We start from the raw sequence: 72,089 nt of genomic DNA, 5'->3' as shown, positions 1-72,089 counted from the left end.
ACATCGACATGGTCCACGGACTCCACAAGGCCGCAAAAATGGCAGGCTTCTTAGGAGTCTATGAACCGATGCAATCGGTGATTGTACGGCACTGCTGCATGAAACACCTTCCACCCCAGGTCACCAAGATTGAGGGGGAGGACTCCTCCACAGAGGAACCTCCAATAGGGACCTCCACCGCCGGATGGCAACACGGCACGCCATGGCATGTCTGGACGACAGGCGAGGGTAAGGAGGTGAAGGGTGTGCAGCAGCAGCACGTACAGGAAACCCCTCCGTGCAGTACGAAAAGGCACAGAGGGTAGTTCCGTGAGGCGGCTAGGATTGTGGGGCACCAGGCCGCGAGGGAGGTTTTGGGGCCTGGGACCAATGTGGAATTCCATCCGGGCAGGAGTTCGCCCAGACGGGGTACCACCACACACCTGCGCGTCCTCCAAACCACGAGTGCTATCGGGTCCATGCATATCCTTTTTGAGGTCTCGGATGGCATTGGCTGCGAGCCGGACGTCCACCGCCGCTCGTTGGGCTAACTCGTGGGGTGTCATCTAGCCCACTCCTCCGCAACCCAGTACGCCCCCGATTCTGGTCACCCCAGCAGCCACAGCTCGCTCCTCTGCCAGCCACTCGAAATGGTATTGATGGAGGTGCAGATCCCTGAGTAGTGGCTCCCTGACGACAGCCACCACTCCTGTCGGGGGAGAGCTGCGGTGCGAGGCGACCATGCTCCAGGCTTTGAGAAGGTCCTGGTAAAAGATGGGCAGCGCCTGCACAGGGTAACGGACACCATGCAGATCTATGAATAGGAGCTGCATGTCATAATTAAGGCCGTACACCTGGCGGAAGAAATACGTCACCAGAGCACACCATCGTGGAGCGTCGATTCTGGACGCTCCAACCCCAGGCCTCACAAAAGTGAAGACCCTGGAGTCAGGATGGAGAGTCCACCAGACGTCCACCAAATCAAAGAACCCGCCCAGGTTCCTTAGCTTCAGCACCGCACGAGAGCTGCGGTCCTACCAAGGCGGTCCTTTGTCCCGAGGGTGCAATTAACATCCCCTCCCAGGACATTGCACTCGCCTGCGGTGATGGTGCCAAGATGAGTGGGCACTTGTTCGAAGAAAGTCGTCTACTGCTGGCCAGCCTGGGGAGCGTAGAAAGTGAAGTACCTCGACCCCCTTGTGGACCGTCAAGTGCAGCAACCGGCCTGGCACTGGCTCCTTGATCCCCAAGATCTCCGGCTGAAAATGTGGGGCCAACAATATAGCCATCTCACATAAACGTGAGGTTAGGTGACTCATGTAGACTCCCCCTCGCCACTCCAGGAGCCATGTGGCTTCATCTCCCAGAGTGGTGTTGGTTTCATGCAGGAAGCATGCCACATACTTCACCTTTTTCATTACTCAGAAGGAGCAAAGGAGCGCAGGCCCCTCTGTTCCCTCAGGAGTCCAGCGAGGAACGATTTCTGCCAGCGCCACTCAGAGGCATTCACACCTCCTGCCTCTTTCACGTAGGCGTGGGAAGACCGGATGAGCAGCACCAAGTCTGACCACCGGTCGAGGGCTAGCTGCACTCGGTGTTGGAGACCGCAGTTTGCACGCAGGAAATGCCGGAGTTCCCCTCGGGGGATGTGGGGCGACTCGCGGTCGGCCTTGAGTCCACCATCTCACTGCAGATAGACCCAAAATCATCCCCTGTGCCCCCCACCGAGCAGCCGTCCTCCTGTGGCAGTCGCCGCCTGGGACCGAGTCCACATTGAGTGTGGCGGACAGCACGATCCCACAAACCAGCCTTGGGTCTGCCTCGATCCCACCCCCCCGGATTGTCGACAGACGGGTTCCTCGCGACTCCTCTAATTGTATCAGGCCAGAGGGAGGTGGTGGCTCAAATCCCTCCTCCTCTTGTGACGCCAGGTCACCGGATAAACTCGGGAACAGTTCCAGAATAAGCTCCAGGGTGGAGATGGGGACTGCCGGCGTCGGAGTCTGGGATGGAGAGGGGAGGCGCTCCTCGCCACCACCACCCAATGACCCTGAGGTCAGTGAGCGGTCACAGCCCTCCAGCGTTGTAAAAAGGACGCCTCTGGGGTGCAAAAGGGCCCCGGGCAGAACGGACCCTTGGGGGTCTCGCTCGCACCCGGTCCCGAGGCGTCCTGCTCGGGGGGCTGCGACAACTCAGGAGTCGACAGATGATGGACTTTGTCTAATCTCTTCCGGGGATGTGGTGTAATGTTTTTTTAAAAAATAATTTTTATTGAAATTTTTACAAAATATAAACATCTCAACTCTATTAACAAAACAACCGCGGTAACACCCCAAGAACAATTCCCACCCAACTTCAAAAGCAACTGCAAACAAAAGAAAAAAACAAAAGAACACCCAAACAACAAAAGGGAAAGAGATAACACCCGCCACATCCCACAAACCCTACACAGTTCTCCCTCCCACCGATCCAAACCCCCCCCCCCCCCCCCCCCCGGGTTGCTGCTGCTGCCGGCCTACTTCCCTACCGTTCCGCCAGGAAGTCCAGGAAAGGCTGCCACCGCCTAAAGAACCCTTGTACTGATCCCCTCAGGGCAAATTTCACCCTCTCCAATTTAATGAACCCCGCCATATCATTGATCCAGGCCTCCACGCTTGGGGGCCTCACATCCTTCCATTGGAGTAAGATCCTCCGCCGGGCTACTAGGGACGCAAAGGCCAGAACACCAGCCTCTTTCGCCTCCTGCACTCCCGGCTCCACTGCAACCCCAAAAATTGCGAGTCCCCAGCCTGGCTTGACCCTGGATCCCACCACCCTCGACACCGTCCTTGCTACCCCCTTCCAAAACTCCCCCAGAGCTGGGCACGCCCAAAACATATGGGCATGGTTCGCTGGGCTCCCCGAGCACCTAGCACACCTGTCTTCGCCCCCGAAAAACCTACTCATCCTCGTCCCAGTCATGTGGGCCCTATGCAGCACCTTGAACTGTATGAGGCTAAGCCTCGCACAGGAAGAGGAGGAATTCACTCTCTCCAGGGCATCCGCCCACGTCCCCTCCTCAATCTCCTCACCCAGCTCCTCTTCCCATTTACCCTTCAGTTCCTCCACCGAGGCCTCGTCTACCTCCTGCATCACCCGGTATATGTCCGAAATCCTCCCTCCTCCAACCCACACCCACGAGAGCAACCGATCCCACACTCCTCGTGGGGGCAGCAAGGGGAACCCCTCCACCTGCTGCCTGGCAAACGCCCTCACCTGCATGTACCTAAACATGTTCCCCGGGGGGAGCCCAAACTTCCCCTCTAACTCCCCCAAGCTCGCGAACACCCCTCCACAAACAGGTCCCTCAACGTCCTAACCCCTACCCTGTGCCAGCCCAGAAATCCGCCATCAATGCTCCCTGGAACAAACCGATGGTTCCCCGTATCGGGGCCTCCATCGAGCCCCCCCCACTTCTCTCCTGTGCCGTCTCCATTGCCCCCAAATTTTGAGGGTAGCCGCCACCACCGGGCTCGTGGTATACCTCATTGGAGGGAATGGCAACGGCGCCATTACCAGCGCCTCCAGGCTCGTGCCTACACATGACGCCACCTCCATCCTCTTCCATGTTGCCCCTTCCTCGTCCATTACCCACTTACGCACCATCGCTGCGTTGGCAGCCCAATAGTACCCACAGAGGTTGGGCAACGCCAGCCCCCCCCATCCCTGCCCCGTTCCAGGAACACTCTTCTCACCCTCGGAGTCCCATGCGCCCACACAAATCCCGTGATACTCCTGTTGACCCTCCTAAAAAATGCCTTCGGGATAAGGATGGGGAGGCACTGGAACAGGAACAACAACCTCGGGAGCACCGTCATCTTAACGGACTGCACCCTCCCCGCCAGTGACAGCGGTAACATATCCCACCTCTTAAACTCCTCCTCCATCTGCTCCACCAACCTTGTGAGGTTGAGCTTGTGCAGGGCCCCCCAGCTCCCAGCCACCTGGACCCCTAGGTACCTGAAACTCTTCCCTGCCTGCTTCAGTGGGAGCCTACCAATCCCCTCCTCTTGATCCCCCGGATGCACCACAAACAATTCACTCTTGCCCAGGTTCAACTTATACCCAGAGAAACCCCCAAATTCACTAAGAATCCTCATCACCTCCGGCATCCCCCCCACCGGGTCCGCCACATACAGCAACAGGTCGTCCACGTACAACGACACTCGATGCTCCTCCCCACCCCGCACCAGGCCCCTCCAGTTCCCTGACACCCTCAATGCCATGGCCAGGGGCTCAATCGCCAACGCGAAGAGCAAGGGGGACAGAGGCACCCCTGTCTCATCCCCCGGTACAGCCGAAAGTACTCTGACCTCCTCCTGTTTGTGGCTACACTCGCCATCGGGGCCTCGTAGAGCAGCCTCACCCACTGGATAAACCCCTCCCCAAACCCAAACCTCTCCAACACCTCCCACAAATACTCCCACTCAACCCTATCGAAGGCCTTCTCCGCATCTAATGCCACCACTATCTCCGCCTCCCCTTCCACAGCCGGCATCAAAATAACATTGAGGAGCCTTCGCACGTTCGTATTCAACTGCCTTCTCTTCACAAACCCTGTCTGGTCCTCATGAATGACCCTGGGCACACAATCCTCTATTCTAGTGGCCAGGATCTTTGCCAGCAGCTTAGCGTCAGCGTTTAGCAGCGAAATCGGCCTATATGACCCGCACTGCAGAGGGTCCTTGTCCAGCTTCAGGATCAAGGAAATCAGCGCCCGTGACATAGTTGGGGGCAAAGCCCCCCCCCCCTCCCTTGCCTCGTTAAAGGTCCGGACCAACAGGGGGCCCAACAGGTCCAAATACCTTTTATAAAATTCCGCCGGAAACCCATCCGGCCCCGGCGCCTTCCCTGACTGCATGCTCCCTATCCCTTTAACCACCTCCTCCAGCTCGATCGGCGCCCCCAGTCCTTCCACCTGCTCCTCCTCCACCCTCGGGAATCGCAGCTTGTCCAAGAAGCGCCCCATTCCACCCCCCTCCACCGGGGGTTCCGACCGGTACAGCTCCCCATAGAAGTCTCTGAAGACCCCATTAACATCTACTCCCCTCCGCACCACCTTCCCAGCCTTATCCGTCACTCCCCCAATCTCCCTGGCCGCGTCCCGCTTTCGGAGCTGGTGTGCCAGCATCCGACTCGCCTTCTCCCCGTGTTCATACACCGCCCCCTGTACTTTCCTCCACTGAGCTTCTGCCTTTCTGGTGGTCAATAGGTCGAATCTGGCCTGAAGGCTACGCCTCTCCCCCAGCAATCCCTCCTCTGGAGCCTCCGCATATCTCCTATCCACCCGCACCATCTCCCCTATCAGTCTCTCCCTCTCCCTCTGCTCCCCCCTCTCCCTATGGGTTCGGATGGAGATCAATTCCCCCCTCATCACCACCTTCAATGCCTCCCAGACCGTCCCCACTCGGACCTCCCCATTGTCGTTGGCCTCAAGGTACCTCTCGATACACCCCCGAACCGTCTCGGCCACCTCCTCATCTGCCAGCAGCCCCACCTCCAAGCGCCAGAGCGGACGTTGGTCCCTCTCCTCCCCCAGCCCGAGTTCCACCCAGTGCGGGGCATGATCTGAAATGGCAATGGCAGAGTATTCCACATCCTCCACCCTCGAAACCAACCCCCTGCTCAGGACAAAAAAAATCAAAATCAATCCTCGAATAGGCCTTATGTACGTGGGAGAAAAATGAGTATTCCCTGGCCCTTGGCCTCGCAAACCTCCAGGGATCCACCCCCCCCCCCCCCCCCCCCAATCTGGTCCATGAATCCCCTCAGCACCTTGGCCGCCGCCGGCCTCCTACCCGTCCGGGACTTGGATCGATCCAATGGGGGATCTAGTACCGTGTTAAAGTCCCCCCCCCATGATCAGGCCCCCCACCTCCAGGTCCGGAATGCGGCCCAACATGCGCCGCATAAATCCCGCATCGTCCCAATTTGGGGCGTAAACATTCACCAACACCACCCGCTCCCCCTGCAGCTTACCACTCACCATCACATACCTCCCGCCTCTGTCAGCCACCACATTTAACGCCTCAAACGACACCTTCTTCCCCACCAGGATCGCCACCCCCCTACTCTTCTCATCCAGCCCTGAGTGAAATACTTGGCCCATCCATCCCTTCCTCAGCCGAACCTGGTCCGCCACTTTCAGGTGTGTCTCTTGGAGCATGGCCACATCCACCTTCAGCCCCTTCAAGTGCGCAAACACCCGGGCCCGTTTGACCGGCCCATTCAGCCCCCTCACATTCCAGGTTATCAGCCGGATCAGAGGGCTCCCTGCCCCCCTCCCCTGCCGATTAGCCATACCCCATCCCCTGCCCACCATTGGCCAGCGTCCCCCGCTCTGCCAGTTTCCCACGGCGGCAAGGATGTGGTGTAATGTTGAGGGGCAGGGGTCGGGGCGCCACCCACTCTGTTCCGGGGGGGGTAATTATGTTTCTCTCCCCCCCCTCCAAGGAGTGGCACCGCTTGCGGGGGGTGCCCTGCGCCAAATAAATCTCCATTCTCGCAACGCCCCCCTTTCCCTCACCACCCGGGTTCGAGATGTTGCCGTCTTCTGTGCCGGCCTGGGAGCACACGCATCACTACCCCCCCCCTTACTGACCCGCGCCAAAACGACGACGGGCCAGGTAGCCGACGCTGAGGCATCAATGGGCCCAGGATGAGCTTGAGTGTCCACGGCGGCCCCCAGGCCAGAGTTCCAGGACGCAGGGGTCTCCAGGCTGACAGGGTTGGGGGGGGGTATTTACAGTCGATCCCCGCCTTGCCTTCTTTAGGGCCTTGCGGACTGGTGGATGCCCTCCCTCCTCCATTCCGGCAGCTGATCAGCCAGTCGGCTCCAGCTCGGTGTCTGTAGGGTCGGGGTGGTAATGCCAATGGAGGGGGAGTGTTGGCGGTGCCACTCACAGCCACCTTGGTGTCAGTGGTGACTTTGGAAGCGGTGCAGTTCTTCCCCATGTGTCCCACCTTCTTGCAGGCGTGGCACCTCATGCCATCCGCAGACCAGAAGATGCAGAAGGTCTCCCCTGGATGGGAGATCTCAAATCCCCCCTCTCATACATCCGCACGGGCCAGGCGGATGAAAGCCTGGTGCCGGAAGGAGTAGATGTGCCTGAGAGGGGCATTCTTCAGGCCGAGAGGGAGCGGCACTACCTCTGAACGAAACTCCCCCAGTAGTTGGAGGTGGGGAGGAGGAGCCCGGTAGGGAGGTAAAGCGGGACATTGGACATTATGACCCGCTCGGCAGTGGCCTCAAGAGGGTCCACTGCCACGTAGGTCCCGCCCACCACGAGCCCCTTTTCATGGGCGAGGTGAACCTCCTGCTCAGCCCTGAGGAAGAACACGACTTTCCCGTACATTCGAGAAGCAGCCACAATGGCGGAGGGGCCGACGATCCCGGCCATTCAGTGAATGCACAGCCTCTATGGTGACGGTGGGGTGAGCGTAGCACTTTACACCCAGCTTTTGAGGCAGCAACCGGAAAGGTGGCGGGGCTGCAGGAGCGGCCACCACCACCCCCGCATAGGTGGCTCTGGTCGGCCCGGCCACTGGTGGAGGTGGAGTGGCCATCAGGGCAAGTGCCACCCCCACCCCAATATGGGCTTTGTCGCGTTGGAATTTAATTTAGGAAATAGATAATGGGAAGGGGGTTGTCAAGGGAAGGGTGAGGTGGAATGACGTACTCTCCCCCTTGGAAGGTATATGGGGGAGCAAAGCAGGGAAGGGAAGAGAAGAGAGAACAAGGAGTACTGTTGGAGGAGGTCAGCAACACAGGAGGGTGGGGCACCGTAGATGGAATGGTGCCCGAGGTGAGACTCCGGGTGAAGCTGGAGGGTGGCAGGATGGGGGATCTTCAGCCCAGGAGGGGGCCCAGCAGAAAACACAGTCTGTGCTCCCACCATAGGTCACCACACTGAGGTAAGTGACGCTGGTTTAAAGAAGTCTTCGGCCCAAGTAGGGCTCAGCAAAATACAGTCTGTGCTCCCCCCTGGAACGACCACCCAATGGAACCGATCTCCTCCCTGCTGGTGGAAGGAATCTTCAGCCCGGGAGGCCTGACAGTTGGGAGAACTGGGCAGGGTCGAGCCCTCAGTCCGGGAGGGGCCCAGCAAACAAACAGTACAAAGGGGCTTTACTCCCACCTTGTTCTGCAGCCACCTTCCTGTTATTGTTATTATTGTTGTTGTTCCTTCGTTCCTTCTTTCTCTCCTTCCGCTCTCCTCCCTCTCTCTCTCCGTCCTGCAGGCAAGTCAGCAGCAGCAGCAGCACTCAGAAACAGAGAACAGCTGCAGCCACTCTAGGTGGATTGGCCATGTTAAATTGCTCATTAATTGGAAAAAATGAATTGGGTGATGAACCATCAATTGGACTCGAGTCGTAGTGAAGTTCCAAACAACAGGCTTTAATACGCTAGATGTGAGCCCGGCAGTGGTCATACAGAGAAAGGCCGACTGCCAGCCAGTACAAGCTCTTATACCCCGCCTTGTAGGCGGAGCTACCAACCTCTCAGCCAATCGGCGGGGAGTCACATGACCAGCCACAACCAATTGGCAGAGAGGCACATGACTTGCCTGGGCCAACGGGCAGCGAGGCTGCTGTACCAATGGTAGCTTGGTTCTCCGGTAATATGATCTCTCTAGCCATACTACCACATTGGGTGCACTAAATTTATTTAAAAAAAAGAAAATTGTTGGGAGTTAATTCTGGGAAAGCTGTCTAATATTCTTGTGCTTAGAGTGCTGTTAGCGAATACGTGAGATCCAGTCCGCCATGCCGTCAATGCAGTTCAACATGTGTTTGTTGTGTTTACACTGCAGTGTGAAATCCCAGTGTGTCTCTATGGCCTGTGCAGCAAAGACTAGAGAAACAGGTGGACGAGCGGACAGGCATTGGTCAGGATCATGGGTTTCCTCAAGCTCCTCGGTTGAAGAATGTGCTGCATTTACAATTGCATCACTTGTCAGTCCAATGGCACAGCGTCCAGCATCGCCCACCTCCACATAGGTTTCTATAGATATTTCTGCTGGAATTTCCATGCCAGTCTCCCACAACCAGTGGAAAGTACCTTGTCATCGGGTTGGATAGCCTCATCCTAGGCAGCACGGTAGCACAGTGGCTAGCATTGTGGCTTCACAGCTCCAGCGTCCCAGGTTCGATTCCCTGCTGGGTCACTGTCTGTGCAGAGTCTACACGTTATCCCCGTGTCTGCGTGGGTTTCCTCCGGGTGCTCCGGTTTCCTCCCACAGTCCAAAGACGTGCAGATTAGGTGTATTGGCCATGCTAAATTGCCCTCAGTGTCCAAAAAGGTTAGGAGGGGTTATTGGATGACGGGGATAGGGTGGAAGTGAGGGCTTAAGTGGGTCCGTGCAGACTTGATGGGCCGAATGGCCTGCTTCTGCACTGTATGTTTTATGTTCATCCTGTTTCTCCTCATTCTCGACATCTTGTGTATTCGGATCCTGTTTGAACCCAGCGTGGGGGAAGCAGTTTGACAATCGTGGCTTCATCACCATCTTCCACGTCTTCTTCATCATGAACATGGCTTCTATTTTCTCTGTATGTTTTAACGGGTTCAAGGGATATGGGGGAATGCGGGATCAGGGTATTGAACTTGATGATCAGTTATGATCATATTGAATGGCAGTGAAATAGGCTCAAAGGACCGAATGGCCTCTTCCTGCTTCTATTTTCTATGTATCTTTCTATGTAGTACAGTCGGACTGTGCTCCTATTTCTTATCAATGGCCTCAAGAACCTGGGATAAAAGCAAATGACTGCAGATGCTGAAACAGAAACAGAATGTGCTGGACCATCTCAGCAGGTCTGACAACATCTGTGGAGAGAGGCTTTGACAAAGAGTCGTCCAGACTCAAAACATTAGCTCCCTTCTCTCTCTCCACAGATGCTGTCAGACCTGCTGAGGTTGTCCAGCAGTTTCTGGTTTTGTATCAATAACCTGGGAGATCAGCTGCTGTCCATGGTAGATTTTCATGTTTCTATTCTTCCCCTGATCTATTGTCTGAAGCTTGGCTGTGCTGTTGGGCGGCAAGAACAACTGTTCCAGGTCAGTGATGTCAGGGTGCACGGGGCAGCTGTCTGTATTGATAACAATCTTCCATTTCTTTCACTGATTGTTTTGACAACTTTCCTGATCGACGCCTTTAAAAAATGCTGCAGGTCACCCAGGCGGTTTTGTTAGCTTCGTCATGTGCAGGTAAGGTCCTGACATTTGCGAAGCAACATGGCTACTTAGACTTTCCTTTCAGAAGAAGCAGCGTCTGTTCAGCTCCCTCCATATTGACACAGACCACAGCAGTGACACATTCCTTGTTCCACTTTCAAACGTCACATGTTTCACCATTTAACATCAAAAAGCAGACATTAAAACAGCCCAGTTTCATCTATGTTAAAAATGTCCTGTGGTTAGGGCAGCACAGTGGCGCAATGGTTAGCACTGCTGCCTCACGGTGCTGATGTCCCAGGTTCGATCCCGGCTCTGGGTCACTGTCTGTGTGGAGTTTGCACATTCTCCCCGTGTCTGAGTGGGTCTCACCCCCCACAACTCTAAGGTGTGCAGGGTAGGTGGATTGGCCATGCTAAATTGCCCCTTAATTGGAAAAACTGAATTGGGTCCTCAAAATAAAAAAAATGTCTTGTGGTTCTCGTTCAAGACGTGGAGGAGACCATTTTGTGACCAGGCATTTGTCATTGTTGCCGTAACGCCGCATCGTCACCCATCACTGTGCGGAGGGCAATGCTGTGCCTTGTCTTGAATCCATCCAGCTATCCAATGCTGCAGGTGAACTCCATGTGGCCGAGCTTTTTTTCCAGGGTGACTTTTTCCTGCAGGATTGGATTAGAGATGGGAGCATTTTCTGCTCGGGCTGCATTGAACCAAGTTAGCAGAGTGTAGTATCTGGCCCCTTTAATAACGGGAGGGTCATGTGACCCCATCACCCAATGGGAGTCGAGCATGGGAACCTTGGTGCAGAGCACGAGCTTTTGCAGCCAGAGTAGATTGTAGAGCTCGTAGTGACACCATCGTGAAAGACTCTGTGTAAATACCGTTTGCGAATACACGTTATAACCTGTTATACATACTGATTGGTGGTCGCCAATCCTTCCTTTACTACACAGAGCTTATTTAACGTAAGGATAGGCAACCCTTCTCATCCTCTTCTTTGCTGGAGAGAATGCCTTCTTGTCAAAGTGTTCCAAGAACCACACCTTGTGTTTCATAATGATAGAATCTCCCACTACTTTGCAATGTCCATTTTTCACGTCCTTTCATAGGGATATCTCAATGTCAAATGTTAACTTGTCCAGCGCTCCATGATTTTGCCCTATTGTCTGGTCTAATTCCATTCCAATTGGTTGTTGCAGTCATACTGCAAGCCTAGGGCGGCACAGTGGCACAGTGGTTAGCACTGCTGCCTCACAGCACCAGGGACCCAGGTTCGATTCCGGCCTCGGGTGACTGTGCGGAATTTTCACTTTCTCCCCGTGTCTCCATGGGTTTCCTCCGGGTGCTCTGGCTTCCTCCCACAGTCCAAAGATGTACAGGCTGGGTGGATTGGCAGTGCTAAATTGTCCATTCGGGTCCAAAGGTTAGGTGGGGTTGCGGGGATAGGGTGGGGGGAGTGGGCTTGAGTGAGGTGTTCTTTCAGAGGGTCGGTGCAGACTCAATGGGCCAAATGGCCTCCTTCTGCACTGTAGGGATTCTAATCTATAATTAGGGAAGATTAGCTAATTGTGATTCCGTAGGGCAGCACGGTGGCGCAGTGGGTTAGCCCTGCTGCCTCACGAGGTCCCAGGTTCGATCCCGGCCCTGGGTCACTATCCGTGTGGAGTTTGTACATTCTCCCCGTGTTTCCGTGGGTTTCTCCCCCACAACCTAAAGATGTGAGGGTAGGTGGATTGGCCACGATAAATTGCCCCTTAATTGGAAAAAAATGAATTGGGTACTTTAAATTCATTTTTTTTTTTAATTGTGATTTTGCTGTATTTCATTACCTTGCCCATCAGAGGTTTGTTCTTCAGATGAGGTTGTTTTAACAATTCAGCTGGATGTTAAAAATCCACTTGTTCTCCCCATGCCTCAGCCAACATCCCAAAATCAACCATTCCACCAAAAAGTAGATTGACAGGTATGTATTAATTTGCCATTTATGGGACCTTTCTGTGTGCAAATCAATTGTTTTGCTGATACAAAAAGACAAACAGTGCGCCTCAGAAGGTAGTTCACAGGCCCTGAAACACTTTGTGACGTTTTGGAGGGGTATCTGCAGTTTAAAACAAAGCCCTTCTGAGGGCAGCACGTGGCAAAATGGTCAGCACTGCTGCCTACGGCGCTGAGAACCTGCTTTCAAATCCCGGCCCTGGGTCACTGTCCATGTGGAGTTTGCACATTCTCCCCGTGTCTGCGTGGGTTTCACCCCCACAAGCCAAAGATGTGCAGGTTAGGTGGATTGCCAACTGCAGGTTAGATGGATTGGCCACGCTAAATTGTCCCCGAATTGGGAAAAAAAAAATAATTGGGTACTCTAAAATTTAAAAAAAGCAAAGCCCGTCTTTTTCCCTGCGGTTCCAAACAATTCAGTAGAGTATTGCTGGCTCCACCTGGCTGCACTCGCTCTGATTTCTCACCAGGTGGAGCTCATGTACTTCACTGCAAATCTACACAGTGGCCTAACCAGTTCCTAACATCACCTCTCTGTTACTTCCGACACCTTCTACCGCTTGCAATATATCAATCATAGAATCATAGAATTTACAGAGCAGAAGGAGGCCATTCAACCCATTGAGTCTGCACCGGCCCTTGGAAAGGGCACCGCATTTAAGCCCACCAGCTCTACCCTATCCCCGTAACCCAGTACCGCACCTCACCTTTTCGGACACGAAGGACAATTTAGCATGGCCAATCCACCTAAGCTACACATCTTTGGACTGTGGGAGGAAACCAGAGCACCCAGAGGAAACGCACGCATCAATCATTTTATTTGAAGTTCAAATCTTAGATTCTTTTTTAAATAAATATTTTTATTCTCCTCCTTTTTCACATTTTCATCCAAATTTACACCCATCAACAAACAATCAAACTCAAACTTCACCTTCTCAAGTGTTAAAAACTCCAACAGATCTCTCCGCCACGCCAGGACACAGGGTGGAGAAACTGACCTCCACCCCAACAGGATCCGGCTTTGGGCGATCGGCGAGACAAAGGCTAAAACATCTGCCTCCTCACCGGCTTCCAACCCGGCCGATCCGATACCTCGGATACAGCCTCCAGAGGGCCTGGCTCAAGCCTCACATGTACCACCTTCGAAATTACCCTGAACACCTCCCTCCAATACCCCTGCAGCTTTGGACAGGACCAAAATATATGAAGGTGGTTTGCGGGCCCTGCCCCGCAACATTCACAAGCATCCTCCACCCCCTCAAAGAGCCGGCTCATCCTCGCCTTTGTGAGGTGCGCCCTATACACCACCTTCAGTTGTGTCAGCCCCAACCTCGCGCACAAAGTTGAAGCATTTATTCTCCAGGGCACCTCTCACCACAACCCCTCCTCCATCCCCTCTCCCAACTCTTCCTCCCACTTTGCCTTAATCCCCTCCAGCCGTGCCTTCTCTTCTCTCAGAATCGCACCATGAATTGCCAACACCACCCCCTTCTCCACTCCCCCTGCCGTCAGTACCTCCTCCAACACTGCAGAGGCCACCGCCACCGGAAAGCTTTGTATCTCCTTCTTAGCGAAATCCTGGACCTGCATATACCTTTTTTTTTCTTTTTTAAAAAAAATTTTTTTTCTTAAAAAGATTTTTTTTAAAAAGATTTTTTTTTCTTTTTTCTTATTTTAAATTTTAGTGTACCCAATCATTTTTCCAATTAAGGGGCAATTTAGCGTGGCCAATCCACCTAGCTTGCACGTTTTTGGGTTGTGGGGGCGAAACCCACGCAGACACAGGGAGAATGTGCAAACTCCACACGGACAGTGACCCAGAGCCGGGATCGAACCTTGGACCTCAGCGCCGTGAGGCGGTTGTGCTAACCACTAGGCCACCGTGCTGCCCGGACCTGCATATACCTAAACATTTCTCCCTGCCCCAACCCATATTTCTCCCCCAGCTCCTTCAATCCCGCAAACCGGCCCCTGGAAACAAATCCTTCAATGCCCTGAGTCCCTTCTTCTCCCATCTCCGAAAACTCCCATCCCACTTCCCTGGCTCATATCTGTGATTCTTCCAAATCGGCATTTCCCTTGACCCCGCTCCCAGCCTAAAGAGTTGCCACAACTGCCTCCAGATTTTTTATGTCGCTGCTACTACCGGACTTCCTGAGTATTCCTCGGGGGCCATCGGGAGTGGTGCTGTTGCCAATGCCCTCCACCCCGACCCCCTCAACAGACCCTCCTCCATCCCCCTCTAACCCAGCTCTTCACCGTCTCTGCATTCACCACCCAGTAATAAAATAGCAAATTCAGGAGGCCCAACCCCTTTGAGAAGAACTGCCTCCCCTTCACAAACCCTGTCTGATCTTCCCCTATCACATTCGGGAGGCACTCCTCCAACCTACCCACCAATACCTTCGCCAATACGTTTGCATCCATATTCAAGAGTGATATGGGCCTATACGACCCATATTCTGTCGGATCCTTATCCTTCTAGAGCAACAAGGAGATTGATGTCTGCCCCAACAGATGTGATAACACTGTTGCATGTTTTACTGTGGTCGTAAAACGCGTTTATTGGAGTGTATTAACACGCCTCCGAGTTCGACGTGTGCTTAACACTACTAGGCTCTGTTCTATGTAATTATTTAGCTCTGGAGTCGCCAGTTGCCGTATAGGCAACGTCACAAGTATTCCAAGGTCAAGTTCAAAGTAATAAAGACGATACACCGATTAGTAAAGTTCAAACGATCAATATTTATTATACAGTTATTAATAAATACTCATGCACACTAAGAGACTAAGCTATAACTAAACTTAAGTGAACAGAATACTTATCTAACAGGAACAGGCAAGGTCAGAGAACGAGGCCTTCGTCCTGGTCTTGTACTGCAGCCTTCAGCAAGCGTTCTGGTACTTGGGAGTCTAGTGGGCTTGGATCGCGTAGCGAGCGTTGAACTTACGGTTTCGGCGGCTGGTGCTCAACGGCTGGAGTCAGGATGCAAGATGTCAGTCAGAGCCGGAGCACGAGTTTAACAGACCGGGCTCTGTGGGGGATTTGCTTTTATACCCCTCTCTAATGTCCTTGCCCCCTTCTAGGCGGGCTCTACCTTTCGGTACCGATTGGAACGTTTCCAAACGGCTACCTTCGAAATCCTCCAATGCGGGGGCTTCCCTCGATGTTGGGGGGTGGTTTCGATATTCGTTACTCTGGTGCCATCCTGTTTGCACAACCAATTAAGTGCTACATTGAGATGGAAATGTTGCCATTGTGTGTGCCTGGATCTGGGCTGCCTCATCAGAATGTTAAGCGCTTTGCCATTAACACCTTTGGCTTGGAGATCTGCACCTGGCCAGAAAACTGGTTTGCTGCTTGCAAAATGCTAATTAGTTGAGAGCAGGCTGTCTGTTCTCACTAAACAGGCTTTCCCTGCTGTCTTCCATTTTAGTTTGGCTCTGTGTCCATTTTGCGTGGCCAGCATGGCTACATTCCCTCCTTGTGATCCTCACAATCATACTATTGTGAAGGATCACCTATGTACTTTGCCTTCCTTGTGTTCTGACCTCTTGCCAGTTCCTGTTCTACTCTATCTTAAACTATGGGAAGAAGAAAATTTTTTTTAACTAACATCTCTACTTGGCCCTATGTCAAAGGGACATGCATTACTACAACTGGGAACCTCTACCTATCACTATTAACCTTAACCTTAACTTAACATTTCATCACTCTAAAATCTTAACCATTCACACCACAACATCACACTTCCCAACTCGGCAGTCGAGTATGGAACAATATAATACATGGCTGAACCTTTTATTTACAGAGTGTTGTAATCAGTGAGGGGTTGAGGGGTTTGGTGGAATCCGAAGATGGGGGATTGAACTCTATAGATGGGTGAGGTGCTGGAACGAGAGGCTCTCCTCTTCCATTTCCTCAACCTGAGGGTCTGCACTAGTATGATGAGGATCGCGATCACCAACAGTGATTCGATTATATAGGACATGGAGTACCACGTCATGAATTTAGTACACCAGGTCTGAACCTCGCTGATCAGAGCTGAGCACTGGGGGTTTGCTGTAATTGAAACATTTACGGTGGGGGTTGTGGGGGAAACGTGTCTTGTTTCCACACATATACATATAACATTAAACAGTAATAAGTGGGCTTCCATCATTTTGCTGTTCTTCTTCTTTCTCTTCCTTCTTCCTCCGGTATTGACAATCCTGGCTTCGACCTCTGTCTCGTCCTTTGAAACCTTTGGGATCAAGCACAGTATCTGTCAATACACAGTTTAAGACCTTTACTTGTTAGTGCATCTGTCTTTCAAAACCCAATTGACCCTTTAAAATGACTGGCTAAGTCACACCCTGTGACTCCCCTCATTTTTTTTTCAAAAAGCGAATTTAAAGACCAGCATACACCTAACAATCCTTCCTTCTGCGAGCCGTCTCGCAGGCTTTGCTGATTTACCATCCGAATGTTCCCGGATGTAAATAGCATGTGGGATGGTGGCCGAAGGGCTACCTAACGTAAAATGAAAACAAACTTTGAAACAAACATCCGAATGAGTTGCGTATGGGCCGCGACGGGTACGAGTTGGATGGGATCCCCGGGTAGGGCGTGCTGTGCCATACCCGAGCTTGGCTGACCAAGGGTTGGTTCTCAGACAGGGCGGGTCCTCAGTGCCGTTTGTCCACTGCCTGAGTAACCTGGAAAGAAACGGGTACGAATGTATTTACCATGACTTGCAGCCTCTATTTCGCCGAATAGAGGGGCACCTACAAAAAAAACCAAGGGAGCCAAGATGCTCCAACTGAGGACATCACTGAAGTTCTCAGAGATATCTGCGGACAAGCTATTTGGCGTGTGGCCTTACAACTTTGGAAAAGATCTCCAATCAAACCGAAGTTCTCAAAAGTTTCGGCAGACAAACTAACGTGTATGTGAGGTGGTCACAATCTTTTCAGCTGAAAAGAAGATGTCCATCCTCCAGCTGAACAATGTACAATCCTGAGACAAACAAACATAAAACGAAGACAAACATACGTGCAGGTTCCATCAGAAAGGACATCGTTTCCCTCAAACGATTCCTATCTTACATCATCTGGACACCTCACTTTGATTCTGCCTCTGTGAACAGGGTCACAAAGGGGTTGCCGTGTCGGGAGTCAGACACCGTGTCGTCCTGCTCTCCCGGATCCCACACCCTTGTGTGGATCAGGCATGAAACTTTGGAATTGTGTGACCGGGGGTCACTTTCATCATTGCGGACAAGTCTGTAGGAATTGTCCCTGTGCCATTGTGTAGTGTTGAGTGTGTTGTCGGGGTAGTCGGGGTCGGGTGGTGGTTCTGGATATTTGAGGTAGGTGACTTCCATGGGGTCAATGGAGTCGGGGTCGTAGTTGGTGCAGTGTGGGCTGTATGGCTGTGTGCTGTCGCTGTCTTCAGAGGCAGTGTCTGTCCTACTGTCTCTGCTGTGGCAGCTTGTGGGCGTGTCGGGGCGTGGTCTGTTGTGGTCTGGGGGCGGAGTCGTGGGCGAGTCCGTGGATGAACTGGTCTGTGAGGGGGATGGTGGAAAAGTGTCTCTGGTGGGCGGGGTGAAGTGTTCTGCTGCATCCAGCAGGACATGGTGAGCATGGTTGGCCTGTGTTCCATATGCCTTTAACTGGTTTATATGGAACCACGCGGTCTTCCCATTAGGATACTTTATTCTGTAAACGGAGGGGCTAATTTTGTCCGAAATTGAGTAGGGACCGGAATATTTTGGAGCCAAAAAACTGCTGGGGTTATAAACAGATAACATTACCTGTTGCCCAACCTGGAATTCTGTGGTGTGTACGGTCTTATTGAAACAGGCAGTACGTTGCTGTCGGCGTTTCCCTAGCTGGACTGCGGCTGCGATCTGTGCAGACCTCACAGTCTCAACTAGATCTTTAACTGCCTTTTCATGTGTGAGGGCCGTCACTTCGGGGCTTGTCATGTCCAGTCCTAAAAGGAATTCTGTACCTTTCATAGGGCGTCCGGTCATGAGTGTATGTGGTGTGTATCCTGTAGATGTGGAGACAGTGTTCCTTATGAACATAAGTGCAAAGGGGAGCACTGAATCCCATGTGGAATTATTCTCTTGAACCATTTTCCTGAGGGTCGTTTTTAGGGTCCGATTCATGCGCTCCACAATCCCGCTGGACTGTGGATGATACGCAATATGAAAATTTTGCTTTATACCGAATATTGTCAGGACGTTCCTCATGACCCGTCCTGTAAAGTGAGATCCCTGGTCCGAATCGATACTTCGGGGTAAACCCCATCTCGTGAAGATGTGGTGGGTCAGGATCTTTGCAGCTGTCTTTGCTGTGTTTGTTCGTGAGGGAAATGCCTCTACCCATTTGGTAAAGGTGTCGATGACCACCAGAACGTATTTATAGCCATTCCTACAAGGGGGCAATGGACCTATAAAATCGATCTGGAGGTTTGTCCAAGGGCCGTTAACTGGGCGAGTATGCCGAAGTTGTGCTTTCTTAGAATACCTCTCCGGGTTATTCTGTGCACAAATAAGGCAATTCTCTATGTAATGTGTGACATCAGTCCTGAGATTAGGCCACCAACAGAGTTGCCTGAGGTGCCTCGTTGTTGCATCAATTCCCTGATGCCCGTGTCCGTCATGGAACAAGGCAATCATCTGATTCCTGTCCTGCTTCGGGGCCACATAAAGTTGGTCCTTAATGATCACACCCTCATGTGTGGTCAGTGTGTGTTTAAAGTGCTCGTACGCAGGCACAAAGTTTCCCTTGAAAACCTCCCTGAGGTCTCCGTCCTGTTTCTGTGCTGCTACGAGATCTTTAACCTCTGTTTGTGAGACTTGTACTGCGCTCACAGGGGCGCTAGCTGGTGCGCTAGCTGGGGGGGTCCATAAGTGTCCTCTCCTGGAACCTGCCTTAGCCAATGCGTCGGCTTTTACATTCCCAGGGGGTGATGACCTATGGTGGCTGCGAACTTTTATAATGCCGAAGGTCCTGTCCTTCGCTTTGTCTAGGATATGCTGGAGTAAGGGGGCTGATGGAAGGGGTTTTCCGTCTGCGGAGACAAAACCTCGTGTCCTCCACAGGGGCAGAAAATCTGTTAGGCTATTGCAGACATATAAGCTGTCTGAATATATGTCTGCTGGGCTGGGGAAAGAATCGGGGTGGTCCACTATATACGCTATGGCTGCTAGCTCTGCTGCCTGCGCGCCTAAGTGACCTGGTAACTTAAGAGCTATCTCTTCGAGAGCGCGCCCCTGCGCGTCCTCTACATAGATGCCGCATCCTGTGATACGCTCACCATTTAAAACTGTGGAGGAACCGTCTACATAAATCCTCAAGGGTCCACACGTGTCTGTGGGCTGGGGGCTTTGTTTTGGGTTCCCTATCTTCCTGGGGGGTGTTTTTGCTAAAAAGGGTCCTGTGTTATGCAGGGGAGCTACAATTTCACAGTCATGGGGCTGTCCGGGGTATTGGAGGTTGTCTGCTAAATATGTGTGTGTGCGTGTCCGTTTTACTGTAATGTCCCGTCCTTGTAAAAGTAGGGTCCACCTAGCTGCCCTAATCTGGCTAACTGAACCGTCCTTCAGTCGACCGTCTAGTAGTAGCTGTGTGGGTGTATGTTCGGTTAGAATGGTGATGGGGTTTAGTCCGGTTATGTATGAAAAATACTGTACTGCCCAGAAGACAGCAAGGAGGTGCCTCTCACAGGCTGAAAATCCTTGTTCTACCGGGTCTAACAGTCGGGAGGCATAAGCCACTGGTCTTAGCTGCTCGTGCCGTTCCTGAAGCAACACGGCCGAGAGGGTCAGATCGGTGCTCGCTACCTCTATTGCGAAAGGGGAAAGTGGGTCTGGGACTAGCAGCGCGGGTGCTGCACTAAGGGCTCGTTTTAACTCCTCCACAGCCTCTGTATGCTGCGGAAGCCATTCCCAGGGGGCTCCTTTCTTAAGGAGGTCTGAAAGTGGGGCGGCTTTTGTCGCGAATCCGTCGATGTGGTTCCGACAATAACCAACCAGTCCTAAAAACGACCGGAGGGCTGAAACATTCTGGGGAAGGGGCAATTTGACGATCGAATCAATTCTTTTGAATTCGATCTCGCGTTTGCCGTGCGTGATGACTGATCCCAAATACATCACTTTACTTTCCAATATTTGGGCCTTTTTCGGGTTAACTTTACAGCCAATTTCAGTCAAGAGTTCCAGGAGTTCGGCCAGAAGCGAAATGTGCTCTGCCTTTGTGTCTGTCTGCAGTAGTAGGTCGTCTACATACTGTACCAGACATTCGGGTCGGGAAAATTTTTCTAATCCACTTGCCAGCTGTCGGTGGAAAATGGAGGGTGAATTGTGGAATCCTTGTGGGAGGCATGTCCACGTATACTGCTGAGTTTTAAAAGTGAATGCGAATTTGTATTGGCACGCTTTTGCCAATGGTATGGACCAGAATCCGTTACTGATGTCCAATACCGTGAAGTACTTGGCGTTGAGACCCTGCTTGAGCATGGTCTCGGGACTAGTAGCTACCGTTGGGGCTACTGCGGGGGTTACTTTGTTGAGTTCCCGATAATCGATGGTCAGACGCCATGATCCATCGGGCTTCCTCACTGGCCAAATAGGGGCATTGTTGGTGGAGGCTACCGTTCTCAGTACACCTTGGTCCAACAAGCTACCTATAACCTTTTCTATTTCCGCCTCTGCTTCAAGGGGAAATCTATATTGCTTTTGCGGTCGGGGGTCCTGTCCGGTAACATGAACTTGTCCAGTCATTCTGCCACAGTCATGACGGTGACTTGCAAATGCTGTCCTGTGTTTGTTTAGTAGTGCTTTAATTTGTCTGTCGGTGTGGAGTGTAGTCAGGTCGAATGAGTACTCTCCCACTGCGCTAATCCGATTAGCGTAGTCTCCTACTGTGAGGGTGGCTGGTGCTCTGTCTGATCTAGCCATTCGCCAGACACACTGGTTCACTGGGTCGAACGATAAGCTGTGTGTGTTCATGAAATCTATCCCTAGGATATGTTCTGCTGTCCTGGGAAGGTTTACTAGAACTACGGGGTGCCTTGTGCTAATGTTCCCTAGCTGAATTGCTATGGGTGCTATAATGTGCCCCTGCTGCGAGTGTCCGGTGAACCCGCTAAGTGTAATGGTGGAGGTGGTCGGCCACGTGTCTGAGTGTGCCGTGATCGTGGAGTTAATGGTGGTGCGGGATCCTCCTGTGTCCCACAGTAACTCTATGGGCTTCCCTTTGATTTTCGCTGTGACTACGGGCCTCCCTGATGAGTCCCATAGTGTGTCACAGACCCAAGTGGGGGAGCCCGAACACCGTCAGTTCGTCTCGTCCACATTGGTGGGTCCTGACTGTACTGTAACATTATGGATCGGTTTTGACTTATTGCGGTTCAGAGTGCCTGTCTGCTGGCCTCTCTGAGATCGCTGGGGTGCATTGCATTCTTTTGCCCAATGCCCTAACTGTCCACAGTTATAGCATTCCTGTCCTTTCTGCTGAGGGCTGCTCTTGCCTTCATTTACCCATGCGGGCTTCTGGTGCTCTCTGACTGCTTGGATATCTGCAGCAGCCTGAGCCTCTTCTGGGGATCTAACTTTTCCTTTTCCCTGAAGCGATTGCTCCCAAGCGCGGGACAATCTTTTCAGGACCCATTTTTCGTTATGGGCCTCTTCTGAGGGGTCATAGCTATTGCAAGCGCTCTGTCCTGCTTCTGTTGCGTGTGAGATAATTGTGCGCGTCCACTTAACCATGTTTTCACGGGTTAAATGCGCTCTATCTAACTGTCCGAAAACTGCGCTGAAATGAATCCACAGCCTTCCTGCGAATGCTGTGGGGTGTTCGGATCTTTTCTGCCTGCACTTATTCAATCCTTCTACGGGGTCACCTCTATTGTACCCGATGGCATCTAAAATGGCGGTGTGCATCTCCTCTAGGCTGCCTCCTGCCACATTTTGTGGGTCGGGGAGGGCTGCTACTACACTCTGGTCTAAACTCAGCACGGTGAGCTTAACCTGCTCTCTCTCATCCAGGCCGTACATGGTAGCCTGCTGTTTGACTTTAGCAAAGAACTGGTGGGGGTCTGCGGTGGGGAGGAACGGAGTGATCTTTTCACAAGCGTCCCTTAGCTGGGTTACTGTTAAAGGGGTGGTGTAAGTTATGTCTGGGGCGCCTTCTGATTCGGCTTTTCTCTGCGTGGTTACGGGATTCATGGGTGCGGTTATGGTCTGAGCTGTGGGGGGTTGGGGTGCCTGTCGTTTCTGCTGAGCTGCGGGCGCACATGTTCCCTGAACATAACGCTGCGCTGTCTCGCTTAATTCCTGCCAATCTGGGGCGTTTTCTCCATCTAACTGTGCTCCAAAGGTGCTTTGGAAGCCATTCTGCACCGAAAGCAGAGATTGCAATTCCGCAATCTGTTTCCTGCATTTCGCGTGGTCAACTGTGCTTTGTCTTTGTTCGGTCGTTGCAGCATGGAGTGCTCTCAAAGCTGCTTTGAGATCAGAACATTGCCTCTGCAATGCCTCCACCTGCTTTTCCGATTCCTGTCTTATCAGAACGGCACGTTGCACGTCCTGATAGGCTTTCTCATACTGGGTCTGGGAACTGTTCAGATGAGCTAGACAAGACTGGTGAGCCCTCTTGGCATCATCCACCTCTCTATCCTTCTCTGCCAACTTCCCTTTGAGATCCAGGTTTTCTTTCTCGACGTCCCTGACATCGACCTTACTCATCCTATTCCTCTCTTCTAAATCTGTCCGGAGCGTCCTGATGACCTCCTCTGCGCCTCGCAACTGTGCCAAACAGGACACAATCGCCATCGACTTGCGTGCTTTACCTAGATTCTTTTTGTGTATTTGAGAGAGGTTCTCCCACCAAGTATGACCTATACTCCCGGGACCTGTCTCCTCATTTGCACAAAACTCTTTCCAAAGGGGCCATCCCTTTCCTTGTAAATATTTGCGGAGTTCCAGCTCCCACGTGGGACACTGGCCTACCCTGCTACTGTTGCTGGTCGCTGCGACCACAAACTTTGCTGGATCCATCAAACGTTCCATTGCCTGCATGGCCATTTCCTCTGACTCTCTTTGTATAATTTGGAACAGGGGGTTGCTGGGGTTGTGTTTCGAGAAACGGGTACGGCTTATGCTATGTTCCGTTAACAAAACTACCGAAAGTTTGTCGCAACAAAAAGCTTTCAGTTTTACCTTACAGCCCTGTTAGTACGCATGCACTAAACACACTTCCGAATTTCGCTTATTATTTTGAACACCTTGAATACTTGTGATCTCTTTCTTTCTCTGCAATTTGGAGTCCTAATTCAAATTTCAGGGTCCTGGACGGTGTGGGGTTTCCACTTACAACCGTGTCCCGGCGGAAGTCGCCACTAAATGTTGCACGTTTTACTGTGGTCGTAAAACGCGTTTATTGGAGTGTATTAACACGCCTCCGAGTTCGACGTGTGCTTAACACTACTAGGCTCTGTTCTATGTAATTATTTAGCTCTGGAGTCGCCAGTTGCCGTATAGGCAACGTCACAAGTATTCCAAGGTCAAGTTCAAAGTAATAAAGACGATACACCGATTAGTAAAGTTCAAACGATCAATATTTATTATACAGTTATTAATAAATACTCATGCACACTAAGAGACTAAGCTATAACTAAACTTAAGTGAACAGAATACTTATGTAACAGGAACAGGCAAGGTCAGAGAACGAGGCCTTCGTCCTGGTCTTGTACTGCAGCCTTCAGCAAGCGTTCTGGTACTTGGGAGTCTAGTGGGCTTGGATCGCGTAGCGAGCGTTGAACTTACGGTTTCGGCGGCTGGTGCTCAACGGCTGGAGTCAGGATGCAAGATGTCAGTCAGAGCCGGAGCACGAGTTTAACAGACCGGGCTCTGTGGGGGATTTGCTTTTATACCCCTCTCTAATGTCCTTGCCCCCTTCTAGGCGGGCTCTACCTTTCGGTACCGATTGGAACGTTTCCAAACGGCTACCTTCGAAATCCTCCAATGCGGGGGCTTCCCTCGATGTTGGGGGGTGGTTTCGATATTCGTTACTCTGGTGCCATCCTGTTTGCACAACCAATTAAGTGCTACATTGAGATGGAAATGTTGCCATTGTGTGTGCCTGGATCTGGGCTGCCTCATCAGAATGTTAAGCGCTTTGCCATTAACACCTTTGGCTTGGAGATCTGCACCTGGCCAGAAAACTGGTTTGCTGCTTGCAAAATGCTAATTAGTTGAGAGCAGGCTGTCTGTTCTCACTAAACAGGCTTTCCCTGCTGTCTTCCATTTTAGTTTGGCTCTGTGTCCATTTTGCGTGGCCAGCATGGCTACAACACCCTCTTCCCTATCACCCACTCAAACATCCCCACCACCAGCGGCGCCAACTTATCTTTACATTTCTTGTAATACTCCACTGAAAACCCACTTGGCCCTGCCACCTTCCCCGACTGCAAACTCCCAATCGCATCTTTAATCTCCTGCTCCGCTATTGCTCCCTCCAATATGCCCTGTCCCCCTCCCCCAGCCTCGGGTATTCCAAACCATCCAGGAGTTCATGCATCTCCCGATCCTTCCCAGGTGGTTCTGAACCGTACAATCTCTCATAAAACCCCTCAAACACCCTATTAATCTGATCTGGAGCCACCACCAACTTCCCTGCCCTATCCTGCACTTGAACAATTTCCCTTGCAGCTGCCTCCCTCCGAAGTTGACCTGCCAGCATGCGCCTCGCCTTCTCTGCATACTCGTAGACCCCTCCCCTTGCCCGCCTCAATTGGCACATCGCCTTCCGTGCGGACAGCCGGTCAAACCTTGTCTGCAACTCCTTCCTCTTTTCCAACAGTGTTGGATCCCTGTCCTTTGCATACCTCCTATCCACTTCCAACATCTCATCTATTAACCTTTGCCGCTGCACCTTCTCCTCCTTATCTAGCTTTGCCTTGAACGATATTACCTCCCCCCTCACCACTGACTTCAAAGCTTCCCATACCACCGCCTGCGAGACCACACCCGAACAATTAAACCGCACATAATCCTCAATCACTTTTCCAATCTTATCACAAAACCCTCAGTCCCCCAACAGCCCCACATCCAATCTCCTTCCCCGCCTCTGCACTATTCCCTTCTCCAACACCATATCAACCCAGTGTGGCACATGGTCCGATATCGCAATCAGTGAAGATTCCAACATCTTGACCCCAGCCAACAGTGACTTCCCGACCACAGAAATATCTATCCACGAATAGACCTTACAAACTGAAGAGAAGAAAGAATACTCCCGCTCCTCCAGGTGCAAGAATCTCCAAGGGTCCACTCCTCCCATTTTCACCATTAACCCAGCCAAGGCCTATGCTCCCCCTGACTGGGTAAGCGATTGCAGTCGTGACCTGTCCAATTTTGGCTCCTGCACAATATTCCAGTCTCCACCCACCATCAATTCATGTGAATCCAAGTCGGGGATGGCCTCACACCCTCTTTACAAACCCTGCATCACCCAGTTGGCATCATACACGCTTACCAACGCCACCAACCTCCCTTCCAATGCCCCTGTCACTATTACATTCCTCCCTCCCTAATCTGCCACAAGTTTCTCCATTTGGAACCTCACTCTTTTATTCACCAGAATCGCAAACCCCCGCACCCTATTATCAAAACCCGAGTGAAACACCTGGCTAATCCAGCCTTTTCTAAGGCTCCCCTGATCCTTCACTCTCAAGTGAGTCTCCTGCAGCATCGCCACATCTGTGGTGGGACCACTACAAATTGGATGGTCTACACCTGGGCAGGACTGGAACCAATGTCCTCGGGGGTGCTTTTGCTAACACTGTTGGGGAGGTTTTAAACTAATGTGGCAGGGGGATGGGAACCAGATTAGGAAGTTAGAGGTCAGTAAAGAAGCAGCAACTAAAGCCAGTAAGGTACTGGATAATAAACTCAATGTGACTAAGGGGACGAGTAGACAGGGAAGAGATGATGATCGCAAAGGGACAGGTGGTCTGAGGTGCATTTGTTTTAATGCGAGAAGTGTAGAAGGTAAGGCAGATGAATTTAGGGCTTGGATTAGTACCTGGGAATATGATGTTATTGGTATTACTGAGACTTGGTTGAGGGATGGGCAAGACTGGCAACTAAATATCCCAGGGTATAGATGCTTCAGGAGGGATAGAGAGGGAGGTAAAAGGGGCGGAGGAGTTGCATTACTGGTCAGAGATGATATCACAGCTGTGATTAAGGAGGGCACGATGGAGGATTCCAGCACTGAGGCAATATGGATAGAGCTAAGAAACAGGAAGGGTGCAGTAACATTGTTGGGACTTTACTATAGGCCTCCCAAAAGCGAGCGTGAAGTAGAGGTACAAATATGTAGACAGATTATAGAACAATGTAGGAGCAATAGGGTGGTTGTGATGGGAGATTTTAACTTCCCCAACATTGAATGGGACTCATGTAGTGTTGGAGGCGTAGATGGAGCAGAATTTGTAAGGAGCATCCAGGAGAGTTTTTTAGAGCAGTATGTAAATAGTCCAACTCGGGAAGGGGGCATACTGGACCTGGTATTGGGGAATGATCCCGGCCAGGTGGTTGACGTTTCAGTCGGCGATTACTTTGGGAATAGCGATCATAATTCCATAAGTTTTAGAATACCCATGGACAAAGACAAGAGTGGTCCTAAAGGAAGAGTGCTAAATTGGGGAAAGGCCAACTATAACAAAATTCGGCAGGAGCTCGGGAATGTGGATTGGGAGCAGCTGTTTAAGGGTAAATCCACATTTGAAATGTGGGAGTCTTTTCAGGAAAGGTTGATTAGAGTGCAGGACAGACATGTTCCTGTGAAAATGAAAGATAGAAATGGCAAGATTAGGGAACCATGGATGACAGGTGGAATTGTGAGACTAGCTAAGATGAAAAAGGAAGCATACATAAGATCGAGGCGACTCAAAACTGATGAAGCTTTGGAGGAATATCGGGAAAGTAGGACAAATCTCAAACGCGCAATAAAGAGGGCTAAAAGGGGTCATGAAATATCTTTGGCTAACAGGGTTAAGGAAAATCCCAAAGCCTTTTATTCGTATATAAGGAGCAAGAGGGTAACTAGAGAAAGGATTGGCCCACTCAAAGACAAAAGAGGGAATTTATGCGTGGAGTCAGAGGAAATGAGTGAGCTTCTTAATGAGTACTTTGCATCAGTATTCACCAAGGAGAGGGACATGATGGATGTTGAGGCTAGGGATGGATGTTTAAATACTCTAGGTCATGGCGGCATAAGGAAGGGGGAGGTTTTGGGTATTCTAAAAGGCATTAAGGTGGACAAGTCCCCAGGACCGGATGGGATCTATCCCAGGTTACTGAGGGAAGTGAGGGACGAAATAGCTGGGGCCTTAACAGATATCTTTGCAGCATCCTTGAACACAGGTGAGGTCCCGGAGGACTGTAGAATTGCTAATGTTGTCCCTTTGTTTAAGAAGGGTAGCAGGGATAATCCAGGGAATTATAGACCTGTGAGCTTGACGTCAGTGGTAGGCAAACTGTTGGAGAAGATACCGAGGGATAGGATCTATTCACATTTGGAAGAAAATAGACTTATCAGTGATAGGCAGCATGGTTTTGTGCAGGGAAGGTCATGTCTTACAAACCTAATAGAATTCTTTGAGGAAGTGACAAAGTTAATTGATGAGGGAAGGGCTGTAGATGTCATATACATGGACTTCAGTAAAGCATTTGATAACGTTTCCCATGGCAGGTTGATGGAAAAAGTGAAGTCATATGGGGTTCAGGGTGTACTAGCTAGATGGATAAAGAACTGGCTGGGCAACAGGAGACAGAGAGTAGTGGTGGAAGGGAATGTCTCAAAATGGAGAAAGGTGACTAGTGGTGTTCCACAGGGATCCGTGCTCGGACCACTGTTGTTTGTGAGATACATAAATGATCTGGACGAAGGTATAAGTGGTCTGATGAGCAAGTTTGCAGATGATACTAAGATTGGTGGAGTTGCAGATAGCAAGGCGGACTGTCAGAGAATACAGCAGAATATAGATAGATTGGAGAGTTGGGCAGAGAAATGGCAGATGGAGTTCAATCCAGGCAAATGCGAGGTGATGCATTTTGGAAGATCTAACTCAAGAGCAGACTATATGGTCAATGGAAGAGTCCTGGGGAAAATTGATGTACAGAGAGATCTAGGAGTTCAGGTCCATTGTACCCTGAAGGTGGCAACGCAGGTCGATAGAGTGGTCAAGAAGGCATACAGCATGCTTGCCTTCATCGGACGGGGTATTGAGTACAAGAGTCGGCAGGTCATGTTACAGTTGTATCGGACTTTGGTTAGGCCACATTTGGAATACTGCGTGCAGTTCTGGTCACCACATTACCAGAAGGATGTGGATGCTTTAGAGAGGGTGCAGAGGAGGTTCACCAGGATGTTGCCTGGTATGGAGGGTGCTAGCTATGAAGAAAGGTTGAGTAGATTAAGATTGTTTTCATTGGAAAGACGGAGGTTGAGGGGAGACCTGATTAAGGTCTACAAAATTATGAGAGGTATGGGCAGGGTGGATAGCAACAAGCTTTTTCCAAGAGTGGGGGTGTCAATTACAAGGGGTCACGATTTCACGGTGAGAGGGGAAAAGTTTAAGGGAGATGTGCGTGGAAAGTTTTTTACGCAGAGGGTGGTGGGTGCCTGGAATGCTTTGCCAGCGGAGGTGGTAGAGGCGGGTACAATAGCATCATTTAAGATGCATCTGGACAGACATATGAACGGGTGGGGAACAGAGAGAAGTAGACCTTGGAAAATAGGCAACAGGTTTAGACAAAGGATCTGGATCGGCACAGGCTGGGAGGGCCAAAGGGCCTGTTCCTGTGCTGTAATTTTCTTTGTTTTTTGTTCTTTGTTCTTTGATCCCCCTCCCTGCTTATCCACCATCATCAGAATTTTGGTTCCTGCACATACTGCACCCGTCCCTGTCCATTTTTTGACAGTGAACGCCATCTCCCTCCCAGATTCCCCCCCACCCTTTGATTTGATTTGATTTATTGTCACATGTACCGAAGTACAGTGAAAAGTATTTTTCTACGGCCGAGGGAACGTACACAGTACGCACATAGTCGACAAAAAGAATAATCAACACAGTACATTGACAAATAGTTCATCGACACACAGTACATTGACAAATAGTTCATCGACAAAACAGTGATTGGTTAAGGGGCCTATGGTTAAGGGGCCTTGCGGAACAAGGGGCCAAACAAAGCAAATACATGAGCAAGTGCAGCTTAGGGCTTCATGAATAGTGTTCTTACAGGGGACAGATCAGTCCGGGGGAGAGTCGTTGAGGAGTCTTGTAGCTGTGGGCAAGAAGCTGTTCCTATGTCTGGATGTGCGAGTCTTCAGACTTCTGTACCTTCTGCCTGATGGAAGGGTCTGGAAGAAGGTAATGCCTGGGTGGGAGGGGTCTCTGATAATGCTGTGTGCCTTCCTGAGGCAGCAGAATGTGTAGACAGAATCAATGTGGGGTGGCAAGTTTGTGTGATGCGTTGGGGTGAGTTCACCACACCCTGCAGTTTCTTGCGATCTTGGGCCGAGCAGTTGCCATACCAGGCTGTGATGCAGCTGGATAGGATGCTCTCATCGCATATCTGTAGACGTTTGTGAGAGTCGATGCAGTCATGCCAAATTTCTTTAGCTTCCGTAGGAAGTAGATACGTTGTTGGGCTTTCTTGACTGTTGCATCAATGTGAGTGGACCAGGACAGACTGTTGGTGATGGTGACCCCCAGGAACTTAAAGCTATCGACCATCTCCACTTCGGAGCCATTGATGTAGACAGGAGTGTGTGTCGTGCTGCGCTTCCTGAAGTCGATAATCAGTTCCTTGGTCTTTCTGACATTTAGAGCGAGGTTGTTTTCGGTACGCCATGCAACCAAGTGATTTATCTCCCTCCTGTAGTCTGATTCGTCGTTGTTTGAGATGTGGTCCACCACAGTCGTATCATCCGCAAACTTATAGAAACCCCACCCCATGTCAATCCGCTCCCCTCCCTTTTCTCACCTCCTCGGCCCATTCAAACCTGCTTACCAGGTTCCAATGTCCACAGCCCCTCCTCCCACAACACCTCCACTCACTAGCCGACTTACGTTAGCTCGTGCAGAGGACCCTGCTCAGGCCTCTCGTCCCCTCCTGCCCAGTCCCAGGGATAAAAAAACAATCAAATATATGCTTTTTATAAAAAAACGTCGCGACAAAGAATAGCAACAAAAAGAACTTTAACCTCTATTACAGCATGATGTAAGAACATTATTCAAAGCTATAAAGAACAACAACAAAAACATTTTAACCTCTATAACAGTATGAAGTAGGAACATTATTCAAAGTTACAGATATACATTCTTCCCCACTTTACTTCCGTTCCAAGCCTTCTGTCTTCATAAATGTCTCCGCCTCCTCCACCATCTGGATACAGGCTTCAAACTGCACCCCACTGTCATACAACACCGTCTTCACTCAGTCAAAAGCCACTCACCGCTTTGCTAGTTTCACCGTCAAGTCCTGATAGATATGAACCTTGGCACCAGCCCATTGCACCTCCCGCTCTTTCTTTGTCCAGTTCTATACCTTCTCCTTCATGTGATATCTGTGAAAACAGATAATCACTGCCCTTGTCGGCTGCTTTAACTTAGGCTTAGGCCTCATGTTATGGGCCAGGGTTTAAAGGACCCCAAAGTGTATCATGGATTCACCTGACCCACAACTTTTAATAGATTGTGGTATGGGGAGCACACGGCCCACTCTACAGGTGTGGTACAGCAGAAATGGAAAAGGAATTTTTAAAGCAAAACAATGTTCATTCGATGAACTCAAGTTAACCTTTTCAAAACGTACAGTGAACATCTTAGCAATCAATTCAAATACAACCACCAAAGAATACAACACTAAGTAATTCTTTAAGCTTTCCTTTTTACATCCATAAGACTTAAAACGCCTTTTACCAGAAGCACATCAGGTTAAAGTCACTACTGTTGTTAGTTTTAAATCACCAGGATTAAAACACCTTCTGGCTGTGATTGCAGCTATCCAGTCTAAAAACTAAACTAAAACACACCCTGCAGCAAACAGCCTAAAACGAAAGTAAAAAGCTGACAGACATCCCAGCTCCACCCACTCTCTGGCATCACTGCAGTAATAACCATTTCTTAAAGGTACTCTCACGACAGATACTTATATACACACCCATTTATAAATACTAATTTCTTAAAGGTACTCTCACATGACACTCAACGACATGAGCTCTGTCCATTTCGTACTGAAAGGGTTCTTCTCCCTCCCCCATCAGTTCTGCCAACAAGTTGGCAAAGTACTCTGTCGGCCTTGGGCCCTCTGCCCCCTCAGGCAGGCCCACAATCCTTACATTTTCTCATCACAAGCGGTTCTCCATTTCCTCCAGCTTTGCTCGTTGCCCCTTATTGGCCTGACCCACCCTCTGCAGCTCATCTCCCATTGAGGTGAGCTGACCTCTGTGCTGCGACATGGCCTCCTCCACTCCCTTCATCTTCTCACTCTCTTCCCTCACCTCAGCCAACGCCTTTGCAACAGCTACCTTCACTGGGGCAATTGCCTCCTCTACCAAAGCCTTCAGCGCCACTGCCATCTCCTTTCTCATCACCTCCATCTGCTTTGCAAACTGCTTTTTGAGCTCTGGAGACACCACCTCAGCCATCTCCTCTGCTGTAAGCAGTGCGGCTCCACCCAGCAGCCCGGCCTCCGCCCTCTTGTCAGCCCCCGGGCTGGGTCCTCACACTCGATGGCGAGCTCTCATTCTCCCCCCCATGCTCGCTGCTGTCTTACTCTGATTTTTGGACATCTTTCGCTCTTTTAAAAAAAAATGTATTTTATCACAAATTTGTATCAAAGCAGGTTATAGCAAGTAAACACATTGGGAAACATACTTCCCAACAAACAACGATACAGTCTGTACAGATTTTTCCCCATTTCTGCCGGCCGCCACTCCAGCAAAATTCACCGCCGTGCAATCAGAGAGGCGATGGCCACGACATCGGCCTTCCTCCTCTCCATGAGCTTCGGCTTCTCTGAAACCCCAAATATCGCCACCAAAGGGTCTGGGTCCACTCCCTCCTCCACTATCCTGGCTAAGATGGCGGACACTCCCGCCCAGAATCTTCCCAATTTTTCACAACCCCAAAACATGTGCGCGTGATTCGCTGGCCCCCGCCAACACCTCTCACTTATCTGCTACTCCCTGAAAGAACCCACTCATTCTCATCTGAGTCATATGCACCCTGTCCCCCACCTTAAACTGTATCAGGCTCATCCTTGCACATGAGGAGGTCCCGTTTACCCTACGCAGTGCATCACTCCATACTCCCCAATTGATTTCTCCTCCCAACTCCGCTTCCCATTTCTCTTTGATCTTCACTATCCGCTCGCCTCCCTGCCCCCCAGCCACTTGTGTATATCCCCAATTCTTCCCACCCCTTCCACATCCGGAAGCAGCAGTTGCTCCAGCAGGGTGGATCCCAGCAACCTAGGGAACCCCTTCCAGACCTTTCGTGCAAAGTCCCTTCTAATCTGCAGATACCTGAACTCACTCCTCCTCGGCAGCTGTACCCTCTCCCTGAACACCTCCAGACTGGTGACCCCCTCCTCCAAATACAATCCCTCACCTTGACCAGCCCCACTTCCCTCCACCTCCTGTATACATTATCCAGCACCCCCGGCTTAAACCCATGATTCTCTCACAGTGGCGTTAGTACCGACATCCCTTCCACCCTAAAATGCCTCTTCAACTTATTCCATATTTTCACCGTGGACTGCACCACCGGGCTCCCTGAATACCTACTCGGAGCCATTGGCAATGCTGCCGTCACCATAGCCCTCAAGACCCGTCACAAGATTCCTCCTCCATCCTAACCCACTCTACCCCTTCTCCTTCCCATCACCGCCACACCTTGTCCACATTCGCGGCCCAATAATAATGAAGCAAGTTTGGCAACGCCAACCCCCCCTGCTGCCACTGCCTCTGTAGCAGGGTCCTCCCCACCCTCGGCACCTTCCCCGTTCATACAAAGTCTGAAATAATCATGTCCACTTTCCAAAAAAAGGCCTTTGGTACAAAGAGCCGGAGAGCCTGAAAGATAAACAAAATCCTCGGCGGAATATTCATTTTCACCACTTGGACCTTCCCCGCCAATGTTAAGTGCAGTGTATTCCACCTCTTAAGATCCTCCCTGGCCTCATCCACCAGCTTCTTAAGTTCCACTTATGGAGCCCCGACCATTCCCTCGCTACCCGAATCCCCAAATACCTAAACTTATCCCTCACTACCGTAAATTACATCCCCCCTAAATTAGCCCGCTGTCCCAGCTCATTCACCGGGAATATCTTGTTTTTCCCTACATTCAGCTTGTACCCTGAGAACCCTCCAAACCTATCCAACAGGCCCATAATCCTTCCCATACTCTCCAATGGATCCGAAACATACAGCAAGAGCTCATTGACATAGAGCGACACCCGGTGCTCCCTATGTCCCCGAATTATCCTCTGCCACTCTGCCAACCCCCTGAGAGCCATCGCCAATGGCTCTATGGCCAGCGCAAACAGTAGCGGCGACAGCAGGCACCCCTGCCTCATACCCCTGTGTAAGTCAAAGCTTTGTGAGCTCATATCATTCGTCCTCACCACGTTCTTGGCGCCACATACAGCCCATGCCACAAATCTCGGCCCAAACCCAAACCTTCCCAAAACCTCGAATAAGTACCGCCACTCCACCCAATCAAATGCCTTCTCTGCGTCCATGGACACCACCACCTCCGGTACCAGAGCCCCTGACGGATTCATCACCACATTCAACAGCCATCTTATTTTTAAAAAAATTATTTTTATTCAAATTTTTGACAAAAACAAAATTTTTGCATAACCATACGCAACAACTAACAGAACAAAATAAATGTTGACCGTATATACAAAGAAAAGAATAATACAATGTAACGACCTCCCCCCCGCAGAATGCTGCTGCTGCTGACCTTTACTGCTCTCCGAGAAAGTCAAGGAACTGCTGCCGCGTCTGAGAGAACCCCTCCATGGACCCTCTCAAGACAAACTTTAGTTTCTCGAGACTGAGAAACCCAGCCATGTCACAAATCCACATTAACAAGATCCGTCTCCGGGCTACCAGGGAGGCAAAGGCCAAAACGTCAGCCTCTTTCGCTTCCCGAACTCTCGGACCGTCTGACACACCAACGATCGCTATCTCTGGACTCGGCACCACCCACATGTGTAAGATCTTGGACATTGCCTCAGCAAAGCCCTGACAGATTCCCTTAATAGCCGTGATGCACAATCAATTGCACAGAGACTAGATTTGAATACAACTGAGGCTTTATTACTCTAAGATGTGTGGCCTCCTACAGCAGCTGGCGAAATGGCTGCTGTACAGGGAGCACACATATTTATACTCCCCCTACTGGGCGGAGCCAGAAGGCAGGGAACTACCCCCGCACCTGTAGTACAGGGTCATACCACACATCTCCTAATATACACAATAGTGGTGATTACCACAAGCCGGGCATGCCCAGAACATATGGACATGATCATCAGGGCCTCCCGCACACCTCGCACATTTATCCTCAACCCCAAAGAGCTTGCTCATCCTGGTTGCCGTCATGTGCGCCTGGTGGACCACCTTAAACTGGATTAAGCTAAGCCTGGCACATAATGAGGAGGAATTGACCCTATTTAGGGCGCCCGCCCACAGGCCCGCATCCAGCTCCCCACCTAGCTCCTCCCATTTGCCCTGAAGCTCCTCTACTGGAGCTTCCTCCGCCTCCTGAAGTTCCCGGTAGCTGTCCGACACCATGTCCTCCCCTACCCAGGTGCCGGTGACCACCCTGTCCTGTATCCTGCGTGGGGGTAGCTGCGGGAATGATACCACCTGTTTTTTCAGAAAGGCGCATACCTGAAGGTATCTGAAAGCGTTTCCAGGGGGCAAACTGAATTTCTCCTCTAACGCTTTCAGGCTGGTAAAGGTCCCGTCTATGAACAGGTCCCCCATCCTTTTAGTGCCTGCCCTATGCCAGCTTTGAAACCCTCCGTCTATCTTGCCCGGGACAAATCTGTGATTATTACGTATCGGGGTCCAGACTGAGGCTCCCTCCACCCCCCTGTACCTTCTCTACTGACCCCAGATCTTTAATGCCGCCACCACCACCGGACTAGAGGAGTAGCGGGCCGGCGAGAATGGCAGAGGTGCCGTTACAAGTGCCCCTAGGCTGGTACCTTTACATGAGGCCACCTCTAACCACTCCCACGTCAGCCCCTCCCCCAATACCCATTTCCTAATCATGGCTATGTTAGCCGCCCAATAGTAGCTGCAAAAGTTTGGCAGCGCCAGCCCACCACCCCCACCACACCGACTGCACTCTAGGTACAGCCTCTTTACTCGTGGGGTCTTATTTCCCCAACAAATCCCGAGATGATCTTGTTCACCCGCTGGAAGAAGGACTTAGGGATGAAGATGGGAAAGCTCTGGAAGACGAACAGAAATCTGGGGAGGACCGTCATCCTAACAGTCTGCACCCTCCCGGCTAGAGTTAGCACGAGCATGTCCCACCTTTTGAAGTCCCCCTCCATCTGCTCTACCAGCCGACATAAATTCAGCTTGTGGACGGCATCCCACTTTTGAGCCACCTGTATCTCTAGATACCGAAAGCTCTTCTCGACCAACTTCAGCGGACGCTCTCCCAGTCCCTTTTCCTGCCCCTTAGCTTGGATCACGAACATCTCGCTTTTCTTCTCGTTTAGTTTGTATCCCGAGCAATTGCCAAAGTCCCTCAGAATCTGCATGACCTCCCCCATCCCCTCCAGTGGGTCCGAAATGTACAGGAGCAGATCATCCGCAAAAGCAAGATCTGATGCTCCTCCACCCCCCGAACCAACCCCCGCCAGTTCTTTGAAGCCCACAGCGCTATGGCCAATGGCTGTATTGCAAGGGCGAATAATAGTGGGGAGAGGCCTCGTCCCCCAGAGGAGCCTAAAGTATTCCGACCTCACCCTGTTCGTGCACACACTAGCCACTGGGGCCTGATAGAGTAGCTGGACCCAACCTATGAACCCCTCACCAAATCCAAACCTTTTTAGCGCTTCCCACAGGTACTCCCAACAGATCCTTCCATTTTTTGGGGGATTAGTGTAATTACGGCCTGCGTCATCGTCTCTGGCAACTCCCCCTTCTCCAGTGCTTCATTAAATGCCCCCAACAGATGTGGTGCCAGGTCGATTGCAAATTCCTGATAAAATTCAGGCGGGTACCCATCCGACCCAGGGGCCTTCCCCGACTTCATACCCCTGATACTATCCATCACCTCCCTCAGTCCCAAGGGCTCCTCCAACACCTGCCTCTTTGCTTCCTCCACCTGAGGAAATTCCAGCTCATCCAGAAACCGCCCCATGTCCCCTTCCTCTCCTCCTGGGCCTGCCTCATAAAGTACCTGGTAGCACTCCCTAAATGCCTTATTTATCTTCCCTGGCTCTGACACCACATCCCCAGCCCCAGTCCATATCTGCAATATTTTCCTGAACGCAGCCTGCTTCCGCCTTCTCCCCATACTCGTATTGCACCCCTCTTGCCCTACGCAGTTGCCCTACTGCCCTCCCTGTTGTCAGCCTGTCAAATTGCCCCTGCAGCTTTTTCCTCCTCGCCAATCCCTCCATGGTGTGCACCTTCGAATATTCCCTGTCCACCTCCACTATCTCGCTCTCTAGACACAAATGTTCCACCCTCCTTTCCTTATTCGCACAAACCATAAACAAAATAATTTCTCCCTGGACCACTGCCTTCAGTGCTTCCCAAACAATGGCCACCGACACCTCCCCATTCTGATTGAACTCCACATAATCCCTAATCGCCAACCGCACCTTGTCACAAAAACCTCAATCCGCCAACAACCCCGAGTCAAACCTCCACCCCGACCTCTGCTCTCATCCCGATCTAAAGCCAATCTCCAGCCAGTGGGGTGCATGGTCTGAGATAACTATCCCCGCAAACTCTGCCTCCTCCACCCCAACCAAAACCTCACAACTTACTACAAAGTAGTCAATCCTCGAATACACCTTATGGGCGTGTGAAAAGAAGGAATACCCCCTTCCCCCTGGGTTCTGAAAACGGCATGGATCCACCAAAACCCATCCTCTACATCCCCAGCTCCCTCGCCATTCGTACCCTAGCCATCGACCTGGGGCTCGACCTAGCCACCCTCAGCTCCAGGACACAGTTAAAATCTCCTCTCATAATCAACTGGATCTTTCGCCTCTTCGCCGGTTCTTAATCCTTCATAAATTGCCTCCAGGATCGGGCATTAAAAATTCCCAAAATGAAAAAAAAACCTATACGCCAGAAGCAGGAGCCACCCAACGTGTGACGACCCCTCTACATGCTGCCTTTGGCTGCCTCGTGTTCTGGGCCCTGCCCCGCTGCACCGGCTGCTTCAAGCATTGACCTCAGTCTCACTGCTCCTGCTGATCCACACTTTAACTTCAGTTCTGCTATTCCAGCTGCCTCACTCTCTGCCACCGTTTCAACTGCCTCGCTCCTGGATTCGGGCCTGGCGCTTCGACTGCCTCGCTCCTGGATTCGGGCCTGGCGCTTCGACTGCCTCGCTCCTGGATTCGGGCCTGGCGCTTCGACTGCATCGCTCCTGGATTCGGGCCTGGAGCCTCGACTGCCTCGCTCCTGGATTCGGGCCTGGCGCCTCGACTGCCTCGCTCCTGGATTCGGGACTGGAGCCTCGACTGCCTCGCTCCTGGATTCGGGCCTGGTGCCTCGACTGCCTCGCTCCTGTATTCGGGCCTGGAGCCTCGACTGCCTCGCTCCTGGATTCGGGCCTGGAGCCTCGACTGCCTCGCTCCTGGATTCGGGCCTGGCGCCTCGACTGCCTCGCTCCTGGATTCGGGCCTGGTGCCTCGACTGCCTCGCTCCTGGATTCGGGCCTGACGTCTCAGCTGCCTCGCTCCTGGATTCGGGCCTGGTGCCTCGACTGCCTCGCTCCTGGATTCGGGCCAGGTGCCTCGACTGCCTCGCTCCTGGATTCGGGCCTGGTGCCTCGACTGCCTCGCTCCTGGATTCGGGCCTGACGTCTCAGCTGCCTCGCTCCTGGATTCGGGCCTGGCGTCTCAGCTGCCTCGCTCCTGGATTCGGGCCTGGCGCCTCGACTGCCTCGCTCCTGGATTCGGGCCTGGCGCCTCGACTGCCTCGCTCCTGGATTCGGGCCTGGTGCCTCGACTGCCTCGCTCCTGGATTCGGGTCTGGTGCCTCGACTGCCTCGACTGCCTCGCTCCTGGATTCGGGCCTGGTGCCTCGACTGCCTCGCTCCTGGATTCGGGCCTGGCGTCTCAGCTGCCTCGCTCCTGGATTCGGGCCTGGTGCCTCGACTGTCTCGCTCCTGGATTCGGGCCTGGCGTCTCAGCTGCCTCGCTCCTGGATTCGGGCCTGGTGCCTCGACTGCCTCGCTCCTGGATTCGGGCTTGGCGTCTCAGCTGCCTCGCTCCTGGATTCGGGCCTGGTGCCTCGGTCCTGGATTCGGGCCTGGTGCCTCGACTGCCTCGCTCCTGGATTCGGGCCTGGTACCTCGACTGTCTCGCTCCTGGATTCGGGCCTGGAGCCTCGACTGCCTCGCTCCTGGATTCGGGCCTGGAGCCTCGACTGCCTCGCTCCTGGATTCGGGCCTGGAGCCTCGACTGCATCGCTCCTGGATTCGGGCCTGGAGCCTCGACTGCCTCGCTCCTGGATTCGGGCCTGGCGCCTCGCTCCTGGATTCGGGCCTGGTGCCTCGACTGCCTCGCTCCTGAATTCGGGCCTGGCGCCTCGACTGCCTCGCTCCTGGATTCGGGCCTGGCGTCTCAGCTGCCTCGCTCCTGGATTCGCGCCTGGAGCCTCGACTGCCTCGCTCCTGGATTCGGGCCTGGCGCCTCAACTGCCTCGCTCCTGGATTCGGGCCTGGCGTCTCAGCTGCCTCGCTCCTGGATTCGGGCCTGGCGTCTCAGCTGCCTCGCTCCTGGATTCGGGCCTGGTGCCTCGACTGCCTCGCTCCTGGATTCGGGTCTGGAGCCTCGACTGCCTCGCTCCTGGATTCGGGCCTGGTGCCTCGCTCCTGGATTCGGGCCTGGTGCCTCGACTGCCTCGCTCCTGGACTCGGGCCTGGTGCCTCGCTCCTGGATTCGGGCCTGGTGCCTCGACTGCCTCGCTCCTGGATTCGGGCCTGGTGTCTCAGCTGCCTCGCTCCTGGATTCGGGCCTGGTGCCTCGACTGCCTCGCTCCTGGATTCGGGCCTGGAGCCTCGACTGCCTCGCTCCTGGATTCGGGACTGGCGTCTCAGCTGCCTCGCTCCTGGATTCGGGCCGGGCGCTTCGACTGCCTCGCTCCTGGATTCGGGCCTGGTGCCTCGACTGCCTCGCTCCTGGATTCGGGTCTGGTGCCTCGACTGCCTCGACTGCCTCGCTCCTGGATTCGGGCCTGGTGCCGCGACTGCCTCGCTCCTGGATTCGGGCCTGGCGTCTCAGCTGCCTCGCTCCTGGATTCGGGCCTGGTGCCTCGACTGTCTCGCTCCTGGATTCGGGCCTGGTGCCTCGACTGCCTCGCTCCTGGATTCGGGCCTGGTGCCTCGACTGCCTCGCTCCTGGATTCGGGCCTGACGTCTCAGCTGCCTCGCTCCTGGATTCGGGCCTGGCGTCTCAGCTGCCTCGCTCCTGGATTCGGGCTGGCGCCTTGACTGCCTCGCTCCTGGATTCGGGCCTGGCGCCTCGACTGCCTCGCTCCTGGATTCGGGCCTGGTGCCTCGACTGCCTCGCTCCTGGATTCGGGTCTGGTGCCTCGACTGCCTCGACTGCCTCGCTCCTGGATTCGGGCCTGGTGCCTCGACTGCCTCGCTCCTGGATTCGGGCCTGGCGTCTCAGCTGCCTCGCTCCTGGATTCGGGCCTGGTGCCTCGACTGTCTCGCTCCTGGATTCGGGCCTGGCGTCTCAGCTGCCTCGCTCCTGGATTCGGGCCTGGTGCCTCGACTGCCTCGCTCCTGGATTCGGGCCTGGCGTCTCAGCTGCCTCGCTCCTGGATTCGGGCCTGGTGCCTCGGTCCTGGATTCGGGCCTGGTGCCTCGACTGCCTCGCTCCTGGATTCGGGCCTGGTGCCTCGACTGCCTCGCTCCTGGATTCGGGCCTGGAGCCTCGACTGCCTCGCTCCTGGATTCGGGCCTGGAGCCTCGACTGCATCGCTCCTGGATTCGGGCCTGGAGCCTCGACTGCCTCGCTCCTGGATTTGGGCCTGGCGCCTCGCTCCTGGATTCGGGCCTGGTGCCTCGACTGCCTCGCTCCTGGATTCGGGCCTGGCGCCTCGACTGCCTCGCTCCTGGATTCGGGCCTGGCGTCTCAGCTGCCTCGCTCCTGGATTCGGGCCTGGAGCCTCGACTGCCTCGCTCCTGGATTCGGGCCTGGCGCCTTGACTGCCTCGCTCCTGGATTCGGGCCTGGCGTCTCAGCTGCCTCGCTCCTGGATTCGGGCCTGGCGTCTCAGCTGCCTCGCTCCTGGATTCGGGCCTGGTGCCTCGACTGCCTCGCTCCTGGATTCGGGTCTGGAGCCTCGACTGCCTCGCTCCTGGATTCGGGCCTGGTGCCTCGCTCCTGGATTCGGGCCTGGTGCCTCGACTGCCTCGCTCCTGGACTCGGGCCTGGTGCCTCGCTCCTGGATTCGGGCCTGGTGCCTCGACTGCCTCGCTCCTGGATTCGGGCCTGGTGTCTCAGCTGCCTCGCTCCTGGATTCGGGCCTGGTGCCTCGACTGCCTCGCTCCTGGATTCGGGCCTGGAGCCACGACTGCCTCGCTCCTGGATTCGGGACTGGCGTCTCAGCTGCCTCGCTCCTGGATTCGGGCCGGGCGCTTCGACTGCCTCGCTCCTGGATTCGGGCCTGGCGTCTCAGCTGCCTCGCTCCTGGATTCGGGCCTGGTGCCTCGACTGCCTCGCTCCTGGATTCGGGCCTGGTGCCTCGACTGCCTCGCTCCTGGATTCGGGCCTGGCACCTCGACTGCCTCGCTCCTGGATTCGGGCCTGGTGCCTCGACTGCCTCGCTCCTGGATTCGGGCCTGGAGCCTCGACTGCCTCGCTCCTGGATTCGGGCCTGGCGTCTCAGCTGCCTCGCTCCTGGATTCGGGCCTGGCGTCTCAGCTGCCTCGCTCCTGGATTCGGGCCTGGAGCCTCGACTGCCTCGCTCCTGGATTCGGGCCTGGAGCCTTGACTGCCTCGCTCCTGGATTCGGGCCTGGCGCCTCGACTGCCTCACTCCTGGATTCGGGCCTGGCGCCTCGACTGCCTCGCTCCTGGATTCGGGCCTGGTGCCTCTGTGTTTCATTATATGTATTGTGTCTTTGTGAGCTCGGTACACTGTGTTGTATTATATGTATTGTGTCTTTGTGAGCTCTGTACACTGTGTTGTATTATATGTATTGTGTCTTTGTGAGCTCTGTACACTGTGTTGTATTATATGTATTGTGTCTTTGTGAGCTCTGTACACTGTTGTATTATATGTATTGTGTCTTTGTGAGCTCTGTACACTGTGTTGTATTATATGTATTGTGTCTTTGTGAGCTCTGTATACGTGCAGTTGCGCGGCTCTGCCCATAGGGGGAGATGAGGAGTTTGTACTGGGCTCCACCCTTGGCACTGCCCATGGCTCCGCCCATGGCTCCGCCCATGGCTCCTCCCACTAACCGGAAGTATAAAGATCAGCAGTTGTGAGCCTGCTGCCAGTTCATCTCGTCGCAGGCAGGCTCAGTTGTAAGACTATTAAAACCACTGTTCACTTCTGATCTCGTGTCTTGTGAATTGATGGTCACATCAAGGAGGAAACCTACGCAGACATGGGGAGAAAGTGCAGACTCCGCACAGACAGTGACCCAAGCCAGGAATCAAACCTAGGACCCTGGTGCTGTGAAGCAACTGTGCTAACCACTGTGCTGCAGTGCTGCCCTGTCGACGAAAGGCAAGGATTAAATGTATAATAGCACGCTGAAGGTCCTTGGCCTTTAATACACAAATAAGAGGCAAGAATCTCTGTTTGGGAGACTATGGGCTGCATTCTCCGCTGTCGGGAGGCTCCGTTTTGCCAGCAACCCGGGGGTTTCCTGACGGTGTGGGGCTGCCCCACAACGGAAGTCCCATTGACCAGCCAATGAAATGGAGCATCCCGCCGGCATGCTGAACCAGAAATGGGATTCTCCCCTACCCGGCGGGGCGGGGGGTCCCGGCAGGATAGAGTGGCGTGAACCACTCCGGCGTCGGGCCGCCCCAAAGGTACGGAAGTCTCCGCACCTTTAGGGGCCAAGCCCTCACCTTGAGTGGTTGGCGCTCCACCGGCTGGCGTGGACGGCCTTTGGCGCCAACGCTAGTGGCAGCTGATGGGACTTCGCCGGCCGGCGTAAGTCCGCGCATGCGCCGGAGCGTCAGCGGCTGCTGATGTCATCCCCGCGCATGTGCAGAGGAGGGGGTCACATCCGCCTCCGCCATGGTGAAGACCATGACGAAGGCGGAAGGAAAAGAGTGCCCCCACGGCACAGGCCCGCCCGCCAATCGGTGGGCCCCGATCGCGGGCCAGGCTGCCGTGGGGGCATCCCCCGGAGCCAGATCGCCCCGCGCCCCCCCAGGACCCCGGTGCCCGCTCGCGCCACCTGCTCCTGCCGGTAAGGTAGGTGGTTTGATCCACGCTGGCGGGACAGGCTTGTCAGCGGCGGGACTTCGCCCCATGGCGGGCCGGTGAATCGCCGGGGGGAGGCCTGCCAACTGGCGCACCGGATCTCTGGTGGCAGAGAATTCGGGACACGGCGGGGGCAGGATTGATGCCGGCCCCTGGCGATTCTCCGACCCGGCGGGGGGTCGGAGAATCCCACCCCCGGTGCAGAGGGACGGAGAATCCAGCCCTATTAGGGGATGGTTTAGCTCACTGGGCTAAATCGCTGGCTTCTAAAGCAGACCAAGCAGGCCAGCAGCACGGTTCGATTCCCGTACCAGCCTCCCCGGACAGGCGTCGGAATGTGGCGACTAGGGGCTTTTCACAGTAACGTCATTGAAGCCTACTCGTGACAATAAGCGATTTTCATTTCATTTTTCATTTCATTTTCATGTTCTCCCGCCGAGCTGCATCGTTTCTGGTTTGCGCTGGTGTTGGGAGCGACGTCCAGGAGCAATTCACTCCCCCTTGTCATGCAAATTTATGCATGGTGGGGAGCGTTATCAGGCAGCTCTTTCTGAGTGGCCGGTCAGATTGTGAGGTCTGGCAGCAATGCCAATCATGCTGCTCTCCATGCTGACATGTGGGGGCATCCTCCATACCCCAACACCACAGGAATTGCTGAGTCACCCCTTCACCACAGCCCACACCACTGGACTACCCAAATATTTGCCCGGGGCAAACAGGAGCAATGCCTTTGCCAGCCCCTGCAACCCTGACCCCTTATAAGAGCCGACTCCATCTTCACCCACAAAACCTCCAGCTCCCTACCCCAACCCCACACCTTCTCCGCGTTCACCGTCCAATAGTAGTACATCAGGTTTGGGAGGGCCAGGCCACCTGACTGCTGCCCTCTCTGAAGCACCATCTTCCTACTTCTTGCTACCCTACCTGCCCACACAAACGACAAAATCAACCATTTCACCCGCATAAAAATGTTTTGGGCAAAAAAGACCGGCAGGCACTGAAACAAAAACAAATACCGTGGCAAGATGTTCATCTTTATCCACTGCATTCGGCCTGCCAACAATAGGGTTCAGCTGTCCCATCTCTGCAAATCCACCTTGACCCCACCCACCAGGCTTGTGAAATTCAATTTACGGAGCTGGGCCCAGTCGCAAGCCACCTGCACCACCTAAAGTGGGTAGTCACCACCCGAAAAGGCAACACCCCCCAACCAGCTCCCGTCCCCAGAGAAGACACCAGAAAACACTCTCTCTTTTCTAGATTCAACTTGTAACCTAAAAAGACCCTGAACATCTTGAGCAGCCCCATTATATCCCCCATCCCAGAACCCTGCTTGGAGATGTACAACAAGAAATCATCGGCATTCAAAGACACTCTATGCCCCACCCCCCTCACTATCCTCTTTCACTTCTCCAAGCACCTCAGCATAATGGCCAAGGATTCTATCGCCAGTGCAACAGGAGGGGCATCCCTGCCTCGATCCCCTATGTAACCGAAAGTACCGTGAATTCACCTCATGTGCGCACACTGGCCTCCGGTTCCCAATGTAACAATTTGACCCAGGCCACAAATTTAGGCCCAATCCCAAAACATCTCCATCACCGCAAACGAGTAACTCCACTTGACACGGTCAAATGCTTTCTCTGCTCCCAACGCCACCACCACCTCTGGCTTCATCCCTTCTCCTGGAGAGAGCACCACGTTTAACAAACTCTGCACATTCAAAGAAAACTGCCTACCCTTTACAAACCCCATCTGATCTTCCCCATTCACCTGCGGGAGGCACTCTTCCAACCTAAACACAGCTTTGCCAGGATCTTGGCATCCACAATGAGGAGAGATATTGACTGATAAGACCCAAACTCCACTGGTCCTTATCCTTTTCTAATAACAACAAAATGGATGCCTGTCCCATCGTTTCCAGGAGTACACCCTTAGCCACAGCATCTTCAAACATCTCCACCAACAGCAGTGCCAGCCTATCCAAAACCTTTTTATAAAACTCCACTGGGAACCCATTCGGCCCCGGTGCCTTGTCAGTTTGCATCTTCCCTATCACCGCCCTCTCCTCCTCAATCACCCCTCAATCCCCACTGGCTCTTCCAGCCGGCTCTCTCCTCCTCTCCTACCCTCGAACACTCCAACCCCCCCAAAAAATCCCTCATATCCAACTCGTCACCCGGGAGCTCTGACCTGTACAACATTTTATAAAACTCCTCAAATGCCTTGTTCATCAGCTCCGGTGCCCCCACTGTGATGTTCCTTGTATAGATCTCTAAGATAGCTAAAAGTCGAAGTCTTTACAAAGAACATCAAGCTATGTATGTAAAACAAATCTAGTTTATTTTACACTACTTTAAATGGGTCATACACTCTACTAAGTAATAGCTAAGAAAACAACAGTATTAAATCTATGCTGCAGTACTCTATAATGTCTTTCTAATTCAACTAAAACTCTATCTCAACCTCTCACTATCCTTCTCCATAAGCTTCTCCCAGAATGCTTAGAGATGCAGCCTTTTATAAGACTACTCAGTGATGCCATCTAGAAGGGGCAGCAGGGTGGCACAGTGGTTAGCACTGCTGCCTCACGGCGCCGTGTCCCAGGTATGATCCCGGCTTTGGGTCACTGTCTGTGTGGAGTTTGCACATTCTCCCCGTGTCTGCGTGGGTTTCGCCCCCACAACCCAAAGATGTGCAGTGTAGGTGGATTGGCCATGCTAAATTGCCCTTTAATTGGAAAAAACTAATTGGGTACTCTAAATGTATTGAAAAAAATGTTTTTTTTTTTAAAAGTGATGCCATCTAGTGTTGAGATACATGAACATAATTTTGTTAACCCTTTACTCTCCTCAGATTATACATATCATTACACCCACCAGCTCCCCTGCCCTATCCCAGACCTGACGTATTTCTCGTGCATCCGACTGCCGATGGAACTGGCCTGCCAGCAAGTGACAGGCCGTCTCCCTGTATTGAGACACCACCCCCTTCACCCGCCTTAACTGTCAAACTGCTTTTCCTGTTGGCAGAAGATCAAACCGTGCCTACAATTCCTTTTCCCTCACCAGATGTTCCAGAATGGGATCCTCCGCATATTTCCCATCCACATCCAGATTCCATCCACCAGCAACCACCTTTCCTCTCTTGCCTCCCTGTCCATCTGAGCCTTAAACGAGATGATCTCTCCCTTTTCCCCCACCTTCAGCACCTCCCAGACCATTGACAACGTTCCTATTGAACCCCACTTAGTCATTAGTCATCAATCGCACGTTTGCGTATCGAAATTCCGGGCGGCACGTTAGCACAGTGGTGAGCACTGTTCATTCACAGCGCCAGGGACCCAGGTTCAATTCCCAACTTGGCTCACTGTCTGTGCAGAGTCTGCACATTCTCCCTGTGTCTACGTGGGTTTCCTCCGGATGCTCCGGTTTCCTCCCGCAAGTCCCGAAAGACGTGCTGTTAGGTGAATTCGGCATTCTGAATTCTCCCTCTGTGTACCCAAATAGGCACCAGAATCTGGTGACTAGGGGATTTTCACAGTAACCTCTTTTGCGGTGTTAATGTAAACCTACTTGTGACACTAACAAAGATTATTATTATATCTTAGTGACAGACCTCAGCTTCCCGCCCATCTGACTTTGCTGGCAGTAATAAAATATGAGCAGTAATTTGTAATGAAGTCACTATAATCGCTCCCCCATGCAGACTCCACACAGACAGTGACCCAAGCCGGGAATAGAACCTGGGACCCTGGAGCTGTGAAGCAACAGTGCTACCCACTGTGCTACCGTGCTGCCCCCATCTGCAGTCTGGTTGGACCAAAAAGGGATGGTTTGGCCAATTACAAGAGAAACGGAGACATGGGATTCAGAGGAATTTGGGGAATCAATCACAGCCGTCAACTACTGAGTGAACAATCCAAAAATGTGCTGGTAGGTGGATTGGCCACGCTAAAGTGCCCATTAATTGGAAAAAATTAATTGAGTACTCTAAATGTATTTTTAAAAAACTAACTGTGGACAAATATTCCCTCGTAACGTAAAGTGAAATTGATTATTTGGGATCTCTCTGGAAGGTGTTTGGAGAACTGGGGTTCCTAGTTGGTGGATTGATGGAAGTTTGAGGCTGTCATTTTAAGTAAATGTCAATTATTACTCAAGTCCAAACTAAGATTCTGAAACTCCGACATTACAACAATGACTACATTTCAAAAGTACTGTCAGATGTATCACCTGTCAGATGAGAACTAAACAGAGGTTCCTTTCTACCTCCACAGGTGAATGTAAAAGACAATGGCATGATTTCAAAGAGGGGAAGTCTCTCTCCGGTATCTTGGCCAACATTCATCTCTCAGTTAATATCACTAACACCACATAATCTTGTCATGATCACATTGCAGTTTATGGGATCTTGCTGTGTGAAAATTAACTGCTGGATTCCCTACAGCCGACAACAGTGATCGCATTTCAAAAGGCCTTCATTGGCTGTAAAGCGTTTTGTGAAGTCCTGAGGTGGCACAAGGACACCAAATAAATGCAAGTCTTACTACGGTTCGCTCCAGCATTGGGAGTTTTCCATCCCTCATGTCTGGCGCCATTGCCGCCTCCTTAATGAAGATTGAGTGTTAGAATTAGTCAACAACTCCATTATTTTATCGCTCAACTACCAGGAGGACTAAAGGCAAACTGGATCAGCCTCGGTGCATCCTCAATGAGCAATTCCAATATTTCTACTTCTCTTCACTAAACAGGATTTTCTACAGAAAAATAATCAGGAGCAGAATAAAAATACCAAGTGATCCATTCACCAGGAGACAGAGAGTTTCTGTGAGTATTTTTACAGGGCTTAGTTGTCCCAGAATAAGCCCATTCTATATCTGAAGCACAAACAATCCACACTGGTGTTGGAGCCAAATTGGTGGGAAGGCATTAGGAGTGTGTGAGGTGGAAGGAGGCAAGAGGGTCACTGTTAGAAATGACACATCGCAACTCTTGTCCAGCATAAACAATGAGAGATAGAGAGACAGAGACAGTGTGTGCGAGAGATAGTGACGAGAGGGAAACTGATAGACAAATATAGAGAGAGAGACTGCAGTACATCCCATGTGCTGAGAGACTGAGATGGGTAGAATGAGTGACAGAAAGAGAAAGAAAGGGACAGAAGAGGAACTGTGTGAAGTTGAAGGATGGTCACTGGAAAAGAAGGATAGTATCAGAGCAGGTGAGAGAAAGGCAGAGACAGATTGAGAGATACTGGGAGGGAGAGGGAGATACTGTGACAGAGAAAGACTGAAATGGTCAGAAGCTGAGATACAGAAAGAGACTCAGAATGAGACCGAGTGTAAGGAATACAGATGAAGACTGAAGATAAAGGCTACGTTTTCTGACAGTGTTCCCACCTGAATCGGGATGGGATGCGGTCGGTAGATCCCACGAGACGCCTCTTCTGAGATTCCCGATGGTTGTTACACTTTGTGAGATCTAACGATATCTCGCGAGATGCCTTGATCTGGATCCTACCCATAATGGGTGGAATCCAGACTTGCAGAATTAAGTGAGCTGAAAAGGTTAATTAGCTCCGCCGATGCCAAATTGAACCAGTGCCCGGGATCTACCGGCCTCACAGAGGAGATCCCAGCTGGGCACCATTTAGCACTGGTCCCCACAAATGGGCACCAGGTGGAACGGTACTTAAGGGGGTGTCCCAGGCATTTGGAGGCCCCAAGGTGGTTGGTATCTGGGCATGATGGCACCCTGGCACTGCTGATGTCGCCTGGGCACCTTGGTACTGCCAGTCTGGCACTGCCACCTGAGCAACCTGGCAGTGCCACCCAGGTGCCAGCCTAGCATGGCCAGGATGTCTATGTGGCACTGCAAGGCTGGCAGGGGCACTGCCAGGGTGCCAGGCTGGCAGTGCCAAGGTGCTTGGGTGGCATTTTGCCTGCACCGGGGATCGGGCGTGGAGGTGCCCTGCCCATTTGAGGTGGGGGCTCAGGGATCCACAACAGATGGTTTGGAGCATTCGGGGGTCCAGGGGCCATGTCGGAGGGGGGTCGAGAGACCCCCAATTGCGCCTCGATCTCTTCCTGCATTGACGGGCGAAGCTCCTCAGTGCAGGAAATGCGACTGAATGTGCCAGGGCATTTCCCATCGAGGCCTGACAAAAAACAGAGTGCCATTGAATAACAGGGTCATTCCCAGCAGTACCCCTCTAATCCCACCCAGAACGGACTCTGTTTTGATTTCCGTTAGATCGCTCCCTGAGTGCCAAAAAGATGGAAAGAAACTGGGAGAGTTAAGTAAAGAGAGACAGAAGAAAGCAAAAGATGGAGAAACAGGGACAGAGAGAATAATACTTGAGAGTGGGAAACACAGTGAAAGGCAGGCAATACACAGCTTGAGAGCAATCCCGAGACTGAAAATGGATGAACAGATTCCAATTCCAATTCTCTTTCCGCACCTAGAGGAGCACTAAGGCAGACTTTCATCCATTACCATCGATAATAATAGCCCTCTTATAGCTTGAGGGACATCCCTCCACATCAAGCATGGTTGACCAGGAGTCTCTCCCTCTTACCACCAGCTATTAGCATGTTTTGGAAGGATTTACAAGTCGATACTCAACCTGTTTGGATACTTTCTGAATGCACCTTCCTTGGCCATTAGGTCCTGGGGTGGGACACGAACCCAAAGCTTCTGACTCAGAGGCAGAGACACCATCCACTGCACCACAAGACCTCCCCAGATAGACAGATTGAAATATAGACCAGACCTCGATGTTTCAGCTCCCACTGGTCCAGTTGCAGTTGTTTTACAAACTTCCTATTGGCTTGATTCTGTATTAAACGGGAATCTGTTTAAAGGCTAAGATTGGGGTTTACTTCAGAGTCAGCGAACAACTTAATCAGTGAGTCCCAGAGATCAGGGAAAGAAAGACACTAAACAGGGGCGGGATTCTCCCCTACCAGGCGGGGCGGGGGGTCCCGGCGGGATGGAGTGGTGTGAACCACTCCGGCGTCGGGCCGCCCCAAAGGTGAGGAAGTCTCCGCACCTTTAGGGACCAAGCCCTAACATTGAGGGGCTCGGCCCGCGCCGGAGTGGTTGGCGCCCCGCCAGCCGGCGGTAAACGGCCTTTGGCGCCACGCCAGCCGGGGCCGAAGGGACATCGCCGGCCGGCGGAGGTCCGCGCATGCGCCGGAGCGTCAGCGGCTGCTGACGTCACCCCTGCGCATGCGCAGGGGAGGGGGTAACTTCCGCCTCTGCCATCGTGAAGACTATGGCGAAGGCGGAAGGAAAAGAGTGTCCCCACGGCACAGGCCCACCCACCGATCGGTGGGCCCCGATCGCGGACCAGGCCACAGTGGGGGCACCCCCCGGGTCCAGATCACCCCCAGGACCCCGGAGCCCGCCCGCGCCGTCTGGTCCTGCCGGTAAGGTAGGTGGTTTAATTCACCCCGGTGGGACCGGCATGACAGCGGCGGGACTTCAGCCCATCGCGGGCGGAGAATTGCCGGGGGGGGGGGCCCGCCGACAGGCGCGGTGGGATTCCCGCCCCCGCTGAATCTCGGAGACATCAGGAGACGGCGGGGGCAGGATTCACGCCAGCCCCCGGCGATTCTCCGACCCGGCGGGGGGGTTTGAGAATCCTGCCCCAGATGTTTAATCAGTGAGGGAATCAAAGGTTCTGGGGAATCAAGGGTTAGAGTGGCCTACTTCTGCTCTCATGGCTTTATGGTCTAAACTGTTCAAATGACTTTACTTTGAAAGATTGTGAGCAGCATAGTGGCGCAGTGGTTAGCACTGCTGCCTCATGGCACCGAGGACCTGGGTTCGATCCCGGCCCCGGGTCACTGTGTGGAGTTTGGACATTCTCCCCGCGCCTGCGTGGGTCTCACCCCCACAACCCAAAGATGTGCAGGGTAGGAGGATTGGCCACGCTAAATTGTCCCTTAATTGGAAAAAAAAGAATTGGATACTTTGAATTTAAAAAAATTATAATTTGAAAGATTGGTCAGAAAATGACATCTATTATGGATAATGAAGTTTCAAACTGCTCTCCGTGTCAGTCAGTTGAATGTAGCTGATGTCATCAAATTGCGACTAAAATTAGGATTCATGGTGGCTCATTACCCATGGATTCTTGGCTGTGACATGGTTAAATATTGGTTAAATCTGTCCCTCCCCTTTCATCTAATTAATTCTCAAATTAATCTAACTTTTTGGAGCTAAAACTGTAGGAGTAAAACTGAGGAAATCTCTGTTGCAGAATATTCCAATGAAAATCCTATAGACAGCGACCATTATAGATCAGAGAAGAACCATGGCTATAAGACAATAATTTAAAGATTCCATTGAAAAGTTGATTCATGATGAAATCCTGAAAGGTATATCTATTGGTTCTAGCTGGGATTATTAAAGTATAATTACCCAGTAATTCCCCTGTAGGTTGGTTACAATGCCATTGATAATGGGTAGTTAGGGTCCCAGCATTGAGTGTAACTGGGGTAACGTTGGGACTATCAGGATACCCCGGAACCATCAGTAGACAGAGGGACAGGGCAGGGAACTTTGGATTTGGATTGGATTTAATTTATTGTCACGTGTACCTAGGTACAGTGAAAAGTATTGTTCTGCGTACAGACCAGACAGATCATTCTATACATGAAAAAACATGAGACATACGATAAATACACAATGTCATTACACAGACATAGGTATTGGATGAAGCATACAAAGTATAGTACTACTCAGTAGAGAAGATGTGTGAAGAGATCAGTTCGTAAGAGGGTCATTCAGGAGTCTGGTAATTGTGGGGAAGAAGCTGTTTTTGGACCTGTTAATGGGTGTTCTCAGACTTCTGTATTTCCTGCCCAATGGAAGAAGTTGGAAGCGAGAATAACCCGCTGGGAGGGGTCTTTGATTATGCTGCCCGCTTTCCTCAGGCAACGGGAGGTGTAGATGGAGTCAATGGATGAGAGGCGGGTTCGTGTGATGGACTGGGCTATGTTCATGACTCTCTATAGTTTCTTATGGTCGTGGGCTAGCAGTTGCCATTCCAGGTTGTGATGCAGCCAAATAGGATTCTTTCTATGGTGTATCTGTAAAAACTGGTAAGAGTCAATGTGGACATGTCGAATTTCCTAATGGTGCCGAGGTGAGATGGTTGACTGCTTCATATTCCTAGGTGTGCACATCACCAACAATCTGTCCTGGTCCACCCACATCAACGCTATGACCAAGAAAGCACAACAGCGCTTATACTTCCTCATTAACCTCCAGGTTCAATGAAGTTATGGAACCTCAGAAGGCATCCTTTGAAGCATGTGTGTCTGCATGTGTGTGTCTCTGTGAGTGTGCCTGTGAGGGATTTTGTGTGAGAGTGTCTGTGTCTGTCTGTGTGTCTCCGTGTGTGTCCATTTCTGTCTGTGTGTGTGGCTGTATGTATGTCTGTGCGTGTCTTTGTGTGTGTGCGTGTCTATCTATGTGTCAATATGTATGTGTCTCTGTGTGTATGTGTGCGTGTCGCTGTGCATGTGTGTTTGTCTCTGCTCAAGTGTGTGTGGAGTGTATTTGAGGGGGTGGGGTAAATTTGGCCAAATTAATTTGCTCCAACTCCTTCACCAAAGTGGCATCTTGCACTAAACATGGTCTAAATCAGTGTTTCAAGGGGCAGCACGGTGGCGCAGTGGTTAGCATTCCTGCTTCACGGTGCCGAGGTACCAGGTTCGATCCCGGCTCTGGGTCACTGTCCGTGTGGAGTTTGCACATTCTCCCCGTGTTTGCGTGGGTTTCGCCCCCACAACACAAAGATGTGCAGGCTAGGTGGATTGAACATGCTAAATTGCTCCTTAATTGGAAAAAAATGAATTGAGTACTCTAAATTTTTTTTTTAAAACATTGTTTCAGCTCAAGACCTCATCCTGGGAACCTCAGAAGCTTATTAGCCCCTGAATATGTCCCCCATATTTTTCCCGGATTATATATGTGTGTGTGTGTGTTTTAGTGTCTGTGTGTAACTGTGGGCGTGATTCTCCCAAAAGGGAACAAAGTCCCCTGGGGAGCGTGTTTAATCATGTGTTTCCCGGAACTCGCAGTGCCGAGAGACACACGTCTATTCAACGCGATTTGCGTTGAATAAGGGGACTGAAGGGGACTGGCAGCACGGTAGCATTGTGGATAGCACAATCGCTTCACAGCTCCAGGGTCCCAGGTTCGATTCCAGCTTGGATCACTGTCTCTGCGGAGTCTGCACATCCTCCCCGTGTGTGCGTGGGTTTCCTCGGATGTTCCGGTTTCCTCCCACAGTCCAAAGATGTGCAGGTTAGGTGGATTGGCCATGATAAATTGCCCTTAGTGTCCAAAATTGCCCTTAGTGTTGGGTGGGGTTACTGGGTTATGGGGATAGGGTGGAAGTGTTAACCTTGGGTAAGGTGCTCTTTCCAGGAGCTGGTGCAGACTTGATGGGCCGAATGGCCTCCTTCTGCACTGTAAATTCTATGATAAACTTGAACGGGGAACCCGCTGCCAAGGCCGCACAGAGCTCCGTTTTGTACAGTGGGGAGCTCCGCTCACCGGAACTTCCCATTGTGGCGGGAGATCGGGATGCCATTTTTAAATGGTGTCCTGATTTCCAAGGTCCCCAAAACAATCCCCGATCCCCCCACCAGCCCAAACACAATATGGGTGGGTCCCCTGCCCCGCACCAACACCCATGCCGGGCAACCCTGGCATAATCGAGCATATGCAAAAAATGCCAGCCTGGCAGTGCCAACCTGGCAGTGCCCATGCAGCTGTGAGCCTCCGATCCCCTGGGAGACCCCCATGAGTGCCGTTCCGTCTGGTCACGTTTGTGGGGATTAGTGCTGAACAGCACCTGCCCGAGGTCTCTGAGGCAGAGGGGTTAAATCCCAAAGCCTCAGGCAACCTTGGAAATCTGCACATTAGAATGAAGCTTACTGGGGCAGCAGGGTGGCGCAGTGGTTAGCACTGCTGCCTTACGGCGCTGAGGTCCCAGTTTCGATCCCGGCTCTGGGTCACTGTCCGTGTGGAGTTTGCATATTCTCCCCATGTTTGCGTGGGTTTCGCCTCCACAACCCCAAGATGTGCAGGCTAGGTGGATTGGCCACGCTAAGTTGCCACTTAATTGGAAACAATGAATTGGGAACTCTAAGTTTCTAAGAAAAAAGAATGAGCTTACTGCCTCGCTCTAATATGCAGATTTGCTAAAAAGTGAACCCGCCCAATGTGGGCAGGATTCACAAGGCCTCGCGAGTTCAATGCAATCTCGCTAGGCGTTGCGATCGGGGTAGATCCCAAGAGCGGGGTCTCCTAGCTTTCAAAGGCCACGCTGCGCCACAGCAAGCTGCTTTTTGGGCACAGCGGGGACATTGGATCGCACCCTGTGTCTGTCCTTCTGTGTGTGCTATTGCTTTATGTTACTTTATGTGTCTATGTGTTTGTGTATTTATTTGTTATTGTGTTGTACATTCCTGTGTCTGTGAGGGTGTAATGATGGCATCTATTTCTGTTAGTGAATGTATGTGACCCTGTCTGTGATAGTGAGAGTGTGTGTGCCCCTGTGAGTGGTAAGCAAGGCAGCTAACAGCAGGGTGGGATCTGGCTGGGTGTGAAGGGGGCTCGGTTTGAGATCTGGGTGATAGTGAAGTGTGAGGAGAAGGTGTAAACCCATTAGTAGGTGACACCGGCTCTCTTGCACCTCCTGATGCCTGGTTACATGGATGGAGTGTAAGGAACAGTCAGTTCCTCTCTTGGGCTGAGAGCTCATGTTTGCAAAAACAGTGATTCAGCCGGCCTTGATATTTGCACTCAGATTGGAACAACACAACCGGCCCTTTTTCACCCACCTCCGCCTACCTTGGCCGTACTCTGTGCAGCTTCCTAACCCACTGCCACTTTTTAAAAATAAATTTAGAATACCCAATTATTTTTTTTCCAATTAAGGGGCAATTTAGCATGGCCAATAAACCTAACCAGCACATCTTGGGTTGTGAGGGTGAAACCCACGCAGACACGGGGAGAATGTGCAAACTCCACACGGACAGTGACCCAGGGCCAGGATCGAATCTGGATGCTCAGCACCGTGTGGCAGCAGTGCTAACCACTGCACCATCGTGCTGCCCGTCCACTCTCCATATCAGAGGCCTTCCTCTTGTTTGAGTTGGACCTGGGCTCACAGTACAAGAGAACACTAAACATTGCAGAAAGTTGGCAAGATGACAAGACCAGAGGGAAGACAAGTTAAAAAGGGCCAAAAATTGGATGAGTCAATGCAGTGATAGCAATGTGCAATTAACCAGTGCTGGATCCAAGTGATACAGGCAGCATGTAATGGCCTCCAAAAGGCCTTATAAGCAGGACCATGTCCTGTGGGTAGCCCTTGTCACCGAGCAACCACCCTCTGGTTCAGTGTGGTAGCTCAAAGTTGGTGGCAATGGTTTATTGGCACAGGATGAAAACATGGTGCTTGCTGGCTGGATAGCAACAGGATGGTCTGTGTGTGGCTCAACCGTACTTCAGGGAGTGGATCCATTTGTGGTTGCGATATATCTCTCCATTGAGATGTGACATCTGCAAAGCCACATGTGTGTGGTCGATGGTTCCCTAAATCATTGGCAAACCTGGCACCCTGGCAAAGCCACATTTCTATCTCCCCCTGATTTTCTCTGCTTAGAGATTACACAATGAAGTTATTCTCTGAAGACTCTCGGTGGGCACGGCCTTCCGTTTCTCCTTCCTCTATGTAGGGCTCCCTCACCATCTCATTCCCAAGAGGAACTACTGTAGTCCACCCAGGACTGAAAGCAAGTTTTCTCCTCAGAGGCCTTTAAAGCACACTCCACATCTTGCAAATGTCCAGCACCACTCCTTGCAAACTGAAAGAACTGGTGTGAGCTGCTCCACTATGTAGCAACATAAGTCAAAAACATTTCACTTATTATTATATGTTCCATGGTTACCTCTTTAAACAACACCAGTTGGGGGTCAGATGGGGTGGGGGGTAGGAATCCCTTGTGGAGCTGAATGCACTTTCAGTTCCTTGTGTTTAAGAGAGGACATTGACACGTCCAAAACAGCAGGCCTGGTGCCAAATCTGCAGTTGAGGCTGGCTGTTCTCACAATCTGCCCACTCTGCCTGTTTCTGGCACTCGCATGGGCCCCCGGTCCACCCACTTTATCTTTTTCATAACTTGACAATTGGGCTGACTCACGCCATTTTGTTAACTCCAGCTCACTAATTGGCACAGAAACCAGCAACATTGGGGATTTAGCAGCCACAGTGCATGTTGAGGCCAAATTTGGTTTTAAAAGTCAGTGAATCATAGGTTGAAGGGAAGACAATGAGAGAAAGAATTGAAATGTGGGGCGGGATTCTCCCCTACCCGGCGGGGCGGGGGGTCCCGGCGGGATGGAGTGGCGTGAACCACTCCGGCGTCGGGCCGCCCCAAAGGTGCGGACGTCTCCGCACCTTTAGGGGCCAAGCCCTAACATTGAGGGGCTAGGCCCGCGGCGGAGTGGTTGGCGTCCCGCCGGCTGGCGGGAACGGCCTTTGGCGCCACACCAGCCGGGGCCGAAGGGACATCGCCGGCCGGCAGAAGTCCACCATGCACTGGAGCGTCAGCGACTGCTGACGTCATCCACGCGCATGCGCAGGGGAGGGGGTCACTTCCGCGTTCACCATCGTGAAGACTATGGCGAAGTCGGAAGGAAAAGAGTGCCCCCACGGCACAGGCCCGCCCACCGGTGGGCCCTGATCGCGGGCCAGGCCACCGTGGGGACACCCCCCCTGGGCCAGATCGCCCCGCGCCCCCTCCAGGACCCTGGAGCCCGCTCGTGCCGCCTGGTCCCGACGGTAAGGTAGGTGGTTTGATTCACGCTGGCGGGACCGGCATGATAGCGGCGGGACTTTGGCCCATCACGGGCCGGAGAATCGCCGGGGGGTGCCCGCCGACAGGCGCGGCGCGATTCCCGCCCCCGCCGAATCTCTGGTGCCAGAGACTTCGGGAGACGGCGGGGACGGGATTTACGCCGACCCCTGCCGATTCTCTGACCCGGCGGGGGTTGGAGAATCCCGTCCCATTGTCACTGATCCGATATCAGAAACACCGCAGTTAATTTGTGCACAGCAAATTTCCCATTGAAGCCACCCCACGCCACCAGGGTGTGCTGCTGGTGGAAACGGAGAATCCCAACGGACGGAGAATTCCGGCCCAGATCTCTGAATTGTGCCTCGAGTCCACAATATTCTGACACCGAGGTGAAAGTTCTACAGTCCTTTACCCCCGACCTCCACCCCCTGCTCCGAAGCACATGCCGTGTCCTGTAGTGACAAGGTGAAGTCATCGGTCATGGTTGACATGATGTCCCTTTCGAACCCTAAACGTAGCAATTCTATCACCTCTCAACCTCCAGTTTTCAAGTATGGACAAGTCATTGTCACTCCTTATAATCCAATCCCTCAATAATTCCGAATGCTCCCTCAATCAGCAGCTGCAATATTGGGCGGGATTCTCTAATCCCGCGGCAGCGTGTCCTCGCTGTCGTAAATGCCGTCGCGTTTTATGACGGCCTGAACGGGCCACTGCCAGGACTAATTCTGGCCCCTACAGGGAGCCAGCATGACACTGGAGTGGTTCACGCCACTCCAGCTGCCGGTCCCGCGCGAACTATGCGCCACGGGATCTGCGCATGCGCAGTGGCCTCCTTCAATGCACCGGCCCGGATGTAACATGGCGCAGGACTACAGGGGCCAGCGCGTCGGAAAGGAGGCCCCCAGCCACAGAGGCCGGCCCGCCAATCGGTGGGCCCCAATCCCAGGCAAGGCCACATCGGAGGCCCCCCCTCACCCCCCACAGGCCGCCAACCGACCCTTGAATGCCGAGGTCCCACCGGCCCAGAGCAGGTTAAAACGGCGCCGGTGGGACTCGGTTCTTTTCCTGCGGCCGCTCGGCCCATCTGGGCCGGAGAATCGGCGGGCCGGCCATGTAGAGCGGCCCGTGACCGGCGCCATGCCAACCACGCTGGCGCCAATGGCGCCGATTCTCCACACTGTGGACACTAAGGATTCTCCACACTGTGGACACTAAGGATTCTCCACACTGTGGAGAATCACGGTCCGGCGTCGGGGCAGTGTGGCCCGGTCACGGGGAGAATCCCGCCCATCCTTTCTGTACTGTAGTGACCAAAAATGGACACATTTAGAAACTGATTTACAGTGACAGGATCACCTCACTATTTCAGCTCAACTTTGACGACCTTTAAATACATCTCAATATCTGGATCTGATTTGCTTTACTCACTGCCACCAAGCATTGTTGTTTCAATTTATTCTCAATCAGGACTCCCAGATGTTTATCCACACACATTATTTTCTTTCCATTTAAGTAATAATCCCTTCCTGAATTATTTTGGCCCATATGAAGCACTTTGCCTTCTGTACATTTGAGTTCCATTTGCCACCTGTCTGCCCAATTCCCGAGTACAGTCAAATTCTCTTGTAGCTTATTCAGCTTTGCTTCGAGGTCTCCTGCCTTGATTGGCTTTGTAACAGATTTAGTCACTGTTCTTGGGCCCCCAAGTGCCATATTGTTTATTAATGTTGCATGCTTCTTTATGGAAAGATAGATATATGGCAATACAATGTCTTGTAACTTCTTTGAAACATTTCACCACTGTGTGAATGTGCAAGGACTGATCAATGGACAGATACAACAGTCTCAAACAATTAAAAAAATTTTTAGAGTACCCAATTATTTTTTTTCCAATTAAGGGGCAATTTAGCATGGCTCCTCCAACCTGCACATCTTTGGGTTGTGGGGGCGAAACCCACGCAGACACGGGGAGAATGTGCAAACTCCACATGGACAGTGACCCGGGGCCAGGATTCGAACCCAAGTCCTCAGTGCCGCAGTCCCAGTGCTAACCACTGCGCCACATGCCGCCCAGTCTCAAACGAATTTGAACTGATTACTCAATTCTGATGGTGTGATCATAGTGTGAGGCATTGAGCCAGGCTGACATTACAGAGGGACATTATAGAAAGATTAGGAAGGATGTGAAGACATCAGAGAGGGTGCAGGAAAGATTTACAAGAATCGTTCCAGGGATGAGGAATTTCAATTACATGGTTAGCTTGAAGAAGTTAGGGTTATTATTCTCCTTGGCAAAGAGAAGGTTGAGAGGGGATTTGTTGCAGGTGTTCAGATCATGAGGGGTTGGGACAGAGTAGATAGGCAGAAGCTTCTTCCATTGATGAAAGGGTCGAGAAGCAGAGAGCACCAATTTAAGGTGATTGGCAAACGGAAACACAAGTGACTTGAGGAAAAACTGTCTGCAGCGAGTGGTTAGGATTCAGGAATGCACTGCCTGAAAGTGTGGTGGAAGCAGATTCATTTGGGTCCTGCAAAAGGGCTCTTGACAATATCTGAAGAAAAGAAATTGTCAGTCTTACCGGGAAAAGTCAGGGGAGTGGGCCTGAGTGATAGGTTCTAGCAGAGAGACTGCACAGACACGATGGGTCAAATGGCCTCCTTCTCATCTGTAAACATTCTGAAATTCCTCTTCAGGGGTTGAAAGGGTTAAATATTGGGACAAGTTGCATTACGATTCTAATAATAATAATCTTTATTAGTGCACAAGTAGGCTTACATTAACATAGCAATGAGGTTATTGTGAAAATTCCCTAGTCACCACATTCCGGCGCCTGTTCGGGTACACAGAGGGAGAACTCAGAATGTCCAATTCACCTAACAGCACGGCTTTCAGGACTTGTGGGAGGAAACCGGAGCGCCCGGAGGTAACCCACGCAGACACTGGGAGAACGTGCAGACTCCGCACAGACAGTGACGCAAGCCGGGAATCGAAACTGGGAACCTGGCGCTGTGAAGCAACAGTACTAACCACTGTGCTACCATACACGCCCAGATCACTCTGCAATGTTCTAAAGAGCAAGGGAACATACAACCTAGCCACATAATCTAACCCTTTCAAACGCTGAAGAATAACAGCTAATTCTCTGAACCATAAAACAGAGTAGCTAGGGGTGGCATGGTGGCTCAGTGGTTAGCACTGCTGCCTCACGGCACCGAGGACCCGGGTTCGATCCCGGCCCCGGGTCACTGTCCGTGTGGAGTTTGCACATTCTCCCCATGTCTGCGTGGGTCTCGCCCCCACAATCCAAAAAGGTGGATTGACCATGCTAAATTGCCCCTTAATTGGGAAAAAAAAATGAATTACACTAAATTTATTTTAAAGAAGCATAAAACAGAGTAGCTGGCCATTCATCTCAGTTGTTGTTGTGTTGTTTTGGTTACAGCTCTCCTTTGCAGAGAGACAGCCACGCTTGTCTCTGAGTCAGAAAATTGAGGTTCAAGACACTTTCAGAAAACTTAAGCACTGAGGGAGTGTTGCACTTAACAGAGGTGCTGGGGTCAGTGTGAGCCTACACGGTCAGCCGAGTGAGGGAAATGGGTTTGAATCAATTGCTGCTGTTCACAGCCTGTTTTTGTTTAGTTAGAACTTTACATGCAAAATTAAATAGCTGCCCGTATTCTCTAATTTTATTCAAAATCTATCTCCTCAGGAACTGTAAACAAAAAGACAAATGGTTTCTAAACATGACAAGCAAATGAAAATCCGAATGTTGGAGTGTTCACTAAGTCACTGGCTCCAGGCTTCCTGCTCTGCGCTGGGGCCAAATTGCTGGGTAGGTGTTGGAGTGTGTGAGGGGCAGGGAACGGGAGGAGGGGGCACTGTGTAAAATGACACATCAGAACTTGTGCCCAGAGTAAACAGTGAGAGAGACAGGAAAAGACAGAAAGGGAGATATCGTGAGACACAGAAAGACATAAAAAGGAGGAATGAGAGGCACTAATAAAAAGCGCAAAGCAGGAAAATAAGGGGCAAAGGCAGAAAGAGAGAGGGGATGATGGACAGAAACTGAGAGAAAGAAAGAAATAGTGAGACTGGGAGAAGAGAAAGGTGGAGAAACTGACAAGGAAAGAAAGATCGAAAGAGAGACAATAGCTTGCATGCACGTATTTTAATTTGAATAATTGGTCAGAAATTGACTGAGGAACCAGGCAATGGATTTTCAAACTCCTCTCTGCATCAGTCAATGTAATGCAAAATGCAGCTCAGAACTGATGTCATCACACAGCAACTAACATCAGGATTCATGGTGGCTCCTTAACCATGGGCTCTTGGATGGATCATGGTTAAATCCTGGTTAAATCCACTCTCCATTCTCAGTCATACAGCCTTTTCATCTAATTCAATTCTCAAATTAATCCAGTCTCATGAAGCCAAGACTGTATATGTGTGTGTGTGTGTGTATGTCACTCTCTGTCCCTGTGAGTATTGAGCATGGCTGCTAACAGCAGGATGGCGCCTGGCTGGGTGTGAAAGGGGTTGGATCTGGCTGATGGAGAAGTGTGGGGAAAAGGTGTAAATCCATCAGTAGGTGACACCAGTCCTTTTGCCCCACCCAATGCTCAGTTACTAGGGCAGTCCTGGCAAGGTTTTTTAAAAAATGTTTAAGTACCCAATTATTTTTTTTCCAATTAAGTGACAATTTAGCGTGGCTGCTCCACCTACCCTGCACATCTTTGGGTTTGGGGGGGTGAAACCCACGCAGACACGGGCGAATGTTCAAACTCCACATGGACAGTGACTCAGAGCCGGGGTCGAACCTGGGACCTCGGCGACGTAGGCAGCAGTGCTAGCCATTACGCCACGTGCCGCCCGTGCAGTCCTAGCAAGGTTGCTAGGAGCAACAGTCAGTTCTTTCCTTGTACTGAGAACTCAAGTTTGCGCCGTCTGTGATCTCAGGTCTTGTGCAAAGGTTGGATTCAAAACCATTTGATAAAGTTGAAATGAATTTACTTCAATTCTTAAATTTATCACTGGGTTCATTTAGAGAACCAAGACTTTTACAGAAGTATTATCAACCAAATTTGACATTGAGGCGCCATAGACTCAAGATTAAAGAGATTCAGATCAGAGAGCAGGAGAAATCTTTTCACAGAGAGTTGAATGGCTGGGAGATTCCCGGGTTGGAAATGGTGCACTTCTCCATGAACCTGGACAGTCAGGGCAGGATTCTCCATTGTCTCCCCATCCATATGAATTTGGAGCAGGATTAGGCCACTAGGCCCCTTGGGCCTGCCCCACCATTCAATAAGATCATGGCTGATCTGGATGTAACCTGAACCCGACATTCCTGCCTCACCCCCATAAACTTTCACCCCCTTATTAAACAATAATCTATTTAGCTCAGCCTTAAAAATAGTCAAAGACTTTGCTTCCACTGCCTTTTCAGGAAGAGAGTTGCAGAGACTCATCACCCTCAGAAAGAGGGTGGAATTCTGTGATCCTGAGGCTAAGTGTTGACACCATCAGAAACGCCGTCGCGTTTCCCTACGGCGTCAACATGACCTCAGAATCAGCAATTCTGGCCATTACAGGGGACCAGCAGGGCACTGGAGCAACCCTCACCGCTCCAGAGGCTGATCCTGGCGTCAACTGGGCAACGCGGGGTCCGCGCATACACAGTGGCACCGGCACCAACGTGCACATGTGCAGTGGCTCCCTTCTCCGCGCCGGCCCCAACGCAACATGGCGTAGGGCAACAGGGGCCAGCGCGGAGGAAAGGTGGCTGCCAGCACAAGAGGCCGGCACGCCAATTGTGGGCCCTGATCGCGGGCCAGGCCACAGCAGAGGCCCCCCCCCACGGTCGGACCACCCCTCCCCCCCCCCCCCCACCCCCACACACAGGCCGCCCCCGGACCTTTCCACGCCAAGTTTTTTGCTACGGCCACTCGGCCCATCCCGAGCCGAGAATTGGTGGGGGGGGGGGGGGGCTGTATAGAGCTCTGCGGAGAATCATGTCCCGGCATCGGGGCAGTGTGGTACGATTCGCGTCGGTCCCGGCGATTCTCCGGCCCATTCCCAGCCTGAGAGAATCACGCCCAGAGTTTCTACTCATGTCCATCTTAAATGGGCGACTCCTTGGGCGAGATTCTCCGCACTCCCGACGGTGCGGAGAATAGCGTGGCTCGTAAAATTTTACGGCCACGCTGTTCCGACGCCCTCCCGCTATTCTCCCCCCCCCCCCCCCATGCCCAACTCCCGACACGAATCGCTGCCGCCGTTTTTTTACGGCCGGCAGCGATTCACAGCTGATGGATGGGCCGAGTTCCCAGCTCTTTACGGCTGTTTTTACGAACGGCAAACACACCTGGTCTGGCCGTTCGTAAAAACGGCCGTAAACTCTCGCTTTTTATAACCATGGCACCGATTGGCACGGCAGTACCACGGCCGTGCCAAGGGTGCCATGGGCCCGCGATCGGTGGGCACCGATCGCGGGCAGCGGGCCCGATGCCCGCGCACTATTTGTCCTTCCGCCGCCCTGCAGTATCCATTCGCGGGGCGGCTGAGGGGCACCCGGCCCGCGCATGCGCGGGTTTCGCGCAAATACGCGATGACATCATCCGCGTATGCGCGGGTTGGAGTCTTCCAATCCGCGCATGCGCGGCTGACGTCATATGACGCGTCAGCCGGCGCTAACTCTGGCAAGCGGGCTTAATGAAATTCGTTAAGCCCGTGATGCCGGAGTTTACGGCGTCGGGCTGCTAGCCCCGACCGGGGACCAGAATCGGTTCCTGGTCGGGAAGGGGGGGGGCTGGCGTCAAACCCGCCCGGATTTGACGCCAGCCTTAAGATTTCTCCCCATATGGGAGAATCTCGCCCCTTATTTTTAAACAGTGACCTCTTTTTCTAAATTCTCTGACAAGAGGAAACATCCTCTACACATCCACTCTGTCAAGATCCCTCACGGTTTTAAATGTTTTGATCAAGTCATTTCTTAATCGTCTAAACTCTAGTGAACACAAGCATAGCCTCTCCAACCTGTCTTCATAAGTCAACCTGCTCATTCCTGGAATTAATCTAGTAAACCTTCTCTGAACTGCTTCATGTGCATTTATCTATTTCCTTAAATAAGGTGACCAAAACTGTACACAATACTCCAGATGTGGTCTCACCAATACCCTCTACGACTGAAGTATAATCGCCCTACGTTTGATTTGATTCCCCTCACAATGAACAATAACATTCTATCAGTTTTCCTCATTAGGCAGCACGGTAGCATGGTGGTTAGCATAAATGCTTCACAGCTCCAGGGTTCCAGGTTCGATTCCCGGCTGGGTCACTGTCTGTGCGGAGTCTGCACATCCTCCCCGTGTGTGCGTGGGTTTCCTCCGGGTGCTCCGGTTTCCTCCCACAGTCCAAAGATGTGTGGGTTAGGTGGATTGGCCATGCTAAATTGCCCGTAGTGTCCTAAAAAAGTAAGGTTAAGGGGGGGGTTGTTAGGTTACGGGTATAGGGTGGATACGTGGGTTTGAGTAGGGTGATCATTGCTCGGCACAACATCGAGGGCCGAAGGGCCTGTTCTGTTCTGTGCTGTACTGTTCTATGTTCTATTACTTGCCATACCGTATACCAGCCTTTTGTGATTCATGCTCTGGGATACCCAGATCCCTCTGCACTTCAGAGCTCAACAATCTCTCACTATTATGATAATGAGCTTCTTTTTTTTCCCTTGCTCCAAAATTAACAATTTCACATTTGCCCACATTGTTCTCCATTTGCCAGATTTTTACCCACTCACTTAATCTATTATATCCCTTTGTAGCCTCCTGGTGTTTACTTCACAATTTACTCCCCTACCTATATTTGTGTCATCTGCAAATTTAACAACCATCCCTTCAGTCCCTTCATTCACATCATTTATATGAATTGTTGGGCCAGAGTGGTATTGTCACTGCACAAATAAACCAGTAGATCCAGAGTAATGCTCGGGAAACCTAGTTCAAATCCACGCCACTGCAAATGGTGAAATTTGAATTGAATTTGAATTAAAAGTCTACACATGACCATGAAAGCATTGTCGATTGTCGCAGAAACCCGTCTGGTTCACTAATGTCCTTAAAGGGAAGGAAATCTGGTGTCCTTAGCTGGTATGGCCTACATGTGACTCCACACCCACAGCAAAGTGGTTGAGTCTTAACTGCCCCCTCAAGGGCAGTTAGGGATGGGCAATAAATGCTGGCCCAGCCTGCGATGTTCATGTCACATGAACGAATAAAAGAAAAATAGTAAACGTTCTAATTGCTGTAGCACCAGAAAAAGACCCATTTATACTATCTCTCTGTTTCCTGTTCGCTAGCCAATGGCACAGGACGGTGACAGAAGGCAGAGCAAAACCTACCGGTGAGGCCTACAACCTCGTCATTGCACCAACCTCAATTTCTCTACTAGCAAGGTTGCCAACTCCAGTTGGACATTTTCCAGAGAGTTTCATCACATGACCTCCTGCCTCCAATTATCCCTTCCCCGCACACTCCCGCCTTTGGTTAGTCAACATGGCAATCCTCATTGCACCCACCTTGCACTCACTCTCCCCACAATGGTGGCTTGTCATGTCCATTCTCGCAGAACGCTGCTTCCCCATGGTCAATTCAGAAGCAGGAAGACTGTTTGTTACCTGATTGGGTAATTCTTGAACGTCAGTCAAACAGCCTTCAATTCTATTTTTATAACTAATGAGCACACTTGTTCAAAGAAAAAACATATATTCCTTTGGATCCCATGTTTTTTTTCACTTGGGTGTTGCGCTCAACAGTGTCCAGAAGATTCATTTTTAATGCCTGGAAACTCCAGGCCAAACCTGGAGACTTAGCAATTCTAGTTCCGCCTATTCCTGCTAGAGTCTCCCATTCTCTACCAATAAATTCCGATCAGATCTTGGTTTCCAGTCTGTTTCCCACCTCATTAATAGCTGTCCAAAAAAAAAGAAATCCCATCCTTGTTGACAAAGTGATGTTCAACCACAGAGGCTTCAGCCATTTCCCAACAGGAATCACTGGACAATCATCAGGAGGAGGAAGGAAGGAAAGAAAGAAAAGGTATGGAAAGAAGGCAGGAGCTTCCATTTTTATATCGTCTTCCACAACCTCAGGATATTCTAATAAACTTTGCAACCAATGAACTACCTTTGATGCATAGTCACTGTTTCAATGACGGTAAAATTTCAGTCAATTTGTGCACAACAAGCTCCCAAAAACAGTAATGTGATAATGATCACGTTTTAGTGATGTTTGGTTAATGAATAAATATTGGCCAAGACACCAGGGCATCAGGGGGAATGCCCCTGGCAAATAGTGTCATGAACCTTTTGTATGTTTGCTTGATGGACTCCTCCACTCCATAATTACTGGCACTGGGTGTATTAGTCTGGATCATTTTGTGCTTGTGTATTTGGAGTGGAGCCAGGGCCCACAACTATCTCCTCAAAATAGAGCATAGTGGAGAATTCAAGATTGGGATCTCTGGATCTTTGCTCGGTAAGGGTTTCAAGGGATATAGAATAAAAGTGGGTCAACGGAGCTGACAGATCAACCACAACTTGATTGAACAGCAGAACAACCAAAGAGGCTGAATGGCCTCCTCCTCGACCCATGTTGTCAAGGCTAAGATGAGTTAAATTAGAACAGAAATCCAACCTGGGATTTTTCTGATCTGAATAGCTCAGCTAGTCACTGGGTAAAATGGGAGCCCTTCTTCTAAAAAGATGTCTTGCAAATCTCAAGAGACAGCAAGGGTTAAATGGAGTAAATTGACTGCCTGAGGAGAGCAGGGATCAAACCAGGCGCTATGAAAATATAAGTGTTCTTGTCTTCAGAGTGTTGGAGCCTGATTTCCTTCTCCTGTTACAGTTTGGGCTAATTTCAGCCATCCCCAATCAATCCAGTTATTCACACATCCATTGTCTCTTTTATTACCTTCTTCCCTTGTCCCATGTCATTATCACTGCAGCCACTTATCTGTGTCTAATTTACCAGCATAGTGTGGGTATGTATTCTCTCCCTGTTTTGTTCTTATTTAAATACAATTCATTTTTCACTTTTCCAATTCTGATGCAGGATTACATTCAAAACATTTACTTACCATTTTCTATCACAGACTATAACGGAAGCACTGACATATCCCCTGTTTCAGTGTCAGGCTTGGGAAGCATTCTTGCCCCTTGAATCAGAAGGTTGAGACTTCAAATGCCACTCCAGAGACTTTTAAAAAATTAGAGTACCCAATTCATTTTTTCCAATTAAGGGGCAATTTAGCATGGACAATCCACTTACCCTGCACATCTTTGGGTTGTGGGGGCGAAACCCACGCAAACACAGGGAGAATGTGCAAACTCCACATGGACAGTGACCCAGAGCCGGCGTTGAACCTGGGACCTCGGCGCCGTGTCGCAGCAGTGCTAACCACTGCACCACCGTGCTGCCCTGCCACTCCAGAGACTTGAGCATATAATCTAAGGTGAAACTCCATGTGTAGTACTGAGGGAATGCTACACTATCAGGGTTGACATCTTTCAGATGAGATGCTGAACTGAGTCTGTCCTCTTGGATGGCAATAAGATATCCCACGTCACTATTTTGAAGAAGAGTAGAGAATTTCCCCTAATGTCCTGATTACTATTAATCCCTCAACTAATATCCCTACGAGGGCAGCACGGTGGCACAGTGGTTAGCACTGCTGCCTCACAGTGCCGAGGACCTGGTTTCAATCCCGGCCCAGGGTCACTGTATGAAATTTGCACATTCTCCCCATGCCTGCGTAGGTCTCACCCCCACAGCCCAAAAAGATGTGCAGGGTAGGTGGATCGGCCATGCAAAATTGCCCCTTAATTGGAGAAAAATAATTGGGCACTCTAAATTTATGTTAAAAAACTAACATCCCTAAAAACAAACTGATCTCATGTCGCGTTGCTGTCTGTGGAACATTGTGTGTACTAACGGACGACATTATAACAGTGACTACATTTTAAGTACTAAATTAGCTATAAAGCTGAGGTTATGAAAGACATTACATAAATGCAAGTCTTTCTTCTATCTTTACAACAGTGCAATATATAGCAATATATAGGATTCAGAGCAAAGAAGTTTAATGATTAATGGTAGGAGGAGGGAATGAGGATAGGAAGGGATAGGGGATTGGAAGATTAAAGGATGGAAAATGGGGAGGTGCCGCAAAGGAAAATTAAGGTTTTGAATTGTTGTTGGCATTATAGGTTACGAATTAGAAAGTTGAGTATGCAATTGGAACTAATTACAGGGAAAAATCACAAGAGACAGAATAATCATTGGACCAATCTCCTCCAACTATAGAAAATCTAAAGTCCCTCAAGTCACACCTCCCAGCTGTTCCTCAAATAACTCCAGAATGGATATATCTCCAATCAGGGGCGGGATTCTCCCCTACCTGGCGTGAAGGAGGGTCCCGGCGTAGGGGATTGGCGCCAACCACTCAGAGGTTGGGCCTCCCCAAAGGTGGGGAATTCTCCCCACCTTTGGGGGCCAGCCCCGCGCTGGAGCTGTTGGCACCAGAAGACCGGCGCAAAAAACCGGCGACCCCAGCAGCGGGGCTGGCCGAAAGGCTTTCGCCGGTCGGCGCATGTGCCGGCAGTGACGTCAGCGGCAGCTGGCTGCTGACGTCACTGCCGGCGCATGCGCGATGTGGGGTTCTCTTCCGCTTCCGCCATGGCGAAGGCCGTGGCGGCCGCGGAGGAGAAATAGTGCACCCAGGGCACTGGCCCGGAGTCTGAGCGGGGGGCCCCGATCGCGGGCCAGGCCACCGTGGGGGCACCCCCCGGGGTTCGATCGCCCCCCCCCCCCCCCCCCCCCCCCCCAGGACCCCGGGGCCCGCTCGCGCCGCTGATCCCGCCGTTCCAGAGGTGGTTCAAACCTCGGCGGCGGGTGAGGCCTCCCAGCGGCGGGACGTCGGCCCATTGGGGCCGGAGAATCACCACAGGGGCCTCTCCGATCGGAGTGGCGAGATTCCCGCCACCGCCACTTCCCGGGTGGCGGAGAATCTCTGCCACGGCGGGGGTGGGATTTTCGGCAGCCCCAGGCGATTCTCCGACCCTACTGGGGGTCGGAGAATTTCGCCCCAGACCAGAGCCAGTCTGAATCTGCACTCACTGTAAGATCATGGATTTGTCTTTCTGCAAGTGCTCATGGTTTCATGCATCTCTTTCAACTTCTTTCTTTAAAACCCGTTCTCAGACTCAGGCTTCAGGCACGATGGGCTCTATGTGCCGTAGGATTCTATTGACTCCAATCACATAATCCACAGGTAAATGGCTATAAACAGGTTATTTGTTAGCACCTCAGATCAGTGAAATGATTATTAGATTTGGAGCTAACAGTGCATTCTTTCACAGACCATTGCCCACTGACACTGGATACATTTGTATTGAATTAGACTTCATTAATCCTGATCCATCGCTGCTGAGGTCCAAGGTTCGAGCCCGGCCCCGGATCACTGTCTGTGTGGAGTTTGCACATTCTCCCCATGTCTGTGTGGGTTTCCCCCCTCACAACCCAAAGATTTACATAGAACATACAGTGTAGAAGGAGGTAATTTGGCCCATTGAGTCTGCACCAACCCACTTAAGCCCTCACTTCCACCCTATCCCCATAACCCAATAACCCCTCCTAACCTTTTTGGTCACTAAGGGCAATTTATCATGGCCAATCCACCTAACCTGCACGTCTTTGGACTGTGGGAGGAAACCGGAGCACCCGGAGGAAACCCACGCAGAAACGGGGAGAACGTGCAGACAGTGACCCAGCCGGGAATCGAACCTGGGACCCTGACGCTGTGAAGCCACAATGCTAACCACTGTGCTACCGTGCTGCCCAAATTTCCCATTGTGAGGCAGCCCCGTGCCGTGGGGATTCTCCGCTGGCGGGATGCTCCGTTTTGCCGGCGCCTGGTGGTTTCCCGACGGCACGGGGCTGCCTCACGCTGGGAAACCCCATCGACCGGCCAGCGTAATGGAGAATCCCGCCGACGGGTCGAGGCAGAAATGTGACATGGTGAAGGTTAGGTTGCTTGCCCCTAATTGGGAAAAAAAATAACTTGGTACTCTAAATTTATTAAAAAACAAAACCAAAAAACATCCTGATCCATCGAGATTTCCAGCAGAAAATACATATCCAAAACAATTTCATGTACATTCCAATTTAAAAACAAGATTTTGACTCCACCAGGGGACATCCCATCTAATTATCAGTACAAGCTGCATAAATGATAGTTATTAAGTTAGTTATTTACATCAAGGTAGGAGAGCCTTGGTCTTGTAAAACCGTCAGGGAAATATCCTCATACACAATACATTATTGAAAAGCAGCACAATCCCGGCTCTGGGTCACTGTCCGTGTGGAGTTTGCACATTCTCCCCGTGTTTGGGTGGGTTTCCCCCACAACCCAAGGATGTGCAAGGTAGGTGGATTGGTCACGCTAAATTGCCCCTTAATTGGATAAACTGAATTAGGTTCTCTAAATTTATTTAAAAAAAAGAAAAGCAGCAAAGAAGAGAACAAAGAAAGATCTCTAAAACAGACTTACATTTCTACAGGACTTTTTCACATCCGTGGGCATTTCACATAGAAGTAATCACCTCTGAAGTGTGATCACAACTAACCATTTTACACACAGCAGATTTGCACAAAGGGTTGATCAGATAAATAACCAGGTTATCTTTGTCTCTTCAGAGTCCTGGGATGTGTTGTTGCCGCCCAACTCATCGATGCCCAATTTTTCTGTAATTCCATGTCAGAACTCCTCCAATCAGGTTTCCGCTGCCTGATAAAGCACTAAAATTATACTTATCAAAGTCACAAATGAGAGCCTATCACCATCTGATTGTGGTCAGGCATTTGCCTCAGGGATGTGGGCTTTGTTGGCAAAGCCAGAATTTATTGTCCATCCCTAATTGCCCTTGAGAAGGTGATGTTTGCCTGCCTTCTTGAACCCCTGCAGTCCAAGTGGTGAAGGCATTCCCATTGGGAGAGAGTTCAAGCGTTTTGAAGCAGCGACAATGAAGGAACAGCGATATAGTTCCAATTCAGGACGGTGCATGGCTTGGAGGGGTGATGGTGTTGCCATGCATTTCCTGCCCTTATCTTTCCAGGTGGCAGAGTTCACAGGCTTGGAAGGTATAATAATAATCTTTATTATTGTCACAAGTAGGCTTCCATTAACACTGCAATGAAGTTACTGTGAAAATCCCCTAGTCGCCACACTAAGGCGCCTGTTAGGGTACACAGAGGGAAAATTCAGAATGTCCAAATTACCTAACAGCACATCCTTCGGGATTTGTGGGAAGAAACCCAAGCAGACAGGGGGAAAACGTGCAGACTCCACACAGACAGTGACCCAAGCCGGGAATCGAACCTTGGACCCTGGAGCTGTGAAGTAACAGTGCTAACCACTGTGCTACCGTGCCACCCTAGCAGGTGCTGTCAAAGGAGGCTTGGCAAGTTGCCGGGAATCGAACCTGGGACCCTGGTGCTGTGAAGCAACAGTGCTAACCACTGTGCTACTGTGCCACCCTCGCAGGTGCTGTCAAAGGAGGCTTGGCAAGTTGCCCCAGTACATCTTATAGATGGTACAGACTGGAACTATGATATGCAGGTGACAATGGGAGTGAATATTTAAGGTTAAGTGGACCACTTTGTCCTTAATTCTGTCAAGTTTCTTGTTGGAGCTGCATTTAGCCAGGTACATGGAGGTACCTCCAAAGGTGTGGAGGTTAGGTGGGGTTACAGGGATATGGCATGGAGTGGGCCTAGGTAGGGTTCTCTTTCAGAGGGTTGGTGCAGACTCAATGGGCCTAATGGCCTCCTTCAGCACTGGAGGGATTCTATGGAATTCCACCACACTTCTGATGTATCCATCATTGTCCTTTCTGGCCTATCTGCAGATTGACCACAACATTCTTTTCCAAAATATCCCCTCCATTGTGCTGTTGGATGGGTTTGCCTTTGTTGGATTCCAGTTTTAAATATCTGGTCATTGTCAGAGAATCACCTGCAGTGGCTCCTTTTCCAGTTCCCATACTATTACCACTGGATCTATCCATGAGTCCCTACTGGTTCACATTTAGAGGCTGCCCCTCAGCAATTTCATCCTAAAGTAGGTGAGATTCTAAGGGCGGATTCTCCGATTGCCGAAATCACGTTTGGCAATAGGCCGGAGAATCCATTTACACGCTGGAATC

This window comes from Scyliorhinus canicula, chromosome 1 (genome assembly GCF_902713615.1).
Source record: "Scyliorhinus canicula chromosome 1, sScyCan1.1, whole genome shotgun sequence".
Taxonomy (NCBI): domain Eukaryota; kingdom Metazoa; phylum Chordata; class Chondrichthyes; order Carcharhiniformes; family Scyliorhinidae; genus Scyliorhinus; species Scyliorhinus canicula.
This window is presented reverse-complemented; position numbering follows the sequence as displayed.